Consider the following 61765-nt stretch of genomic DNA (forward strand, 5'->3'; position numbering starts at 1 on the left):
CAATTAAAAATTCGGTGGAAACTTTTGCAGAAAATTGAAAGATTTGCACAGCGATTTAGAGTGGTTCGACTTTCTCAATCAAAGTCTACGTCCACTACCTTAGCTATCCACACTAAGGATTTTCCAACAAATTCACTAATTTGTTCTTTCTTTTGAGGCCAAAGAGATAACCTTACAACACCCTCAAGAATATACCCCAATTCTTGAGAACACTCTTTTCCCAAAGAGAAGATTACAAATTTGCAAACTTACAAGGAAAACCTCACAAGGTAAGATGTTTGCACAATTCTAGAACAAGAAAAGAACACTCAAAGATAATTACAAATGAGCACAAATGGTGTTCTTGAAAGCAAAATGAATATTGAAAGGAAAATTGGCTTGATTTGCACAAACTTGGTGTTTGATGCTTTCTCTCTTGTTTCTCTATGATTTCTTGTTGATCAAGGGCTTCAGAACTTGTTTAAATACACCTTGAATCACTTCTGAACGTTGGGGATAATTAATGAAGATAATATAGCCGTTTTAGTGTGAAAACAATTAATAAAACAGCTTGGAGCGTGGGGGGAATCGGTTCCCCCTCATAAGGAATCGGTTCCCTAAGTGTAAAATTCAAATATTTCGACCGTTGAACAGGGGGGAATCGGTACCCTCTATGGGGGAATCGGTTCCCTCCGAGCATTCTGGAAATCTCGGAGCCAAACCATTCAGGGGGGAATCGGTGCCCCCTTGGGGGAATCGGTTCCCTCTGAGCATCTGGAATTTTGGCTTTGAAATGGTTCGAAATACTTTGAAAGATTATTTTGAAATTGTTTTAAGATTAAACTTAATTTTACACTTAAGTAAGGATTAAAAATGATTTTTGAAATATTTTGAGTAATGTTTTGATATTCGAATAATTATATCGAATATACTTAGAAAATCATTTTGGAAAATTTTAAAATCATTTAACTTAATTTGTTATATCGAAATCGAAATGTTTTCAACAATCTCCCCTTTTTGATATAACAAAACATTTTAGTAATTTTAAGATTTTGAAATCAAGTTTTGAAATTACTACTCCCCCTTACTTTAACACTTCTCTCATTTATCATTTTAAAACACATTTATCATTTTAAAACACACTAAAACACACACTTACACTTCTCCCCCTTTTTGTTAAATCAAAAGATGCAAAGAAACATGAAAAACATTTATCCAATTGATTAGGTATATGTATGCATAAGCTGCTAAGATCACAATTAAGAGAAACGTTAGCCATTAGTTCCGTAATCAATATTCATAAATAATGTGATATAGCAAAATTGGTCATATTGCTAATAATGATGTAATGATGCAATAATAAATAAATCACACCAAACATATAAGTTCAAACCATCCATAAATCCAAACAAATTCACAATCCACAAATTCAAACATTCCAAAATATTCAAAATGTTAAAACAATAAGTTTGGAAAGTAAACATTTAATCACATATCCGATCAGGAGGAGGAAAACGAGCTCGCATAGTGGCCATTTCGTTAGTGAGGTCATTAATACGTGCGTTGGTTGCTTCATTATTTGCACGTATTTCCCTAAGAATTTTAATTGTTGAGCTCCATTGTGGATAAATGGGACTCTATAGAATTAAAGCGCGAATCCATGGTCGCATATCGGTAATCAAATGTCTCCATAAAAGATTGAAAATATGGAGGCATTTGAGTCGATTGTTGTGCTTGCTCTTCGGGCTGCTCCTCGGGCTGCTCAGGTTCATCTTCAGCTTCATCGATGTCTCGCATTAATTGCTCGAGATCTTCGTCAGCTTCGGGTGGAGCTTGTGAAGAACTAGCTCCCGGAGTAGTTGCAGAAGATCAACCCATTCACGGTTTCTTTATTTTTGACCCATCCCGCTCTTGTTAAAGAAAGAAGATTGATTTGTTTCTTAAGAGAAAAGCGACATCTAGACCAACTCGAAGCTCGGCTTTAGAAAAGAGATTACTAAGGATACAACCGTAAACTAGTGAAGAACAGAGTTTCTTATTGGTACTAGGTTAATGGTTTCAACGATCTCAGCAAAGATAATCTCGGAAAGGTTTATTTTATGTTGTGTTCAAAATAATGCAACCACCATAGGTCTAAAGCTCTAAGAGTAGAATAACGACCCCGGATGGTCGAAACCAACAAGTGATCATGAGATGAAGAAAACGCTCATGAAGATCTAGAACACTTGCACTATCATTCCGTTTATATCGTGAGCCTAAAACTTGTTTTTCATTTGATAAACCTTCATTATCCAAGCCTAAGGCTTGGCTATGTAATCCGGATCAAGATGGAATATTGACCTAGGAGGTAGGAACGTACTCTTATGGTTTTGGTATTGTCACGATTTTTGATACAAACACATTACAGTAGAAGATACGAAAGTTGATGATAGACAAGGGTTCAGTTCGAAAAGTTTATCAAATTTCCATTCGTGCAAGATAGGAGATATTTAAAGTTAATAGCAACCATAGCTTGAAGAGATGGGATACGTTCTTCCCTAATCTTATACGAGTCAAAATATTGGTAAAACCAATAACGATAATCTTTAGGACCCGGTTGATTGAAACAAGAATTTTGGATAGTCAAGTTAGGATCAAGATTTGGAATAGGATTTTGAGGAATAGGAGGAGGATTTGGAGGTGGATTTGGTTGACGACTAGAACGACTAGATGAAGATCTAGCACGTTTAGGATTAGACATGGTGAAGGAAATCGGAATTGAATGGATAACCTCAATTTTAAAAAACAAATGTATGCAATTTAATTAATCCCAAAACTCAATTGAGTCCTCAATATTTCAAGGTTCTCTAAATCAATCCTAATGGGCAAAGTTTTTGAAAAAACTTTTGAAAATATGGTTTTGAGAAACAATATATGTATAGTTTTCATAACACAACATAATTTAATCAAAACACATAATTTGAAAAACAAAAAAAAAATTCGAAAAAATTTTCGAAAATTTAAAATTTTAGAAAATTTTGTTTTTGATGAATTAGTTTGTAATCTAGTTTCTAATCACTAAACAATCATGCCCGATCACTATTCAACCTAGAACTAATTAAAACTAATCCTATGTTCAAAAAATCAATGAAATAGAGAGTTAGAAAAATTTACCTTGAAATATGAAGATTGAGGGATTTAGATGTTGTTTGCACGATTTTAATGATGATTACAAGTTTAGGAGATATTTGAAGTGTTTTCGATTAAAATCAATGATTTGAGGCAAAAATAGAGATTTGAGAAATTGAGAGAGAGAATGGCGGAAGGGTTTTGGGTGTTCTGGCCCGATTTTAACAGAACCCCATGGGGGTATCGATTCCCCTGTGGGGGGAATCGATTCCCCTGTGGGGGGAATCGGTTCCCATTCAAAGGGGGAATCGGTTCCCTCATGGGGGGATCGATTCCCTCTGCACCAAAATGCTAAAATCTGATTTTTAAGCACACAAAATGCTAAATTAATTTTCTCTAGTGTTATAGGCAACTCATATATTGAAAATAATTATGTTCAAACAATTAAATTAATTTAATCGATATTGAACATAAAATTAATTTTTCATCAAGAATCATAAACTCCCCCTAACTAATAGCAATGAATGCAATCAAAAATTACTATTATGAGCATTTTTCAGTATGCTGAATTATTTTAAACACTAAGTGAAGATATGTTAGTTAAACCTAATTCTCTCCTAAGTGTCCAAAACCTTTCCTTATCTAAGGGTTTTGTAAAAATATCCGCTAATTGATGCAAAGTATCAACAAATTCTAGAACTACATCTTCCTTAGTGACATGATCTCTAATGAAGTGATGTCTAATTTCAATGTGTTTAGTTCTAGAGTGTTGGATGGGATTTTTTAGTGAGACAAATAGCACTAGTATTGTCACACTTGATAGGAATAGTACCTACTTCAATTCCATAATCAAAAAGTTGTTGTTTATCCATAAAACTGTGCACAACAACTACCGGCTGAAATGTATTCCGCTTCAGTGGTAGATAATGCAACACAATTTGCTTCTTTGAAAACCAAGAAATCGGCATATTTCCAAGGAATGACAAGTACCGGAGGTGTTTTCCTATCTAATTTGCATCCTCCATAATCCACATCAGAAAAGGCATGCAAGCTAAAGCTAGAGTCTCTAGGATACCAAAGTCCTAAACTAGGAGTGTCCTTAAGGTATCTAAGATTCTCTTAACAGCTAGTAAATGTGATTCCTTAGGACATGATTGAAATCTAGCACATAAGCAAACACTAATCATAATGTCCGGTCTACTTGCAGTTAGATAAAGCAAATATCATCATTGACCTATATAATTTAACATCTACACATTACCTCCTTCATCTAAGTCAAGCTTTGTTGAAGAGCTCATTGGAGTGTCATGAGGTTTCCATTTTCAGTCCAAACTTCTTGAGCATATCTTTGACGTACTTAGCTTGATTAATGAAGATGACATCTTTTCTTTGCTTGATTTGGAGTCCCAAGAAAAAGAGCTCCCCCATCATGCTCATCTCAACTCACTTTGCATTAGCTTAGAAAATTCTTGGCAAAGAACATCATTAGTAGAACCAAATATTATATCATCAACATAAATTTGAACTACTAATAAATCTTTACCTTTATGCTTTAAAAACAATGTAGTGTCAACATTTCCTTTTGAAAAACCTTTTTCAATTAAAAAATTTGACAATCTTTCATACCAAGCTCTAGGACTTGTTTTAAACCATAAAGAGCTTTTGTCATTTAAGAACATGATCTGAAAATTTTGAATCTTCAAAACCTGGAGGTTGTTCCACATACACTTCTTCTTTTATAAAACCATTTAAAAATGCACTTTTAACCTCCATTTGATATAATTTAAATTCATGAAAACATGCAAATGCTAATAACATTCTAATTGCTTCCATCCTAGCTACGAGAGTGTATGTTTCATCATATCTAGCCTCTTCTTGAGTATACCCTTGAGCACAAGTCTAGCCTTGTTTCTCACTATATTATCACTCTCATCAAGCTTATTCCTAAATACTCATCTAGTACCTACAGTAGATTTATTACTAGGCCTTTCAACTAATGTCCATACTTTTTCAAGAAGAGGATCATGAGTTTCCTCATTTTTCGTTTCTTCCTTTGATGATTTTCGTTTCTTCCTTTGATGATGGTTCTCCAACTTCATGTCTAACGTCATTTGTATTTATAACACCTACATCATCATTCACACAAGAATCCTTCCTCGAAATGGGATTATCATCGAAAACAACATGTATAGACTCTTCTACAACTAAAGTTCTTTTATTAAATACACGATAGGCTTTAGAATTTAAGGAATAACCCAGAAAAATTCCTTCATCACTTTTAGCATCAAATTTGCCAAGGTTTTCTTTACCGTTGTTTAAAACAAAACATTTACATCCAAAAGGATGAAAATAACTAATTAGGCTTTTTATTTTAAAAATTTCATATGAGTTTTCTTTAAAATTGGCAATCATTACTCGATTTACAACATAACAAGCGGTATTTGTGGCTTCCGCCCAAAAATATTTTGGCAAATTATTTTCACAAAGCATGGTTCTAGCCATTTCTTCTAAAGTTTGATTTTTCCTCTCAACAACTCCATTTTGTTGAGGGGTTCTAGGTGCTGAAAAATTATGACTAATACCATTAGAATTAAAAAATTCAATAAATCCAAGATTTTCAAATTCAGTGCCATGATCACTCCTAACACTAGTTATAGAGTAACCCTTTTCATTTTGGATTATTTTTGAAAATGTGATGAACTGTTCTAATGCTTCATCTTTAGTACTTAAAAATAGAACCCAAGTATATCTAGAATAGTCATCTACCAAGACAAATGCATATTGTTTTCCACCCAAGCTAGTAGTCCTAGTTGGCCCAAAAAGATCTACATGGATCAATTGTAATACTCTACTAGTTGATACGTCATTAATGGATTTAAAAGAAACACGCTTTTGTTTTCCTTTAGCACAAGCATCACATATTTTATCATTATCAAATTTAAGCTTAGGCAACCCTCGAACTAAATCACCTTGAATTAGCCGTTGCAAAACACTCATACTAGCATGTCCTAGTCTCCTATGCCATAACCAACTATCATGTTCATCTTTAGCAACTAGGCATAAATTAGTCATATCAAAAGAATCTAAATGCACCATGTAAATGTTCCCTATTCTATGACCAACAAGCATAATCCGATTAGATGCAATGTCAATGACTTTACAACCATTAATTTCAAATAAGACATTGAATCCTTTATCGCATAATTGACTAATACTCAATAGATTATGCTTTAATCCATTCACATATAAAACATTCTTAATTTGTATGGAAGGGGTATTACCTATTGTACCAATACCTTCAATGTGACCCTTTGAATTGTCTCCAAAAGTCATTTCTCCTCCATTTTTGGCGTTAAGCTCAATGAACCGGCTTTTGTCTCCGGTCATATGTCTTGAGCATCCACTATCAAGATACCATGAATTTGAATTTGTTTCCCGTGCCTTGTAGCAATGCTCCTTTCCCTACAAACATAGGATTTTGGTACCCAAATTCTTTGGGTCCATTCATTAGTTTCCAAAATCCTAGTCCCCTTAGGTATCCATTTGTGTAGGATATTTTTATCTTTAGTAGTAATGAGTTCTTTAGGAACTCACATACTTCTAACAATTTTTCCATTAGAGGTTCTTTGGGGACCTCTATGATTGTAGTTTCTAAAACTTTTTCTAAAAAAGTTGGATTTTGAATTTCCACCTTTTTCAAAATGTTTTGTTCCAACTTTATCAAAAGAAGTTTTAAGATCATCAATTTTCTTTTGATGATCATCATTGATCTTTGAAAGTAAATTTTACAAATCTAAATTTTTCTTTTCAAACTCTTCTAGTCTGATTTGCAAGTCTTTGATTTTACTTTCAAGATCGTTGTTGGTTTTGGATATGAGTTTGTTTTCATTTTTCAATTTTGAAACATCATTTTTATATTTTAAAAATAATTTCTCATAATCCAAAGCCAACCCATTATATTCCTCTAATAACTCATCATAGGATAAATCATCAAAATTGGATGAGTTAGAGGTTACCTTAGAATCTTCCCCAAATGCCATCAAGCACAAGTTAGCTACTTCTTATTCCTCTTCATCAGAACTTTCTTCATCGCTCCATGTAGCCACATGAGCCTTGTGCTTATTCTTTGATTGACCCTTTTTCTTCAATTGTGGGCAATCATATTTAACATGCCCTGGCTTTTTGTATTCGTAGCAAATGATTGGGTGCTTCTCTTTCGGTTCATTTTTTAGGCCTTCATTTTGTTTGAATTTTCTTCCTCGATAAGGTCTCATCATTTTTCTGAACCGTTTGGCAAACAATGCCATTTCCTCGTCATCGTCATCGTTATTCGAATAACTCTCATCTTTTGTGGATTTGAGAGCAACTCCAATGTTTTTCTTCTTCTCCTTCTCCTTTGGTGTCTCGTCAATTTTGTCGAGGTCCAACTCATCTTCGAGCATCATTTCATAAGTGAGGAGTGATCCAATTAGCTCTTCAAGAGTTAAGGGCGTTAAGTCCTTAGACTCAATGATTGCCGTCTTCTTTGATTGCCACGATTTTGGGAGGGAGTAGACTAACTTCCTCACAAGCTTTTCATTTGAAATGATCTCTCCATATGATTTGAGACCATTGACAATCGTTGAAATCTATCCGTCATAGCTTTGATATCTTCATTTGGTTTCATCCTGAAATTTTCATAACTATGCGTTAGAATACTAATTTTAGATTTCTTTACCTCATCGGTACCTTCATGAGTGACTTGAATTTGTCCCATATTTCTTTGGCGGTTTTACACGATGAAACTCTTCTGTATTCATCTGGTCCAAGAGCACAAAAAATGATATGGATGGCTTTGGAGTTGAGCTGAAACATTCTTGTCTCTCCTTCACTCCACAACCTTGGATGAGTGAGAGGTTTGATGTATCCTTCTTCTACAGCATTCCATGATCTCATGTCACTTGCTTGAATGAAGTACATCTCTTCTTCCAATAGGCATAGTTAGCTCCATTGAAGAAAGGAGGCTTGTTGACGGCATCGAATCGAGACCGGAGTCGAAGTTTGAAGCGGAGGCCATTGATGACTTTGATAATCGATATAACTCTTCCCGAATCGACTCAAGAGGCGATTAAACCTTCAAATGAGTTAGGCTCTGATGCCAATTGTTGAGTTAATCGATCGACAGAATTAGCCAAGAGGGGGGTGAATTGGAAATTAAAAATTCGGTGGAAGCTTTTGCAGAAAATTGAAAAGATTTGCACAGCGATTTAGAGTGGTTCGACTTTCTCAATCAAAGTCTACGTCCACTACCTTAGCTATCCACACTAAGGATTTTCCAACAAATTCACTAATTTGTTCTTTCTTTTGAGGCCAAAGAGATAACCTTACAACACCCTCAAGAATATACCCCAATTCTTGAGAACACTCTTTTCCCAAGAGAAGATTACAAATTTGCAAACTTACAAGGAAAACCTCACAAGGTAAGATGTTTGCACAATTCTAGAACAAGAAAAGAACACTCAAAGATAATTACAAATGAGCACAAATGGTGTTCTTGAAAGCAAAATGAATATTGAAAGGAAAATTGGCTTGATTTACACAAACTTGGTGTTTGATGCTGTCTCTCTTGTTTCTCTATGATTTCTTGTTGATCAAGGGCTTCAGAACTTGTTTAAATACACCTTGAATCACTTCTGAACGTTGGGGATAATTAATGAAGATAATATAGCCGTTTTAGTGTGAAAACAATTAATAAAACAGCTTGGAGCGTGGGGGGAATCGGTTTCCCCTAATAGGGAATCGGTTCCCTAAGTGTAAAATTCAAATATTTGACCGTTGAACAGGGGGGAATCGGTACCCTCTATGGGGGAATCGGTTCCCTCCGAGCATTCTGGAAATCTCGGAGCCAAACATTCAGGGGGAATCGGTACCCCTTGGGGGGGAATCGGTTCCCTCTGAGCAATCTGGAATTTTGGCTTTGAAATGGTTCGAAATACTTTGAAAGATTATTTTAAATTGTTTTAAGATTAAAACTTAATTTACACTTAAGTAAGGATTAAAAATGATTTTTGAAATATTTGAGTAATGTTTTGATATTCGAATAATTATATCGAATATACTTAGAAAATCATTTTGGAAAATCTTAAAATTCATTTAACTTAATTTGTTATATCGAAATATCAAAATATTCAACAAAGTGTCACAAATTAATTAATATATAAATATTGGGAAAGTAGGAAACCCAGTTTGATTAAAAGTAGAAAACTTTAATAAAATAAATTTCTACTTTATTTAGTTTTCCTTTGTAATCAAGTATCTATCCATATAAATAGATACTAAGGGTCATGGGTTAGAAATCAAGTTCTTTTCTTTCACTGAAATCCTGTATTTTCTTCCTTCATATTAGTGATTCTTCTCCTCTGCCAGATTTTTCCCTTTAGGTTTTCTACGTAAATCATGGTGTTCTTTGTTTTTCCTTTTCGATCGTGTTTATTTGTTTTCCGATAATCATCTTTCCGATATTATAACATAAAGTCATGCAATAACTATTCGTTAACTACTGATAAGATGTAACATCCTCAATACCGGGTTAGTGATCAAATTATGAGATTTTAAATTCAGTGACCAAATTAGTTAAATTGAGAAATTCAAGGATTTAATTGAAATATTTGGTGAAGTATAAATTAGCAAGGAAGGAAGAAGAAAGGGGTAAAGGAGTCATTGAACAAAAAATAATTAAATAATAATAAGTGTGGGTATTTTAATACCCATGTGGAACATGTTTGGGAAACAAATGTTTCCAGACTTCTCTTCTTCATCTTTTTCTTCTCCAAACGTGAAGCATACAAGCAAAGGTGAGTTTCTTAATTAGTTGATTATTTGTTGAATTAAAGGGTGGGTTATGATCCTTAGGTGATACTTAAGCTTAAGGAAAGCTTAAGTTGTCTTATAATCAAAAGATGAAGAAGTTATAAGAGATTAAATAGAAGAGGTGTTTAAATGAATTTCTGGAAAAGAGTTGATAAGTTGAATTCGAAATTAAATTTGGCTTGTCATCAACCTAATTAAGGAATATGGAGTGTTAGAATTAGATTTAAAACATGTTGAAAATTTGGTATGATTCTTGAAGTTCATAAAGAGGAGAGGATATTAAGGTAATATATGAGATAAATGAGTATAAATGAGTTTAAGCATGTATATGTGAGTTAGGAATATGAAAGGGAATGGAACATGAAGTATTGAAGCTGGAAATAATGAATTTTCGTGCTTGAATAGTGATTTCTGGGCAAAATTTACAGATTTCAAAAGGGGGTGTCGATACCCTAGGCATGGTACCGATACCTCAGTTAGGGATGTACTGATACCCTATAGAGGGTACCGATACCTACTTTAAACAAGAAATGAAATTAGCCTTTCTTTTAGTTTAAGAAATGGAGGATTAGAATATACCAATTAGAATATTGATACATATCAATGTATTACTATGTAGATATAAAACGTAATCCTGTTCCGGAGCAATCGAAGAATTAGGATTGAATCAACGCAAGCAAGGCCAATGTGAGTGCATAATATAGGGATAATCTAATGGAAATAAGACTTGTGATAAGTCTATTTCCTAGGTTAATTCCATAGTATAATAGTTATGATCATGCATACATTATAATCTTTATTTACATATGCATAAGTCATATATGTATACATATGATTCACTACATGTTATATGAACCATATGAATATATTCAAATATGTGTATTATAGAATATGAGATGGTATAAGTACATGTTTATATGAATTATAATCTTAATGCCCATGTTGTGTAATATGAGAGCTCTAGGTATAGTTGGCATGCCAAGAGTCGAGGGTTTCATAGGTCCTTCGGGACAACTCATAGGTCCTTCGGAACATATTCACAGGTCCTTCGGGACAAAATTTCATATGCCACTCAGTGAGACTTATACGAGTTGTGGTGATAGCAGATGTGCACAACCTCTATGTACTCGAATACCTTATGTTCTCAGTATATACATGGGCCTATAAATCATATGAAAAATGTGTATTGCCTTATATGTTATAGTATTAGTATTGTATATATATTGAATTATAGGAAATTATATGGAATTCTGATTACTATGTTGCATGTTCATATTCATAAGAAATGTTTTATTATTATAAGTTTATGCCTCACTAAGTCTATGACTTAGCGAGTAAGTGATTTACACGTAGGTACAGAAAAGCAAGAAGATCGATCTTAAGAGTAGCAACGCAGCATATCATCATTTGAAGATCATATCAGAAGAACCTTACACAATATATCTGTCTATATAATATATGTGTTGGCATGTAAATAGAGTCGTTTAGTATGTATGCTCTGATCGACTTTTGTAATGTTTTAAACGTAAATATGTAAATAGTAAATGTATAGTTATGAAAGTTTAAATTTTATGAGTTTTATATAAGTGGACCGAAATTATTGTAGCAAGGGTATCGGTACACTGTAGCAGGGTATCAGTACACTGTAGCAGGGTATTGATACCTCTGTAGCATCTTGGAAAATTTTTAGAATCACTACTGTTCACGGTACTATTTATTACTGTTCACGATACTGTTCAGTACTGTTCATATTGTATAGTACTATTCATAAAACATTTCTTTCCTTAAATTTGTTATAACGAACATAATTCAACGATATATTATCGTATTTTCTTAATATAAGTCCAAACGTTTTGTATTTTGTTAGAATATTATTTTAAAAAGTCAATGTGACATCTCGAACTCGTATCAAGGTCAGGTACGAGTTGGGGGTGTTACATAAGATACCTGCCTCCTCCTCCTCCTATCGCTCCCCTACGTTCAATATAAATAACCTTATGTCAGGGATGAACCTGAACGATAGAGAGAAGAAGAAAAAAGATAAGTTGATATGAAGCATTGAGTGTGGCTGGAACTATTGGTAGGCATTGAGATCTATGTTTCTGGTTGATGGTGAACTTTCTTTTTTGAGATGCATGCGGTATTTCTGCAAGATTTTTCACTTAAAAGGTAAATGCATTGCTTAATAGTGCATGTAAAATATGTTAATAAATTGCACCTAAAGATGACTGGCAATGTTAGCTCTTGTTTTTTTATATATATCATTGTTATGTATCTTTGACGAGAGTCAATATTACCAGTCATCTATAACGAATTTTTATAAGGCTACAAATCATACAATAAGGCTTAACCATACTAAATTACAAAATACAAATCATAACTTAAATTACAATATACATTGGAGCTTAACCCTACTAAGAAATCTTTGTAAGATTTCATTTCAAAAACTAATATTTATAAGGCTTAACCAAAGAGAATGCATATGTAACAAAATTTATATGAATTCCTTTCGGTTCACACCTCAAATTTCAGGCACTTCTACAAAATTTAGTAAAAAAAAATTCTACAACTCTTGATGAGTACTTTATAACTTTAAAATTATAAAGTACTCAACGTATAATTATAAATTAGTTAAAAATATAAACATAAATTATTTAAAATAAAATATTAATTACATTATTTTTATAATCTTATTTTAAATAATAATTAGATCAAATATTAATCCTTAAAAACCCTAAATTCTTTTTTCTTACTTTGACGCGATAATAGCGGCGGCGACGACGATGGGGGAAGCTGTAGCGACAGCAGCGACAGCGATGGCGGTAGCAGCAATGACGACGATAACAGCAACAACGTCAACGACAACAATGATAATGACAACAACAACAACAACAACAACAATGGTGGTGATGGCGATGACTTCAAAGAAAAAAAAGAATTTAGGGTTTAATTTATGAGTTAATATTTGATTTAATTATTATTAAAAATAAGATTATAAAAAATAATATAATTAATATTTTATTTTAAATAATTTACATTTAGATTTTTAACTAATTTAGAATTATATGTTAATCACTTTACAATTTTAAAGTTTTATAAATTAAATTAATGGTACTCATCGTTATTGGTGTTCATCGGTGCCGTCGAGTATCGTAGAATCATCCTTTTTCATATTGATATTACTCTTTTTTTAAGTGTAAACAAATAATTTGATATAAATTGTTAATTAGAAAGGTTTTAAGGAATACTTGTAAAAAGTAATAAATTCAAATAAGTAATTTTGTCTTTAATTTTAATTATTTTATTTTAAAATTTATTTAAATATATCTATTTCACCATTTAATCAATATTGGTTATAATAAACTCATGTTGGTTCTTACTAATTATTTACATCTTTTTAAGATAGTTAAATGAGTAGAAATAGATGACTGGAATTATTTTTTATTTTTAATAAATATTTTCTCATTTCATATAATTAATTTCAACCGTTTATTTACATTCATTCAACAATAGTAAAAAAACTAAAAGATTTTACATAGTGTGAACAAATCATGCCTCATTTTTAATAATTTTAATACATTTAAAAATTTTATAATTTCTTATTTTTAATTTTAAGGTTAAATAAACCTTAAACTTTCCATTAAAGTCAATTGCTTACACCTTCAATCTTATCTAGAAAATTAATTAAATCATTTTACCATATCATCACTACCATTAATTATATGACATTACTATAACTATAAACGTCAATCAAGTGATAAAATTGATACAACTAAATAAGTTTAAAAGTAAAATTGATACAATTCAACAAATTTATGAGCAAAAGTAATGCAATTAAAAATTATGAATACAACTATTGATTTGAAATTACTATAACAAAATTACCCCTTAAAGCTAATTAGAAAAATATGCATGCCTTTTATTGATCATTTTTGTAATGCCCCGAATCATGGGTTAGTAGTTTGGGTCAACTCGAAGCCTAAAGTTGAGCCCAATTGGACCTTATAAAATAGTTGGACCCAATTTAGTGTTATTGGGCTTGGGTTGAGCCTAAGAGTCAGTTGGTAAGAGATGAATGTCTTATGAATTAGAAATTAGAGGGACTAAAAGTGCAATTTACTTTATGCTTATTTCAAAAGATGAAAACTCCCCTACTTTTTGAGAGATACATGAACAACTCCCCAATTCCCACCAAACACTCATCTTCTTCTCCCATCTTTTCTCTTTTCTTCTGCCATCTTCAAGTTGAAGGATTTAGGACTTCAAGTTTAGTTTGGGTCAAGCAAAGGTAAGATTATTAACCCTTACCCTTCAAGCTTCATTTCACTAGTTTTTATCCTTAGAGAAAAAATGAGTTTTGAGAGGTTTGTGAGAATCTATGGATTATAACTATGTTTTGGATATTAAGGAGTTATTTAGAATGTATCCAACCTCTAGATGGATTAGTGATTCATTTTCTTACATTGTTGGGTGAAGGAATTAGGAGAGAGTTCCAAATCAAAAGGCAAAGAAAAGTTGAGCATTGGTTGAGTTTAGGAGAGTTCTAGCCATCAAATAAGCAAGGTAACACCTTTACAACTCTTCTATACTCTTAGTGAGTCATTAGAAGTTCAAAATAGTTTAAATGGTTGAGTTGAGCATGATAAACATTTTCATGGTGAAATTATTGTTTTAGAGTTATAAATGTGTTTAAAGCCTATATTATGACCCTTGTTGTTTGAATAAAACTTTAAGCATGTTTGGGGACCTTACTAAGTTCTTTAGGATTGAATTATAGTATTTTAGTATGTGTTTTATGATTTCTGCAGACATAGTATCAATACTATTGGGATATTATCGATACTTGTTCTTCGTTTTGGGCAAATTTGTGAGTTTTTGGGCAAGAGTATCAAAACTTTCGGTCATAGTTTCGAAACTCCCGTAAAGTTTTGAAACTTGGCAGAACAAAATGTTTAAAACTATCGATACTTATATAAAGTATCAATACTTATATAAAGCATTGAAACTTTTGCAGGAGTATAGATACTCTAGGGCTAGTATCGATACTTTCAGTTTGTTTTGGGCAAAATTGTCAGTTTTTAAGGGAAACAGACTCGAGGTACCCCAAAACTTCATTATATCATCAAATAAGATTGTAAGTGAGAATATTAATGATATTAATATTACACTTAGAAATAAGATCAATTAGGATGACATAAAAATATCCTTGAATGATGCTCGGGAAACAACTAGGACACTCGAGTTCCTTTAGAAAATCCTAGCATTATCGAAAGTATAGATTCAGTCCAGATATATCCTTAGGTAGTGCGCGATGCATTTAAAGCTAACTAGCTTGGGCTTAAGGTATGACACTCAAGGAGTGAGCTAGTCGAGGGGGTTGACCGATGTAGAGATTCAGGACAACCAGTCTCGGTAGACTAGAGGGGTGTGTGAGCTCCGAGATGCAGAACCCTCAACCGCACCATGATGTTTACCATAGAGTAGAGAGTGCAATATATGAGTATACTCACTATTTCAGTTAATCAGTTAGCTTGAGCATGACATGAACACTTTTAGTATGTCATAGTTGTTAGTGTGGCACTGGGCTAGTTAGCTCATCGTTTGAAATTTGTTTCCTTATGCAGGTTAATCGAGGAGTAGTCCGAGGACTTTTTGACAGCAATGATCCAGACCCAGATAGTGCAGAGTACATCTCGAGTTCATCATTAGAGGGCATGTATAATTGTAAACTCCGATTTGTATATTTTTATATGAGTCGTAACTCATTTTAAAGTATGGTTTGTATGATTTAAATATTATTTTGGGGCTCCTAATGTAAAATACTCTATTTAAATTGTAGTTGATTTATTTTAGCATGAGTGGTTACAAATGGTCATTTTTAAAATCAGAAAAGTTTAAAAGAAAATTTTGGTTAGCCACTCCGGTGATTCCGTGTGACATTCTGATCGATCGGCTGTGTGTCATACTGGTTTAGGGTGTTACAATTTCCATAAATTTATGTAAAGATAAGACACCTTAAATAAGATATGATACGAACAAATATACAAACATCCTATGTTTTCATCCTCTAAATTAAGAAATCAAAGGGCAAGTGACTAGGTTGCCTCCTTTAGCTGTTTTAACACCCCTCACATCAATGTTTAATATGTTGTCTCCTTCAGCTGTTTTAACACCCCTCACATCAGTGTTTAAAAAAGGCGTAATTGAAATGCGCCTAAGCACTAAAGCAAGATGAGAATGAAGCGCCTGATCGAGTTCAAGTAAGACGATTTCAACGAAACGTAGCAAAGCACGCCTAAAACGCACAAGGCACTGAAAGATTTGCCTATTCAATTTTTTTGTTCTTTGTATTTTTTTTATATTATATTTTACATACTAATTTGGGTCAAAAGTGGGGCCATACAAAAAAACTAATCAAATGAAATTTAAACCTTAAAATGCTGATGAACACTCTTTGATGTTTACATAAACGATTCTTTTTACTTGACTATACAACTGAAAAAAGCATGTATATCTTTTATTTTCAAAAAGTACACCTTAGCTTAATAAGGCACAATTCATGTGCCTCGACTATAAAACCCCTATCGTCTTACTGCGCTTTGAGCCTTTCTAACACTGCCTCCCATATCTGGGAATTGACAAAGAGCAATCATAAGCTGGGCAAGTGATTAGGCCGTCTGCTTTTTGTTGTTTTTACATCCCTCCACGGTTTGGAAGTGATAGAGAAGTAAAATATGACTATAGTTATTATTAATAATAACAACGACAATGATACGAAGTACTTGAATTCTGAATTGAAAGGGCTCCGATTTAACTTTTGTAAGCTTTCTCATGAAGCCCTTGAATTCGATTAAACAATATTTTGGACTTGCAAGACAGGTTCTTCCAGAAAACTAACCTAAGTCACTGCCTTAGTCAACAATATAAGACATCTTAATGAAAAAGGATTGAAGCAAATTTTCTATCAGACTAAGAAACACACCAAGTATACTACAAAGTATTAGTGGGAAATTAAACTGAGATACATAATATAGCATCATAATAAAACAGTTCATGAGCGAGCCACCACCTTGCAAGTTTAAACTCAACTCGTGAAGGATTCAATCACTGTCGCCTTCTTCTTCTGCAAACATATGCACAGATTACATAAGACAGCTGTCATTAGCTTAGAACAGAAAACCCACTATCTAACTAAAAAAGCTGGTATTAAAGAAATTGTTTTTGCCGGCATATTATAGTTTCACTTTCAGATATTTGGACGAGTAGGTCTTAAATGCCACTACATTGCAAATGCTTCTATTTTCAATTCAACGGCTTTTGTGTAGTCAACTAAATGACTTTGCCCCTTTTATGAAAGTGCCACAAACACTTCTCTTATCCAGTTGTGAAATCATGGATTCACTAAGTACTAAATAAACTATCCAAGGTATAAATATCCCTCTAAAGTCTAAATGTATCATAACAAAGAAAAAAATCCTTTACTTAGCTAAGAGTGATAAATTTATTTATCATTAGAACACTCCTGAACTACTGACTCCAGTCTACAGGGACAAAGAATCTGTTAAGACCACAGAGTTGGTTCACCAGTTGCATGTTTATATTCTCAAGCCCGAGGTTCCCAGATTAACAGGGCATAAAGTTAGTTAATAAAACTTTATAACAAAGCATATGAACAAATCTTTATACTCGCCTTCTTCTGATTCTTCACTCTGGCTGTTGCCATCATCACCAGCATCTTCATCATCATTATCGTCATCGTCGTCATCCTCATCACTTTCTTCACTTTCATCATCATCACTCACATCTGGTATTTTAGATTTTAGTGGAGGAACGAAACTGGAGGTGGACCTTCTCCGCGAACTTGACACAATATTACTCATGTCAATCCCTTCTAACTCGCTCTTTCTTTCTTCCTCCTAAAGTCCTTGATTTCTGAGAATTTAAAATACTCGATTAATAGAACTAAAGAAAAGATAGAATATGGTGGTGAATGTGATGGCTGTAAATGCTGACAAAAGCACGAGTTGTGGACCATAATGCATTGAGCTTGGAGACGTTGGGCATGGAAGTCTCTGCCATCCCACGTGGATTTTATATAAGATGTTACATGATACTAAAACAGCAATTATGTCGAGATATATTACGGGTGCCCATCATTAGAAATTCCAATTAGATCTGAAGCAATTATCACCAAACATTTTGAGTACAGCACAGAACCTCCTAACACAAAAAAAGAAAAAAAGGAAAAAAAACAGAAATGGACATGCTTTTAACTTGAGTTTACACTTTACATAGGTATCACTATATCAGCTCTTAGTTAATGAATAATTCTATTATAATCTTGGCTCGTTGATGGTCAAGGCTTCCATGAGATGACAAAATTAGTTGATAAAATGTACTCTTTCCCAAAATGTTATCCAAGCATTAAAGAGCTTCTAATGACAAAATAAAACTTAATCCCAATTTTGTAACAAAGATATTTCTTGAAACAAGGTCATCTCTAGAAATGAATAGTAAAAGAGTTGTACAGGGGCTAGAATCCTGACCTTTTTCTGAAGGATTTGCAGACAATCCTACTTTGGAAAGAATCTCCTCTAGTTCCTTAACTACTTGGGCTTCACGCTTATTCTCAGGGACCTGTTTGACTCTCTTGTAGATAGAAGGAGGAACACTGTAAATAAAATAAGCAATGAGCATACACCGACATACAACCTTAGTGGAGATCAAGATTCATAGAAAGGTCGGTCAAAGTGAAACCTCATCCCACATGACTTGATAACTGACTTCAGATGTTCCACACGTTTCCCATATACTGGTGCAGAAATTTCTTTTCTCTGCATATTAATACTATGATTAAAAGACGCTTAATTTAAATCAGATCAAAGATGCATAACTTATAAGAAAATAGATTTGGACTGAAAATGGGCAATAAGAAGCAAGATCTTCACCGTCTTTGCAGCAGAAGATCGAGAATGACCATTTTCCATTTTCTTCATTGCTGTTGTCATCTGAATTTGATTCTGTATGCTTGCTTCTCTTCTTGCTAGGCATCTGTGCCTCTGTTTTATGTATTTTCCATTTTTTAAGCCCTTCAAAGTTCTTAATCTTCCCTTTAGGAGTGATATTTTTTTTTGGGTTTCACCTTTTCCTCTTCTTCTTCATCATCTTCGTCTCCCTCTTCTTCATCATTATCACTTCCTGAAGAAGAACTCAATTTCTTGCTAACCCTTTTAGCAGTTCCGCTCTGAGAATTTTTCTTGAGATTTTTTTGCTTAACCTCACTTGCAGGAGCAGAAGCTTCACAAGACTTCAATACCTGGTAATTAACAGAAACATTACAAGAGAGCTACGATGCACATGACGGCTTACGAAGTTGAAATGACTTTTCACGAACAAAGCATGCCCACCTCATCTAATTGTTCAGCTATGAACGTGTTGTATGAATCAAGTGCATATTTATCAAGTTTAAGATCTTCCTCCAAAAGCCGACGGAGTCCAGCCATTGTGACTTTACTGAAACATCAAAGTTCCAATGATTAAATGGTACACCTCAGTATACCAAAGGCAACTTGAAAAAAGGATTGCCCACAGAACAATGACACAACATAATGAACAAGCAATTATGTTGATCAGAAGTGAGAAATCAAACAATTTAGCAACTTACTCCGAATTAGCTTTAACATATGATGCTCTATTTCTGATAGCTTTCTTTATTGTACTCTCAGAAGCTTCTTTATTTTCTTTATTTTCAGCCTTCATAGTTTTTTGTCCGGATAGAAGACCCAAAACAGGAGATTCTTCCAATTTGTCATCTTCAGAGCAAGGTTCCTTTGTATCGTTCTTAGATTGCTGTCCTTTGGGAGATTCTGTTACTTCAGTGATTGTACTTACATTTTTCTCCACTGTTTCACCAGAACTTTTGGAGCCTTCATCATCATTGCCATCATCTAAACACTGTAAATAAAGAATTGATAAGTGTACTGATCAATTAAAAGTAGAATGAGAATATGAAACAACACTTTTTGAGAGTTCAAATTCCAACATATCTATTCCTTCTTTACACAGCATTATTAATAACCAATTCTTCCAGAAGCATCAAGATTTCTATTTTCATTGTAATGATTAAGCTATAGCTCTTTCCCAAACAATTGTGCCAGTTAATCAAATTTCTCTTCTCTAACAAACCTAGTCTTGCAAGTCCAGAGAATCTTTAAACTGGAAGTTCCATTATTTTAAAAAAACATGGGTATTGACTACAGCCCAGTCTACCAATAATCAAGTAAAACATAGTACAGAAAATATAAGGCTATTGATTATGCATAGATCAACCACTTCTCCACCATATGAATATAATTATAAAAATATTCCACTAGTTACATTCTTACACTAGCATTTCACACAAATGCTTATGTTACAGGGAGAGAGAAAAAAAATCTAGGCTAAGGGGTTGTTTGTTTGTCTCTTAATGGAATCATTCAGCGCTGAATGCTGAACCGTTCAGCATTCAGCGCGTTTGTTTTGCACCTCTGAATGATTCAGTGCTGACTGATTCAACAAAACAGGGTTGAATGATTCAGCACATAAGTACATTTTGAATGATTCAGAGCCATTATCAAACAGCATGTCACATTCAGAGGAATCAGAGCTAATTCATGCAGAGCCTCTGAATCATTCAGCATTTGAATCATTCAGCGCTTAATCATTCAGTGCTTAATCATTCAGCGCTTAATCATTCAGTGCTTAATCATTCAGCGCTTAATCATTCTGAAGTAAACAAACAGCCCCTAAGTGTTATAATTTTTCTAGTTACCTCTTGTTAAAAGTTGTTGTAAAACAAAGGCAAATATAGAAAGAAAAATCACCATATACTGCAAATAAAAAAATGACAAGTATAACATCAATTATAACATAATTTTTCCAGGCAAAGTTAACATCAATTGTATAACATCCAGTTGCAAAATAAATTAAGCATGCTTTAATTATCATTTGAGAAAATCTATAAAAATGCATTATTATTCCATGTAAAAGAAGAAGAAGAAAGTAAAATTATGCATTATCCTATATAAAATATACAAAATTTTAGTTTTATTTTTAAAAAATAGCATTAACAGCTTAACTAAATGGACCTTTTTGCATTCAGAAGAGAAAAAGAAATAAGCAAAAGTAAGAGCAAAATTTACATGAAGCCTAAATGAGAAACAGCATCTTATCAAGTAAGTGAAATATAGCAAAGAAGGAATTCCAATATTGTTAAAAAGGGTAAAAAAAGGCACCTTTAACTGGCATTGCTTGACGAATCTCTTGTGAACATCCAATGCAAACGTCTCTAACCCCAAGTCTTTCTCCAACAATCTCCGAACTCCCTCGAATGTCAATGAACTTACCAATAAACACACAAAAAATAATCAAATTAAACAAAATTATCAAGTAAATCAAGGTTACAAAAACAAGTGACAGATTCCAATGCAACCCCATTTTCTCAAATAATTCGAATGAACTCCTTCAAACACCCGCTCAAAATACCTAGAAGTCAACTGTGTAATGCGAATTTATTTACAAACTTATGAATTCAAAACTAAAAACCTAGTTAATGTAAGAGAGAGAGAGAGATAAACAGCAAGAGAGAGAGGGTCTGTGTACTCTGATTGTTCCTTGAAGTGGCCAACGCGAGAGCGCATGGCGATGGTAATTCGTAACTCGATACGTCCTTCTCCGCCGTCGCCTCCGTCGCTTCCTTGGCTTCTTTCTCGACGGCGGGACCATCGTGCGTCTCCTCTGCCATTTGTCGGGACTAGGGAACAGGTTTCACTTCTACTGGTTTAGAGAGAAACAGAGACCGAACATAAACATTAAGACACGGGGAAGCGTTGAAAAGAAAAGCTAAAGGAGGGGTTTAACTTGTAAGGAAATTATCGGGTGTAGGCGGGTGTACGATAATAAAATCACTGTCACTGTTTATGAAAATTACAAAGTAGGGTAAAATTTATATATTTTACATAAATACTGAAATTATTTAAGAATGGGAATTCTGATCTTTGGGATTGGGACACGCAATACTTAAACGACAAAGCCCAACCAATTTCATCTAATCAATCGTCAAAATTCTTCATTTTTCCCAAATCCAAATCCCTAAATTCAAGGTTCAATTTTTTAGGGTTCCTCTTTGAAAAACAATGGTCGGCCATGAAGCTGTGGAGGTTGCCAAGACGGTCCTCGAAGTCGCCGACGTCGCCTGGACCGCTATGGAATGTTGCCACCACCTCCACCACCGTCACAACGACGACGGCGATTCTCCTGAAAATCATGACATTTCCAAGCTCGAAAAAGAATTGGAAACCCTAAAATGCGAAAATCAACGACTCAGGAACCTCCTCGAACAGAACCTCAAACTCCTCAACAATCTCCCGGAATCTCCTTCTCACTTTAACGATTGTCCTCCTGACGTACATAAATTCCATACCCTTTTTTGTGTTTGGTATTCTGTTTCCATTTTTTCGATTTCTGGAACCTAATGATTTAATTGATTGCAGCTCTATGCTAGGTTGGTATCTACTGTGGAATCTAAAGACTTTTTGGCCCGACTCAACTCTCTTAATGGATCCAATACTAAAATCGAGTTTCCGTTCAAGGAAGCTACAGGTTCTTATACACAACATTTGTAATTCAAGTTAATCGCGTTATTGAATACTTTATGTCATCTCATCATTTCTGTATCAATAGTTGCACTTGCTGATATACTATACAGTTTTTTTTCCATGAATGAAGGGAATGTATTAAGAAATTCATAATTGAACTGATAAATTATCACCGCATCAAGTTGAATCAATGGCTGGGGGAAATAATACTGATTCATTTTTTCTTTTCCTTTTATTTATTGTTATTCGTTAGGAATATGAATATTGATATTTTATTTCTGTTTTTTGTTGGATTTGATTTTAAATTAGGGGATGATATGCATGCAGCTGATATCCTGATTAACGTTAACCAAAAAGATCCGAGTTGGTGGGTTTGGGTAACTGATGAAATGGTTCCGAGCAATGTTGAAGACTGGAGTGGAATTGATGATGAGAATTATATTGTTGTTACTGAAGAGCATGTTGTGGATGGGGTAGCTAACTTTATGGCAAAATGCATTTTGTCTAACCCTAATGCTCAGGTTTTTAGCTACGGATTTCATTTTTTTTTTCTTTTTCAAAGTATAAATATTATGTACTATTTTCTCATGTTTGTTTGTGATACCGGTATTGCAGACTTTAACACCAGAACAACTGCAGAAAAGTAAGTTTTCAGCTTTGTTCACCTGGCTTTATGCCTTTACTAGCTAAATAAACATATTTCTGCTTATTTAATGCTTCAGCATAATTAATGGTAATCTTGCAGTTTCATTCTTTTGATAAAGAAGAAATTGCACAATTCACTCCATCATTTAACTCAATAGTGGACAATGTACAGTGTTGTTATAATTACCAATAAATCTCGTGCATGTAATTCTAGATGTATCTTCCCTTTTCAATAGTGGACAATGTACAGTGTTGTTATAATTACCTGTGTTTATATACTTGAAAAGTGGCTTTATGTTTTTATGAGTTTCTGACCTTGTATTTGTAAACTCGCCTGAAGATTTGACAGAAAACCGTGCACCTTAGTTTTCGTCACTAGTTATATTGCCTCGCTTCCCACTTTTCTATTCAACTAAAGGTTATGTGTTGTTTCCTATTATGACGAGATTGTGAACAGCTCTAGTTAAAGCATTAGGAGGTGTCAGCAAACTGGAGAAGGTTCTGGGCATTTGGCATGCTGGAAAGATGTTCTATGCGTTATCAACTTGGGGACTTGCACTGGTTAGGTGCGTTTTACTGTTCCTTTTACTATTGTTTCTTTCTTGTTCATGTTTTTCAGTCTCCTTTCATGCTCTTAAGGTAAAAATCAGCTTGTACTTTTTGATTGAGAGAACAGGCTTGTCGATTTAATTTTGTATTCACCATTTTTCGCATGATGAGATTCATACTGAAAACATACGGAGCCTGCTGTTATATTATCAAGCAAAGGATATTAATTTGTCTTCCCACACTTTTATGAAAACCAAGGGAATTGTTATGCATTGAAACAATTACGCCTTCAATGCATTAGAGTATGTGAACTCCTTTAAGTACTGTAGAATCTGTTGTCTACATACCATGAGCTAAATTCATGCAATATGTTGATGGAAGTATTGTTTGGAAAAACTTATAGCCTATTATACTACAAGACAGTGCCAAAACATCTGTAGTTTGTAAACTTTTTAATCTGTAATCCACGTTCATATTGATATGGAAGATCTTCGTGCCTTTAGATTTGGAGTCAAAATTTCAAGTTAATCTGCTAGGTTTTAGCATGTTTCTATGTAATCTTCAATCTAAATTGACAGTTGAATTAATCTCTTTGACATTGACAGGTTATATAGGGCCCGTACCGTAGTAAGACTTGCTGCAACGGGCATCCACGCAACCAGCAAAGTTGTAATGAGGGCACTATGAATATATTGCTCCATTTCAGATTTAAAAGAAAAAAAAAACTTCTGGATTGTATTGATGCTTGACGATTGTTGCTTGGATTGTTTGGTCGTTGTTATTGCTGTAAAATGAAAATAATGTTAATAATTTTTATTGAAATATTATTTTTGTACGGATTCGTCCATGTTTGCTGCTTATGTAAATATTAACTTTGTACGAAGAATGTAATTTGGATGTTCCGAGTATGCAACATTTTTTTTTTTTGATAGAAGTTGGAAGTCTCATTAAAAACTCCCTTCGTATTCGTTCACATACTAAGAAGTATGTTAACGAACATTGGAATGAAGAAAAGAGTACCTCAAAGTTTATTAATAATAATACCCAATACAAAAGATAACACGAAATATCCTCCTATGGTGATATTCACTATTACAACAAACACATTAAGCTCATAAAACCTCATCCAAAGTCACAATCGAGTATGCAACATTGACATAAGGATGCCAATGGGAAAATGTATACTTGCAATTTATTTGGGTATACATATCACTTTTTTTTTAATTTTGTAAATATTAGACATGATTAAATTTTTCTTTATCTTGAAAGAGAAAGCAATGCATGTATTAAACATGTCATGTTAATCTTCTTTATATTATTTTCGTATTTATTAGTTCTCCTATCTTGCCAAGATTATCAAGTAGTACTAGATTTTATATTCCAAAAATCAAGGATACCCAAGATCTTAAATTGGGTTCTATCATTTCTAATATTATTATTTCCCTATTATAATTATTTTTATTAAATCAAACTCTAAATTCCGTATTCTTTAAGAAAAAAAGAATTATGCAAATTGATACATTTTAAAATTTGCCATCTAATGTACCATTAAGTACAGCTGAAGTTAAAAATTCCCGTAAACAGATGAGCATTTCCAAAAACTTATCAGGTTGCATGGTTTGCCACAACAATGTCAGTAAAACAAAGTTGTAAATCCATAATCAAAGCTATATTCACCATTTTCCCCTTTCTTTCTAAGTTCCTAAAACTGCAGATTTGAATCACTGAATGTTTCTACAAATAACAAAGTATGTTTTCTGCTAAATTAGCTTAAACAGTTCAGTGAATGATCTGAGAAGTAAGAATGAAAGATTAAAATCTTATCCCCAATCTATCAATCTCTTCTGAAGGTTTAGCAGAGGAATTCATTGTGAGAGATGCAGCATCTCTGGCACACGATCTCACATTGCCCCCTCTTTTTCTGACAAGCACAACCACTGATAAATAGAAGAATTAAACCATGGTTCGAGAAAGAAGATATAAATGATCGGGAAAATAATCTAGAATTCTTTTCAACATAAACGAGTTTGCGGGAAGATAATTTTTTAAAATGGAAGCTCGATCTTTCAACATTTAATTATTTATGTTGTCCAAATTCCACATATCAAGAGTTTGCACAAGCAGAAGAATTCGGTTCAGTAAATAAACGAAAATTCATGTACTGATTGCTTTTAAAATAAAATAGGCAAACAGTGCAATGTCTAGAACGAAACAAATATTGTGCTGAGCAAGAAAGACTTACTCAAATTTAGCAGATCATAGAACTTCAGTAACCTCCTCAACCTATGTTTTGGGAGTCTTCCTCTTTTTGTCAGATGCCGAAGGCACCTCAGATTGAGCTTGATCAAATACTGACCTGCATTTACAAGTAAAACATCAACTCTACACGCAAGGACCGGAGAATGATGGGGAAAAATCCAAAACACTTGAAAGATGTCTGGGTTTCTCAAGAGGAGAAATGGATTGTGGCAATTCCAGACAACTACTATGTCAAGCAACGCTTGAGAACTCACTGTACTTCTAATCGTTCAATAATTGAGACTACAAATACATTGGGAGCAGAACATAAAAAAAAATCAAACTTCACAACTAGAACTGCTTACCCACAGGTGGAGCATTTCTTCTGATGCTTGCAGAAAATCGACAAACATACATAACATATGTAGCCCATGTCAATGGTGTTTTTATGGCAAAAACATCTGCATATTTCAGAATTCAATCAATCACAACATGGTTTAAAGTTAAAAGCAATATGAGCATGAAAACTTAAAAGACACGAAAATCTACATGAACAGGCTTTGGAAGATGTATGACAATCATTACATGGTTTAAAGTTAAAGAAAAAAGAGCATGAAAACTTACGAGGCACGAAAATCTACGCCAACAGACTTTGGAAGATGTATGAAACTGCGAGAATGCAAGTCAGTAGCAAAGATAGTCTGCATGGAAGGCCAATATAACATATTAATTAAATAATTTGCCCAAATTTTCATCAACCAAATGCACTTTGAAGAACATTTGTAAAGAAATAGGCACTTTAACGATATGCAAAAGGCTACAAGGTACTGTCATCATGAACAAGTGCTATTAAACATATGTCAAGAAATCAAGTTAAGCTCATCAATCTGTACAAAGTGGGAAAATTGCTGGCAACAAGCAAGATCTTAAATCAAAATTTCAAATTGCTAACCAGTTTGAGAAAAACAATATACCATAAGATACTGAAACAGCCCATCCAAATTTTGTGGCTTATGATGTACACCACCAGTTATGTAAGAAGCCTAAAAGTCCCATGCATCAATGAGTATCAGTAGAATTGAGAGAGGATGACCAATGTCTGTTTGCAGCATATGGCCATTAAGAGAGCATTACTAAAGCTTCCATGCCTGTTGCAGAAAGGCTGAATTCTGTGCACCTATGTAACAAGAGTCTATAGGAACCTGCAGAAGGTAGCCAGTTAATTAAGACCGGCGACATGAACGCATTTGACGCAAGACAAATTACACATACAAAACAAAAGAATAAACAAGCCAGTTAGTCGTATCATGCATGTATTCATGTTTATTGGGAGTGAGAAAAATAAAAAAACAGCCACAAACTGAAAAATGAAAGATGAAAGATGCCAAATTTCACCTACTAATATAATGCAAATCATTCTACTTGAAAACAAGATAGCTGTGGTAGAATGAAAACAATAATATTTCCACTACAAGGTTAAGACCATTTGGCCAACTAGAAGCGGTCATTGTGATACCCTATATATAAATCACAAAAGAATCCAAACAGCTGCTACAGATGGTAGAAAGAATGAGATATTTAACTTCGCAACTACATCTAAAGTTTTCAAGTCACTATAAGCAAGAACATAGAGGACTAGGTTGAATTGAGTTGGTAATGAACTGCCAAATTAATGAAACAGGAAAATTTGGGAGGAAATTTGACAAATATATATTGAAACAATGAGAAAGAAATACTGGATGTAACATCGATTACCACAGAGCGTTGGGCAGAGAATATTGCATTCATGATTGCAACATATCTGAAAAGAATAAATCTTTGTGGAGTCTAAAAGCCAGAGGTGGAAAGTGTTAATAACCATAAAAAGAAAAAAGAACTTACTGTTCAGGTCCATCTGGTGATCCCTGCAACCATAAGATCTGCATACAAATGTTGGTAAAATACTACGAAACATAGTAATAAAAACTAAACAAGAAATTACATAAAAATCCACCACCATAAGCCAATTACAAAATCTGAACGTTTAGTGTTTTTCTTTTTCAACATGTACCCACAGACACTTCATTTACTTCTCGATTTGCTTATAGCTATTCCAAGTTGTTTGAAATTAAACCACTCTTTGATCTTTTGATGAATAAGAAGGGAACTATATCATCCAGCATGCACTTCAGTACCCACAATTATATCTATCCTTATTCACTTAAATAAATATCTTTTAGAAGTGTAGCATCAATAAAATGAAAATAACATTCGATCTCTTCATCACATGATAGAATTTTACGATGAGTAGGGCTACCGCATAATTGGTAAGTAAACATTTTTCATATGCATATTGAGCTTGGCAAATAAGTCAACTAGCAATCAATTATTTGGAGACTCACTCGAGGATGTGGATGGAGGGCTCCTGAACGGAACACTTTCTGTATATCTATTAAAATATGATTAAATCAAACAACAAATAAAGAACTGATTCAAAAAGTCCAGCAAAATGTAACCAACGCCATTGCTTTCCATGCGTGCATTTGTATGCAACTGACTAATAATTGCACACAAAATATCAGTCAGGTATGAAACAACCAAATCCTTTACATTGCTCTATAACACTATTACCACTATAAGCCCGTTAATATTCTAAAATAACTATGTTTACCATGAAATAAATTAATGAAGCATTAAAACACCAAAAAGGATACAACAAAGAGTAATTGAAAATGACCCGAGAAAAGGGAAGACTAGATCCTTCCTTCAGGTTCCTCGTTGCTCAACTGCTCATCTTTAATGAGAAATTTATCTAACTTTTGCAACAAGATGGAGCTCATCCCATTCTCAAGACCTCCGCTCAAATCGAAATAACCACGAGTTGCTTCAGTTGATTAAGAGTCAACATTGCACTAAAAAATGCAAGAACCTAAACAAACACCAACATACAGATCAATAAAACGCAAAATAACCTTTCATCTCGACTTGCTTTAATTTAGGGCTTCTCGGATAGATAAGAGAGAGATTACATGAGAAAGAAACTGACAGAAAGAGAGTGAGGAGGAACTCCAGAAAAATGGATTAGTGTCTAGCAAAACTACCACAAGGCTAACATCATCTGCAACAACAAATAACAATAAAGAGTAATAAAATTATCAAAACAAAAGAAACCCCAGGAGGGAAATCGATCGCAATCATGTGAATGTAGATAAAAGTTAAAAGAAGGGGAACCTGCATAGAGCTTGGAAGGAGCTGAAGCCATGGAGGAGGGAGCTTCTCCTACTTTTATTTTATTAATTGTCACTATCTCAAGATTGGATTTTCTCTAATAATCAGCAAATTTAATGAGTTGATTTCAGTGAATTTGATTCATGAGAAAATGGGAACGACAACTGACGGTGGGTCGAGGTCGATTTTAGAGAATAAGAAAGGCTTGGGACTTGGGCGATGGATTTATTTTGATGATTTTGGATATGAAGGGCTTATGCTGATGATGAATTTGAGGGTCTTGAAGAAATTGTGTTCGTGGAGGTTCAGTGCCTCAGTTTAGGGGTATTTGGTTTTGGGGTTTGTGGTTTAGTGACGAGGGAGGGCATGTGAACAGGGGAGCAAAACTCGAATTTATTTTTTTAAATATCTTTTTATTTGGTTTATTTTAATAAATTTATTTATTTTACTTATTATTTTATAAATTATAATTGATTTAAAATTTTTAATATTGAGTTAAATTATAAAATAAAATTTAAATGATTTAAATTTTTAATAATTAATAGATTGATTGATTTTTTTATTAAGATTATATCATCCTAGATGAGTTGATTATCATCTTGTAGAATTGCGGGAGGACATTGGGCTTCGACCCTACTTAAATTCAGCATGTTGATAACATTTTAATAGTTAATGAATTAATTTTTATGTTTGAGTCGAGATTTTAAATTTTGTAAAATAATATATATTGCATATAAAAAATTAAATTTAGAAAAAAAAACCAAAATAATTTGATTCAGATTTTATAATATCTATTTGAAATTTTTAAATTTAAATTAAATTATAAAATAAGACTAACAATTCAACTAATTTAAATTTTTTTTTGCCCGAATCGTCTAGACTAATAGAACACTCACCTTTGAATAGCTACAACTATTTTTATTTAACAAAATAGAGAATTCATCAAAATTTGTTAGTTCCTTTTTGCAATAATTGAAAATGTATGAATATGAATGCTAATTTATTATTTCATTTATTTTCTAAGAAACAAAGATTATGCGAAGGAAGAATGAAAACTTCTTCTTTTTTCTTCTACCATTATCGTAGTTCTTATTTAAGAGGGGACTGATTATATCATTGAAAATAGTTTATGAATTTTTTATATTTGAATGATATTATGTAAATCATTTTTTGTTGTTTGATGAACAAATTGAAAAATAACTTTATAAGAGAACATCTCTCGATTTACCGATATGTGCATATTTTACCTTTACTTGGAATTAATTTCACGCCGATAAATTTACAAAAAAGTTTCAATCTTTGCCGGTGATTTACTTGCCTTGTCGATGGGAACCTATACGATCAGGTAGAAGTAAAAGCAGTAGTTATCCAAGGACCCAAGTAGGCGACAGTGAGTGGCCAAGACAAGAAGCCGATGTTTCCAAGTACAGATTTTGCCATTAATTTCAAGGTTGCTTTGAGGGACACCAGACTTTTATGTCAAGCCAACAGCGCATCATTCCAAACCCTACTACTTATGCAGTGGCGTCGGTGGCTACTTTCTGTTTACTAAATATAGAGTACATCATTTCAAACCCGGAATTTAACTTTATTTATTTACATACTTTAGACCTCCATGATAATTTAGATTCAGTTCCAGTCTTTCGCTGCTAACTGGATTCTCCTCTGTTTCCCATCATTATTGAGATGATTGTAAAATGTACAATTTTGTCAACCTCCTCCCTTGCTGGAATAAACAAAATTTGTGTTCGTCTAATGACATTTGAGGACATTGCTCTTCCAAAATAAGTTTATATTTCGTCCGTAGACATTGATATTTTCAAATATTTCCAATGCAAGTGTGATATTTTAAATCTTTTTAATACAGTATTTTTAACCATTGAATCTTAAGATTACGGTACTTGGAAACTTACTTCGAGTTCAACTAAATGCACTCGATTAAACTTTATTTCCTGGGAAAAAACAAGTTCGAATCTCATACTCGATTCCAAACTCGATCACTTGTGCTCGAATGCACTTGGATCAAACATTAGGGACTCAAAATCCAACTCAATTAACAGCTTAAGCTCAAGTCGACAATGTTCAAGCTGAATCCTAGTGACTGACCAACACAAACCCGCGTAGCAATCAAGTATCGCATTCATGAACTAGGATCGGCAGAATGAGAGAATCAGCGGTAAAATAGAGAGAATTTTCATTGACGTCTTGTACTAAATATTTGAGGAACTCTAACAAAAAAAAGAGATGTAAGAAACTCGATAAATTTCGGTATCTGAGAAACAAGAAAATATGTCCCCAACTTGTAAATCTAACGTAAGGCCGCACAACATGATAAGAACAACCTTTCCGACTGTATGCCATTTCTTCATATCATCCATTCTTCAGAAGCCAAGAACCCCCAAGCATAACAAACAAAATTAGACCTTATCATCTAACTTATCATTATTATTTACAAGGGGAAGTAGTTGTTCCATCCTGCTCCTAGGCGTCCGGGGTGTTCGAGGCGTTCCAGGCGGCTGTTGAGCAAGCATATGTCGGACATACCCGTAAAATGTACATCCCACAAGTGTGATACCACAGCCAACAGCATTTAGACCCGAAATCGGGTTTTTGAATATCATCAATGAAATCAACACAGCAACTGCTACCTGTACAAGGAAAGCATCAGAATAATGAATACTGCATTCAAAATGATGAACAGGAATCGTTGAAGGGTTTAAGCACAGGAAGTCGGTGACAATACACACAAAACTTCAAAGATGAATCAGAAAAAATACATTCAACCAAATAATCAAATCTACAGTAAATCAAACAATTTAAGCCTATAACATCACAATTAATGACAGCAATTATGATTGTATAACTGAAAGAATATGACAGGGCTCCATCTTCTCTATGTGAAACTCACCTTAAGGTTCCCAGCAACATTAAATGTGACGGCAGTAGTTGAGTGAATCACGTAAAAGATGGAGAAGTTAAGACAGAAAGCAAGCACTCCAGAGCTGAAAATAATGATGAGAGCTGGCCAAGGAGAGGGATGCGTCTGAAACCATTCCATCACACCATTACCTTCTAGTAATATTGCAGGCACTCCCAAGATCAAGGTTGCAAAAGGTGCCATATAGTAGACAGTGTTTATGCTATAAGAGTATGCACCAAAAATAAAAGTGAAACAATATCAGAGAACTGATGGATTAATATGTTGGACCAAACACACTGCCACAATTATAGAAGCAACACGTGATAACTCTTAAAGATAAAATAAATAAATAAAAACAAAAGAAAACCCCAAAGAACAGTAATTCATCCTCAGCCTTTACTCTGAAGGAAGGATGCCCTTGTTTATCATATCAAAAGTTGGTTCCATTTAATAATCAGAACCAGGTTTAAGTTACAATCCATGCACGTCAAATACTTAGCTTGGAATTGTACAGTACTAGTGTGTTATAAACTAGTGGCAGATTTGTGCAGTAATTGTTATTCAAGAGTGTTATAAACTAGTGGCAGATTTGTGCAGTAATTGTTATTCACTTGAACGTTTCCTGGTTAATAGTTCAACCCACAGAAAAGAGGATACCTTCCCTGAAAGTAAAAATCTAGGCCATTGGAGATTTTGATGGAAGAAGTGAAGCCAGTTATTCTATTTGTTAACCAAACAGTACAGCTACAAGAGTAAAAGGCATGCCATAAAAAATGCAAAGGATGGAATGCAGTTAAATTATATCCTAGATATAGAAATTTACACATGAACACTCAGTCAAACCCTAATCCCATTCTTATATTGTATACCTTTTCCAAAATGTCAAAGAGGGGCCCTAAGAACAAATAATATCGGTACCTGTCAAACTTGTACCCGTGCAGCAGAGATTCTGCAAGGATAGTCTTTGTAGAAGTAGCCAAACATCCAAATAAGGCAGCACAAAATCCAAACATATTAAAACTAAGCTCCGTAATAGATGTGAGCAGAATTCCTCCGACAATAGGAACCAAAGAGGCCCAAATTCGCAAGTCAAAGTACTTCCTCCAAACTAGCCACTGTAAAATAACTGGCAAAAACACACAAGATTAGATGTGATGGTGATAAGCATTCATGAGTTATATCAAGATTCTCTTGAAAGGGATGATTAAGCTTATAATTTCTAAATCTCACCAGTTGTTGCAGGAGTGAATGACTTTATAGTCTGCATAAAAGAAACTGGGATGTACCGTAAACTGACATTTCCCAGCACTATGTTAACACAAAATACAAAAGACATGGGAAATATCCTTTTCCAGCGATCTTCAGGATCAACCACTATTAGAGGTTTAAGCTTTAGCACTTTGATTACCATGTATGCTCCAACTGATGACGTTATGAAGTGAACACATGATACTGAAAGAGGAAACTTGAAATCCAGTTTCTGGTATTTAAAGGAAGAAAAAAAAGATTAAAAAAAGAACGAAAATGACAACAAAAATGTCATATTCCAGATTTTGACAGTGTCAAAATCAACCAACACCTATCTAAGAAAAAAATTTAAAATTAACAGCAAGGTTTTTTGTTCAACTGAAAAGCAACACAAGGATTTGGTTCCAACCTATGCTGATGCTAAAGCAACAGAATATGTTGATACTCAGAATTAAATCAGGGGAGCATCAACGTCGGAGCTAGAAGGTGTTTTTAAGAACCAAATAATTTTTCCTAAGATTCCATTAAACCATCCAAAATTTACACTAACTCTTTAAGCTGGAAACTCTACTGTCAACCAAAAGTTTCAAGGTTTGAGTTTAATCCAACGGCATGCTAGACAGCCATCCTTTACTGGTTCGCATGTCATCCACATTTACCATATAAACAAGACAAACATTATAATACCAATATATGAGAAATCATACGCATATTTAAGATATATTTATTATGGTCCTAGATCTGTTCATTATGAACCTAGACAGAGCTTATAATGGCAGCCACATTAGTATAATATGAACAAAATTAACAGCCTAGCAATGTTCCTGTATATTATATACAACATGCATAATTTAATTCCATACTCAGGCTGTTACTCTAGATTTTGAAACTAAATTGAATACTAAAAAAGATAAGAACCTTAGACTGTAGATGTCACATAATTTACAAGATAAACTATATCAGTTAAACCTTGCAATCTTCTTAAATTACAACTTCTCTGACATTTATTTTTTAATATATTATGGAGCTTAGTAATAAACCCCCATGAGAACTTCAGTTTTCGGTTTATAATTCTCAAAGAGGATTAAAAGAATCAATCAAGAAACATCAGAAAAATTTTCACTGCAAGTGAAGCAAAGCAGAAAACATAAGGCGTCAAGAATAAAAACTTATATAACACAACAAACTAGAAATACGTAAACATCAAATAATTAGATCGAATATGAGAAAAATAAGTTAAATCGGAAGTGCATAGATCAATGAGCGAAATTAGAAACAAACCTGAAAGATCCATTTGTTAATGATAATGACGGTGACATTAAAGCTCCACCACTGGACAATTGCGAGAAGAGATCTGAAAACACTCCACTGACACAGCGTGCCGTCCTCCATTTCTACCCCTTCCCGCTTCCTCTCTCACAACGAAAAACAAAAATTCCCACGAAAATCCAGATCGCAAAAGTCAAGACCGAGAGCCGAAAACCATTATAGAAAACGCACATCAAAACTTTCGTTTCTAGAGCATTAAAGAGTAGCTAAGATGCAAATAAAGAAAGAGAGAGAAAGAGAGCACAGGAGGAGAAACCTAAAGAAAATGTGAGAGAGGATGTAACGGTGGAAGCAGGCGTTCTTCCCTTGTGAAATTGTGATTTACCCCTCTCCCCCTCATTTCTCTCCCCCTCTAATGTGAAGGGTTGAACTTTAATTTTCACCATTTAACTATTTTTATGAACTTTAATTTTCACCATTTAACTATTTTTATTTTATGTTTATTTATTTATTTGGCTTAAAATGTGCTTTGAATCTTGTAATTTTTTTATTTTTAAATTTTAATCCTTGATTTCTAGATTTAAAAGTTCAATTTAGCTGTTAATATTGTGAAATTTCTTTTATCGTGTTGTGAAATAAACAAAACAAAGCAATAAGAAGAAAAACAAAGAGAAGAGATATAAGAATAAGAAAAGAAAATTATATTATTATCTTAATTTTAGTTGAGTTGTGTACAATGTTTTCTCTAACTTATGATATAGATGTAATATTCAATTCTAATGTAACGGATATTAGAGTTCTAATAATAATATATATCAATATATTTATCTTATAGATAGAGATAGATAGATATTCATATAAATAAATATTCTTGAATTTATTCATATGATATTTTGAAATTATATATATATATATATATATATTAATTTAACAATCATGGTACTAAAAGAATGACATTGTAGTGAACTAAAATTTAATTAAAAAATCAATGTTATTAATAATTGGACTTCAATTTTCAAATTTAAAATGTAAAAGATTAAATTTATGAAAATAAAAATAGAAAATTAAGTTTCAAATATAAGAATAGGAGATGGAATTTGAGTATATTTTGAATCTTGTTTCCAATACTTCTGTTTTTGATAAATTATAAATTTCAATACTTAACTTTCTTTTTCTTTTTATTTTGATTATTAGAGTTTAAAAAATTAAATATAATCATTAAAAAAATTTAAATTGTTATTATATTGATCATTGTATCGTTAAATATTTAACAATATTATAATAAGACAAATAGAATCAAAATGCAACGTTTAGAGAAAAAAATCAAATTTATACTGAAATGACATTTTAGATTCATAGAAATCTCAAATTTTCCTTTCTTTGCTCATTTTCCCATTTTCCTCTTTTCTTTTGTTTTCATACTCTCCTATTCTCTTCATATTTAAAGATTTAACCTATCGTCATCGTGACATTACGTTATTGTCAGCCATTTTTACATTTGAACTCAAACTCAATATTTGTTTAAATAAAAAACATCTTAAAACTTCATAAATCTAACAAAACCGATGAATAATAAGTATCCTACCTCAAACAAAATTAGTGAATTATGTAATAGGTAACCATTTTGTGCGGTTTGAGGGACATTTGAGTCAATTGTCAATATACTTAGGGGATATTTTGGGACAATGATGGTGTCACATAACTAAAGTCATTGTTGAGTGAGCATAGCATGTTTTAAGAGTTTACTGAGATGTAGCTAGTGGTAAACGTAATATGTATTGCTTATATTGTAAAGATGATTCATTTTATTTTTATTGTCATTCTTCTAACTATAATGATCATCAAATCATATAGATTATTTTTTTGGCATTTCATTTCTATTATGAGCATTAAATTAAGATAAAGTAAGTGTTTCTTAATTAGAATTCCTAACCAAAATATAACAAATTAGGAGTTCCACGTGTAAAATAAGTGGAACAACCCTCTTAGACCTTTTTTTATTTATATTCATTGGGTTATAAGGTTAGTATAATTATCTTCATTGTTGTTCATTCTCTGGATATCTCTCTGCCAGTTTTTATTACAATTGTTTTTGTTAGTCTTGATATCTCTATCCGTTATCTTCTTTGGGCTTAGTTAGGAAATCTTGATCCGGGAAGTGGGCATCCTTGGTTTTTGGGAGAGGACTTCAATGCCCTGCTCAACTCCTTTGAAAGACGAGGTGGGGCTCCTGGCAGATCTGTTTTAAGCAAGGGTTTTATGGATTTTGTATTTGATAATGCGCTTGTGGATGTGGGCTTCATGGTCCCCCTTTTACGTAGTCTCGTGGGTCTTTGCATCAACGTCTAGATAAATGTTTAGTCAATATTGATTGGTTGAATTCTTTCCCTGCTTCGATGGTGCTTCACTTGGATAGATTGGATTTGGATCACCGACAAATCCTTTTTCGTATCCAACCGGTAACCCCTCCACCTAGACATCCCCTTTCCGCTTTGTTTTCTCTTAACAAGACCATCCTGGTTTCAGAGAGTTGTTGCGCCAATGCTGAAATAATTCTGAAAGTATCAGCAACAATTTAAGTTATCTGCAACCAAAACTGATCGATTGGAATGTAAATTTTATTGACAGAGCCCTTTAAATCGGCACTCTATTTCCTCGTCAATCTTGAGTCTAAGCTTAAGCAGGAATTGGAAACGATTCTTCATCAGGAGGAGAGTCTGTGGTTCCAAAAATCTCATTGCAACTGGGTCTTACACAGGTGTGGACCATTTTCGTGCTCTTTTTTACCAGTGGAATTGGTATTTAGTTGGTCTCCAAGTATGCTGCTTGGTGCGTGATTGCTTTGCTCGTGGAGAGATCTCGATTAAACTTAATCGTACTCTATTGTTGCTCATTTAAAACTGAAGCTTCCGAATTTTTCACTCAATTCAGGCCAATATGCCCGTGTACGGTCTTATTCAAAACAATCACTAAGACGATTGTGGATCGCTTCAAGCCTTTTTTGCCCAAGTGGATTTTGGATAGCCAAACGAGTTTTGTTTCTGACCGTAGCATCAGGAATAATATTATTATTGCTCAAGAAGTTATTCACTCTATTAGGAAGAAAAAAGGTAGAAATACTTGGATGATTATCAAAGTTGACCTCAAGAAGGTTTATGACAATTAAAGTGAGATTTTATTGATGATACTCTTTCGAATATTGGATGTCCTAATGATCTTAGGCGACTGATTATGCATTGTGTCTCGTCTACTTCGACGCGCATATACTTTGGAACGGTTCTACTTTCGATTCTTTTCAGCCTTTTAGGGGCATCTGCCAAGGTGACCATCTCTCCTTATTTATTCGTTCTTTGTATGGAACGATTGGCGCAATCAATCCAATTGGTGGTTAATGATGGTATTTGGAAACCTATAAAACTTGTCAGAGATAGCCCAATGCTCTCACATCTCTTCTTTGCAGACGACTTGGTCCTCTTTGCTGAAAATTCTCTGAATCAAATGGATGTGATTCAAACTGTTATTAGGGACTTTCGTGTTGCTTCCGGTCATAAGGTGAGTCGTAACAAAACCATTATGTATTTTTCTAATAATGTGGATGAGCATACTTAATCGGATATCAGTAATGGATTCAAGTTTCCTACAGTTTCTGACCTTGACAACTTTGTGGTGTTCTCCTCCTTCATTCTAGAGTAACTCGTGCTACCTACCAATACCTTATTCATAAAGTAAGAGATAGACTTTCAGGTTGGCAAGCGAGGTATCTTTCCTTGGCTAGTCTAGTTATTTTTGCTAAGTCAGTGTTAACAGCTTTACCTTCGTATGCCATGCAATCTTGTTACTTAAGAAAGTCTGAGGTTATTGAAGTCATAATCAAGAGATTTATTCGGGGTGGCTCGGATCTCTAAAGACGTATTCACCTGATACGCTGGATCGAAGCTCGTGAGCCGTGTAATAAAGGGGGCCTGGGCATGAAAAATCTTCAAGCTCAAAATGAGGCTTTTATAACTAAAATTGGCTTTCGTATGATTTCTCACAGGGAGCATCTATGGGCTTGGGTCTTACGTTCAAAATACAAAGTCTATGACCTTGTCTCGGTTTCTATCACTCGGTAAAACTCTTTAAGGCTCTAGTAAGGATTAAATGTGGTTTGGAATGAAGTACGAGAGGGACTTGTCTAGAGCCTTGGGAACGGTGCATCAACATGCTTGGCTTGGTAATTTTGGCCGTCTTGAAGCTCTGCGTCTTCACCACGAGGATATGTGTCGTTTAGTGTTAAAGTTAGGGACATGATTACACCATCTAGAGATTGGAATTGGAGGCTTCTTCGTGAGTCTCTCCCAAACATGATTCTTTTGGCCATGTGGCAATTCCTCCACCAGTGACAAATTGTGGTCCTGATAACCCGGGTTGGAAATGGAATGCTAATCGATATTTTACCCCAAAAAAAAGCGCTTATATGCAAAGAGTGAGTGATGGTAGTTTGGATGTTGTGTAGAAATAATAATTTTTTTAATTATTGAGATAAAGTTTTTTTTTTTAATTTAAAAAACATTAACATTTGATTTTAATTTTCCATAGCTATTTGTATCTAACTAATTAATTAATCTAAATAGATTATTAAAATTTTAAAAGAAATTTATCTTTATTCATTTATATTTATAATATTGACTGTTGTTTTCTCTCTCCTTAAACTTAAAGGACTTCCATATATATATATATTCTTACTTTTTGTAAAAACATAAATATTTCATATTTATTATATTTTCAAAACAAGTAAAAGGGGTAAAAATGTATGTGCGATATTATTATAAAAACAATTTCTTTATAAATATGTGATGAATATAAAGTAATATAAAATAGTAAACAATTTTAATTACTGATTTCATTTCTCATTTGATCAGTATTTTAAAAAATAATAAATTATTAATACAATTAATAAAACTCAATCTTATTATTAAAAATACATTTTTAAAAGGATAAAAATTTAAAAATAATTAAATTTTTCATGAAATGCGATGTATTTTTAAAAGGGTTAACTACATGAATAATCACTTATATTTGTATTATATATACTTTTGGTCACTAATTTCAAAAAAAAAACATAAGATATGGTCATTTTCGTTTTTATTTAATTAAGATGTAGTTATCCCGAGTTAACTATCATTAACAACGGTTAAATATTTTTGATATAATCACACATTTGGTCTCTACTATTTACATATTTTCTTAGTTTAGTCATAATTTTAATAAAATAAAATAAATTTAATCCTCCAATCGAATGATGTCACACGTCAAGCCATGTTTCACCATTCGGTTAGAGGACTAACTTTATTTTAATTTAATATATTTATTTCCACCAATCAAATAGTGACATGTGTCATCCCTCTAGTTGAAAGAAAGCAAATTGATGCAAAAAAGATTCAAACATTGGTCACTTAGGAAATCAAACATGTATCCAACCATTAAGCCAAGACCATTACTTGGTCTAAAGTAGACAACATGGTGTATATACTTTGTATCTTAGTGTATAAATACTTAAATTGTAATCTTTTATATCTATTAACTTAAGAATAATTTTGTAACGCCCCGAATCCCATGTTAGAAGTATTGGGCTGACCCGAGATGGGCCTTGGTTTAATTCCTTAGCTTGTAGGAAGCCTTGACCCAAATTGAAGAGGATTTGGGCTTGAGTTGAGCCCAATAGTGAAATAGAAAAGGGTGTTTTTAATCTGCAGTCATAATTAGATGGACCAAAGAAGCAATTTTACCCTTGTTCAAAATTAAAGATAAAATCCTTAATTGCTTGTTGATATCACGTCTGATACATCCTCTTTTTCTCAACTCTCATTTGTCTCTTCTTCCTCTTCAAATCTTCATCTTCATAGCTCTTTCTTCCTCTCCAAGAACCAAGTAAAGGTAGAAACTTGGTAGTCTTACAACCCCAGTTCAGCAACCTAAAGGTAAGAATCATGATCCTTGTATCCTAAGTTTTGTATCAAACTCTCAAGACAACCATTTCACCATGGTTGTAAGAACATGTTTAGAAGGGTTTTAGGAACTAGATGATTCCATCCCATTTTTCAGATATTTCTAGCCTTAAAAAGTGTTTTAAAACCCTCATTAACCCCTAACAACATTTATTAAACCTTGCATTTGGTTTTGTTTAGTGCAAGAGGTTAGAGAAGGCTCCAAAGCCAAGGGGAAGGAAAAACTTACTTTGGGATGAGCCTTTGACTTTTCCAGCAGTATAGCATCAAAGGTAATTCACTCTTGACTCAACTATACCATATGTAAGTCATTTAGATGAAATGTAGTAGGTTGCATAAGCTTGAAGCATCCCCATGGTAGATTTCATGTTTTAGAGTTATAAACATGTTTAAAGCTCTATTTATGCTCCTTTGTATCTTCATAAAATATTAATAATGTTTGGGGACCTCACTAAGGTCTTTGGGATAGTAGAATAAGAGTTTTTGCACCTATTCTATGATCTATGCATGTTGACTTTAGATACTTGAGGGATAGTATCGAAATTTGTTATTCTTCTAAACTCGTGAGTTTTTGGGCAAGAGTATCGATACTCTTTCAAGAGTATCGATACTTTGGGTTATAGTTTCGAAACGCCCAGAAAGTTTCGAAACTAGGCATGACAGAATGTTTAAAAGTATCGGTACTTATATAAAGTATCGAAACTTTTTCAGGAGTATCGATAATTTTGGGCTAGTATCGATACTTTCAGTCTGTTTTGGACAAAAGGGACAGTTTTTAAGGGAATTAGACTCGAGGTGACCCAACCCTTCAGTATATCCTCAAAAAAGACTGCAACCGAGAACAACAATTAATATCATAACAGTAGAAACAGAAATAACTAGGTTTACATAAAACTAGCCTTGGTTGTCGCTCGGGAAACAATCAGGACACCCGAGTCCCTTTTAGCAGAAATACAACAGTTAGTGGATCCAAGTCAGTGCCACAACACTATAGCAGCCGACTGGGCGCAGATGCCCCAAGACGGAGTAAGTCGGTGGGTGTACGTTCTGATGCATAATTCTAGATCTCATCCAAGAGTACTCGATGGTGCTTCGACGGTGCTAGAGGGTTGCGTGAGCTCCGAGATGCAAAATCCCTTAGTTGCACAATGATGCCAGCATTCAAAATGTGTTTCCGTGCGTAGGTTCTTAGAGAGCAGGTCGTGAGGAGCTATTGTCATCAGATATTCCAATGCAGCAGAGCAAGTTTCCAGAGACATCTCAGAGTATGTCTTGAGTCATCTTTAGAGGACATGTATTGTTATGGACCTTGTTATGTATTCAGTCGTAACTCTTTTGAAACTTAATATTTTGTATTGTTTTGCGGATGTATTTTGGGAGCTCCACATTATTTATAAACCCAAATTATTATTATGTTTTTATATTACTTTATGGATGTTTAAATTTTAGAAATTTACAAGCAGTTTTAAAAGAAATTTTTTGGGTCACTATTTCGGTAGTCGCATGTAACATTGTAATCCATGGATCTTCGGGTCTAATCGGACTAGGGTGTTACAATTTTTATATTAACTTGTTAAATATATTTTATTATTAACTTAATTTAAAAATATATGTTTTATGTTAAAATTTATTTAAAAATATGATTAATTTGAGAGAATATGTAAATAACAGGGATCAAATGTGTGATTATACTAACTATCATGTCACATATTCTGTTAATTGTTAACAACAGTTAACCCGTGATGACCATATTCTAATTAAATAAAAACGAAAGTTATCATATCTTAATGGACAAACACAAACATAAGTGATCATCCATGTAATTAACTTTTTTTATAAAAAAATATAAACCAGGCCCAATGGGCCAACAAGTGACATCTAACACGTGCTTTGGATTAAATCCGCAAAAACACAAATAAAAACATCTGATCTCGTTAATTTTGACTTTGGCTAGAAACCAGAAAGCGCTAGTGAATCAGAATCCGATTCCATCAAACCGGTGGCTAAACCGGCCGACTGTTAACCGTTTTCTTCTCCTCAATTCTGCTTCCCCAACGCCTTGGCGAAAACACAACAAAGCAGAAGCTGGTCAAGCTGTCTTTGCAAATTGGATGGGTAAATTAAAGTCCGATTCTCCCCTCTCTCTTCGCATCGTTCGATCCTTTTTAGATTTCCTCGACTCAGGTATTATATCTCTTTATCTATCTCTTATCACGTTTGATTATGTTCACTAATTTTTGCTCATTCAATTAGGTTAACTTATTATAGTTTGTCACTGATTTCTTCTCTTCATTTTACATTATCTTAAATGAATTTTCTTTTGCATTGTTCTTTATTTCTCTATGATGAAAAAGTTGATTTAGCTCATTTGCTGTTTGATTTCGGCTTCAGCAAAGCGCGGTTACTTAATTCTTCTGGAAATTTAGGGGTTGCAACTGTAAAATCTCAGTTGAAGTAAAGCTTTCTTGGTTACTTGGCATTTGATAGGGTTAGAAAGAAAAGGTGTGTGAATAATTGAGTTTTGTCGTTCGACAATTCAGTGTAGACAGAAATGAATAGTGAGATTATGTGATTGTTACATTTCAATAAAATTCGAGAGTGCCGCTTTTTACCATAGAATCTTACAATTGGAGAAGACATAAAATTTGATTGATCTTTAAATTGTTAGGCAAAATAAAGTGGTGTAAACATGCAAAACTTTGTCTTAGGAGCTGCAACCTCGTTGGTTAGTTTTGTGTGCATCCTCTTTAAGATTGACAGTGGGAGGGTACTTTTGCAATGCATGACTGGTATTCTATTTGATAAATGGAAAATTTTAATATCATTTGATATCATCAAATTTTACTTGTTGCTTGCAGCCTCTAATTCTATATATTTACCTTTTTCTTTCATCTCATTTATATTGTTCTTTTTTGGGTGGGGTGCATGTTTCTAGATCTTCATATTTTTTTTATAGGAATTGAAGGCCTCGTTAAAAACCCCCTTCTTGATTAAAGGAGCTTGTAGAGAAGCTCCTTAATCAGAGGAAGGAGGAAAAGAGTGCCTTAAGATTTCATTAAACATAAGAAATTACATAAGATACAATCCTAGAGCCACCCCAACATAGACAAAACACCAAAAACAAACGAATACAACCTTCAACCGCAACACTAACAGCCTAATCATCTCAGCTACAACAACTTCTTAAATATGACTAACCAGACTAAAAGCTAAACTTGGCCCGAAATACAACACAACACAATACAACTATAATAGAGGCCAAATATACCAGCTGACACAATCCATAGAAGCCAAATTCAAACACCAAAGCCATGAGCTTCCACACGATAAGAGTTGAACAAAACAAACTTCGAAAAAACTCTATCCGCCATTCTGCCACTAATTGCTCGACTTCACATCGAATACCATCCGAACCTCCAACTCCATAATCAAAAATCATATTCTAGTCCCCGAAAACATTCAGTACATAATGTTTCTTTCAATACGACCACTGCTATAATGTTCCGAAATCAAAAACACTTGTGAGCCTTTAGACTCTAAACCCAAATCTTTCCCGATCTGTAAGGAATCTTTCGCTTCCTTCTTTTGACTCTGCCACCTTGCTTGAAAATCAGAATCATATACAAATTGTTTAGATTGTCAGTTACTATTACTAATTCCTGTAGACCCAATAATCATTTTTACTTTTAAACGTTCCTGTGTTCTCTGTGGCTTAAGCCTCTTCCACTAATTTCATTGTCATATACTTTTTAATTTACTGTGTTTTCTCTTGTTAAATAATTTTCTAATAATAGTCCTGCTTCTGTAAAATAGTTGAACCTGCCCAGGGGGTTGATCTTGAAGGCCTTGAAGTTGCTAGGGAATGTTTAGTGGAAGTATTTAAATTTAATTCAGCTTCTATAAATGATGCAAAACCTGATGTATTAATTGACATATTCAGTTCTTTGGATGCAAGTGAGAATAAGAAAGTTAAATCAGAGATAAGTCACAGGGAGGCTTCTGATAATGTTACTGCTTCACCTTCTACCCATGATTTTGTAAGTTCTATTTCCTGGGTGGCATGAAAGCTTGTATTTTATGACAATGCGTTTTTCTTGTAAAATTTATTTAAAGTATATTTGGCTTCGGAATCTAATTGAGGCATGATGTATGTCCTTTAAAATTTAATATGGCAAATTTTCTCTACGGATGGTTCTCTTTCCTAGTTTCCATATCATTAAATGGATGCTGTTTGGTATCCTGTTTCTGTCAGGGACATTTCTTCTCTTCTAGCAATTATCTTGTTTCTTTTCATGTATTTGGACATCATGTTGTCTCTAGTTCTTTCTAATTGTTTGGTGTCTTGGTTTTGATGAATTAGGGGGATAGTTGGACTAAAGAACCTCAATCTACAGGTATGCCATGATATCTTTCTTAATGATTTCACATTTCGGAGTTTTAATAATTGGATTGAGATCTGTGGTGCATGAAGTTGACCCTTCCTTCAAACCTAATTCTTGGGTCCCTGAAGATTGCGATATCTCTTAGAACTTGTTCCTCCAATTGGACTGTGATTGTTCGACAGCTGTATTCAGAGGCGTTTTTTAGTTGTGGTTGTAATTGTTGGTTTTTGTTTTGCTATGTTATCTTACATCTTGAGGTGTATTTTAGAAATAGGGTTATTGTCTTAGGGGCTTTTTGTTTGAAGATGTAAGATTTTTAGGTGATATGGTCTGTATTGGTTTTTATTCCCTTTGAGGGTTCGGTGTTACCACTTGTACTTGGTCTTCTATTTAATAAAATATGAGGTACTCTTTTCTCCCTTCCAGTGTTCTTCAACATACTTCTAAGTATGTGGAAGAATATGAAGGGAGTTTTTAATGAGACCTCCAACTTCTATCAAAAAAAACATTTATGTTATGTATTTCAATGCTTTTAGGTTATACAAAATAAGTCTAATTTGACACCAGTGTAACTCACAGGAGTCTCTAAGGATGAACTCTTTGGGCAATTCTTCGCTGCACTAGAGAAAATTCAGTTTCTTAAAGCCATGCCCGATGGGAATGATGATCCTGCTCAACTGGATAAAGCTACTCGTTTATTTGAAGATGCTGTAAATGTATGTTTTCCTCCGGTGTATATTAAACCTGTCAGACTGGATGTATGGTTAGGACTGGTTTATGGTTAGTGTTACTTAAACTAGTTGTTACCATATGAAGGTTGTTTTTGAGATATCTTCGTATTTGCCCCCATGGATTTGGGATAAGTGTTAGATTGTACATGTTTCATTGAAGTAGTTTCTTCATAGCGTATCCATGTTTGATTATTTCATTGCACCCATAAAGCAGTCTAGCTGAATTACCTGATTCAGGTCACTTAAGAAGATTTTTGGTCCTCATTTTTAGTAGGGAAGGTCAGAAGGAATACCCTCTGATGCTGAATCAAATAGCTGAATCAGGAGTAAGGTATTGAACGATAAAATTTCCTGTCTATCCTCGTAGAAAGATGACTGAAATTAGAGTGTAGGGAATTCTGGTAAAGGGGTTTTTCATGAATAAATTACTGGTTTCCAAGGATAGCCAAGTAGATGGAATATAATGGTCAATAATGTTTCACCAGGGCACGGATTTATTTATCAGTAATGATCCTTGTCGTAAATGAGCTATCATAGTATGAAAATCTGTGGTGGATTCCTTCCGGTTATTTAGTTAAAATCAATATTGTTAAGCTTAATCATTGACCTCGCAAAACTATATGAGCAAACTCTTATTTCTTAACATTTGACATCTGGGGCAAGAGCGGACAACATCTTTATTTCCTCCTCTGGATTAAAGTAACACGTTCCTTTGCAAATTGGCCATCCTCTGATGTCTTACACTTACAAACTCCAACTTCAGTTATCTCTTTTATGAGAAACATATAAATGCATTTGTATCATCATCATACAGATACATGGTTCATGAAACTGAAATAGTGAAATCCCAATTTCTAGATTGAAGCTCCTGAAATAAGCATCCTTGATCAAGTGGCTTGTAATATTGGATAGAGAGGTAGGTTGGTAGCCAGCCTTAAAATTATGGTACTGGTTAACTAAGGTAGTTAACAGTTACAGGTTGCAAGATTAGTCAGTTGCATGGCGTCCGACTCAATTTTGCCATTTGTAATCTCAGCTGTTTTGCTGTGTAAGAATGTGATTATGAGGAAGGGTATTAATGTTGTTTGGATTCTCAGTATCTTTTCTTTTTAGTGCATTGAACTAGTTAGGAAGTTGGGATCCTCTAGTTATACAAAATTCATGTTGCTTTTACGTCATTAAATCAAGACTGTTTGGGACTTGATCTTCATTATATACTCATTTAGTTTAGATAATTTCTTGCAACTTATGGTTATTCTCACATTTTACTTTTACTCTCTAAAGATATCTGTTAGCTTCTGTAACAAGCCTTTATTAATATCTTAATTCTTCCACATTAGGAGATGGAAAGATCTGGTTGTCAGGCATTTGACCGTAAAAACCTGGCTGACACATTCAAATTGCAAGGTAATAAAAATTTGTGTGCTGTTTTGTTTCGTTGACAAGTAGCATTTTAAATCGGGATTATTGTTTGGAGGGATGGAGAAAGTTTCGTTCTTTTCTTTCTGTCTAGTTTGTGTGTGGTTTTGTTCTTCTCTTTCTTTGTCTAATTTGTGTGTGCTTTATCTGTTGACGAAATAGATGCTGTAGAAGCAGACCCTAGCAGATTAGCCCACTCGAATTCCAATTCATCCAACACAATTTTTTACTTGGTGACTTGGTCACTATATATCCATGTTGAATAAAATGTGGAAAACATGAACTTGAAAGACTCGTCAAACCTGCCAAGCCAATATTGAAACAGGTCCTTCCTAAATTGACTCTAAATGAACCAAACCTAAAGTCACATAGGAATCCAATACCCGGTTTTTTTTAATAATAACTATTGCTGAAGAAGTGTAAATATGCTGACCATAAATGTTATTTTGGTAGCATAATTTTATAAATACCTTGCAGTGTTTATTTTCTTTAAAAGCTGCTCTTAATTTATATGGTCTTTGCTTTCAGGTAACAGGGCCATGCAATCAAAGCTATACTCTGATGCAATAGAGTTTTATTCTATTGCTGTTTCTCTTTGCGATGATAATGCAGTTTACTATTGTAATCGGTACAGCAATAATTTGCTCATGCTGATAATTTGATATTTATCTGTTCAATTTACCATTTTTATATTTTCGAGTTAGGTGTTAAATACATGTGTTTTTGTAGGGAATGGAAGGGAAAAGAAATATAATGAATTCAATGATGGATATTTTGGGAAATAATATTAGACCCATGTGGTTATTTTTCTTACCAAAGATGGAAAGTCATTATCCTGCTATGCCACATTGTTCTTGCAGTATTAGGTCATACTGTTGGTTTCATTGAACACTGTAAAAACGCCTTCGACTTCTAGGAATAGTAAACTTGTTTTTTCTGTTCATCATGTCTCAATAATATTAGGATTTAGAAATTTGGTTCCTGTTAATCTTTGGATTCTAGTATCTTTTAGATATGGTGCATATTTCTGTATTTGATTGCAGTAAATTTTGATATTTTCATGCATCTTCGTGTTACTGTAATGTCTAATTGAACCATGATGTATGTTTCTCAGGGCTGCTGCTTACACTCAAATTCACAAGTATAATGAAGCTATTAGAGACTGTCTTAAATCCATTGAAATTGATCCGAATTACAGCAAGGCATACAGTCGTCTTGGTTTAGCATATTATGCTCAAGGCAACTATGCTGATGCAATTGAGAAAGGATTTAACAAAGGTTGGTGAGAAATTATTTGAACTATACGTGATTACTATACGTGATTACTGTTATGGACATATCCAAATATATCATTTCTAAGCATATATCTCTTAGTGTGGATTGTCTTATTACATTCACATTTTAAGATAGCTTCCTCATTTTCTTGAAGTCTTTTTTTCTTTCCCCATATCAATAACAGATTTGATGGTTGCCAATTCTTTATGCTGTCAAACATGGTAGTTTCTAATCTTTATTATTTTTTCCCTCTTTTATCGGAATCGTGCAGCCCTGCAACTGGATCCAAGCAATGAATCTGTGAAAGAAAATATTAAGGTAGGTTTCAGCGTTCCTTTTCTTACATTGATATTGTGATCTTGACACACTGGTTTTGATATACAGGTAGCTGAGCAGAAAGTGAAGGATGAGCAGCAGAGGGCGGAAAGGGATCAGGTAATATGAACTATCAGTTGCTTGTAATAACTCGCAATAATAGCCATTATCAGTTTACCACCTGACAGTTTGACACTAAAAGACAGTGGATACGACTTTCTCAAGCCCCTTGATTGTGGGACCACTTGTTTACTCTGTTGCTCTCAATAAATTTTGCTTGAAGGAATGCTATTTTGAAATTATTTCTCGTGTTTCTGCATATGCATATCCCTTCCCTTTCTGAGGAGGTCAAATTGGGGTTTTCTTTGAAATGTCTCGTTTTCTTTCCATCTTTTAATACACATCTTGCAGGGTGCTAGTTCCAGTCGAAATAATCAAGGATCTAATGACCAATCAATGGATCAAGGAGTCATAGCGGATCATCTCCATTTACAATGCCTTTCGACCTAGTTCCCTTCCGACAGACATTGCGAGCATGCTCATGAATATGGCTGCAAGTGCATATCAGGGACAACCATCTCAAAACAGCGAGGGTGAAGACGCCAACATGAATGGATCGGAAGAACCCGGAATAAGAATAAGTGGGAACATCAACATGAATTTGGGTGAGCAAATAGAAATACCAGAAGAGTTAAGTGGTGCATTCAGATCAGTGATGGATATGTTCTCAGGGACACATCCGCACGGAAACAACCAGGACAGAAATGGAGGATCAGGTTCAAACTAAACTACGGCACAAACATGTACACCATTGTCTTCAACTTCAAATGGCCCGCGCTTTCGATTTTAACCAGTTTTGGCGATTTACGAAGGGTACTCTTGGTAGTTGAGACAAAATGTAATAAACCCTTTTTGTTATTGTAGAAAGTAGAGATACCAAATCACTTGAGTTTGTAATTCGTTGCAAAAGGATTGAACTATTCAGGTTATTGCTGGGTCACCGAGAGTGTTTGTTTTCGATTGTGGGTTGTAGTCCGTCGCTGGTCATGTCATGGGCTACTACCTAACCATTAATCATCCAACTATTATAACTTTCTTATTTTGTTTTTGTTTTTTTATATAAAAATATCACCACCGTTATATTTTTTTGTTATTGACCGTTAACTTTGTTAAAATCTAACGCAATTGATGATATATATATATATTATTAATTTCATCGTAATTTAAAATAATTTAATAAATTAATTCTATTAAATGATTTCAGTGGTAAATGAAAATGTTATTTTTAGAGGATTGGGTTTGAATAATTGTATTTGTAAGATAAGTGTTCCTCATCAATTAGTTAAAAAGAAGTATAAATTATGTGTTAATATATAATTATTAGTTTTGGTATGTTTAATATCTAAATTTTTATTTTTTTTAAAATCATATATAATATTTAGTTTTTATTTCATTTTAGTATCTGGTCGTTAAAAATTTAACGGCACTACAATTTTTTATGGGTAAATCACATAATTCATCACTCAACTATCTTCTAATTCCTATTTTGGTACTAAAATTTAAAAATTATCAATTTAACTGCTCAGCTTTCAAATTGCTCCTATTTTAATCACTCTAATTTATTTTTAATAATTTTTGTGACATGAAATTTTATTATTATTTTATTAATATACAATTTTAAAAAATAAATTTGAAAGTAATTTGAAAAGTTAAGTAATTAAATTAAAAAATAAATTTTAAGTGGCCAAAATAGGAGTGAGAAGATAGTTGAGTGATGAATGATGCAATTTACCCATAAAAAGGTGTCACGTGCAAATCTCTATTAAGTTTTTAATGGTGAGGTACTAAAACGAATCAAAAACTAAATGTTAAATATGATTTTGAAAAAAAATTCAGAATTTAATACTAAAAGACCAAAACTGATAATTTAGGTACTAAACGCATAATTTCCTAAAAAGGGGTTAAGATTCAGTACACTATGTAAAACTAATAAGTTTTATACTAATTTATAGTCATTAGATTTAAAAAAATGATTTAGATTTAATTAAAATTTCTAATTCGTAGATAAATATTTATTCAACTCAAGATAAAATAATATTTTTTAAGGTCTATATTTAGGATTTAGAGTTTGTGGTTTGAGTTTGGAGTTTATGGTTTATAATTTATAGTTTGTTTTAAGGGTGTAGATTTTGAGGGTTTTTTAGATTTGAGGTTTGGGGTAAAAAATATTATTTTACCATGAGTTAAAGATATTTAATTATGAGTTATAATTTTAATCAAATCTAAACTATTTATTTATTTAAATCTACTCTAAACTAATATAAAACTTATTAGTTTTACATATTGTAAATGGACCATAGAAAAATTATTTTGTAATCATATACAACTACTTTTTTTTAATAAATTTAATTTTTAATATTTAATTTTTTTTATCAATTTAGTTCATTTCGTATTGTTTCTGTTCACTCTTGATTTCGGCAAAATCTTTGCCCGCCGTCATTAGTGACCGTTATCTTTAGCCATTAAATTCCAAAATTTTCAGATGAAATAAAAACAGTAATAGCCATTAAATTCCAAATTTCTGGATGAAAACAGTAATAGTTTATGCATCTCAAGATTGCCTTAGTTTTGTGCTGAAAAAAAAAACTAGGAATCAAAGTCTTGTGCAATTTTGAACTTCAAAGAACACTGCTGGAGAGAGAACGAAACAAAATGGTTAAAAAATGGCAGTAAATTCATTTTTGTGGGGGGGAAAAAACTCAGTAATTTGCATCAGCTTTATGAAAGCCTGACAGCTTGGGGTTTGAAATTCCAACAATGGAAAAGTTTGAAACAAAAGAGAGAAGAATCAAAGCATCGAATTTGCATGTACTTCCATGGATAAAAGAAAGGCATTCTACTCGATTTTACATTGATACCCTTTGTTTATCTGATGTCGCTTTTATTGTGCAGGCTGCCAAAAAGTCACGGTTGGAGATTCCTGCAAAAATCAAATTGGTTTCTACTGTGGTCTTGTCAAGATCAAGAGAGGCCATTAGAAGAACTCTGCCCAAGCTGTACACGTGAGTTGATTCTTGACTGCTCATTAACCATTCTTCAAGAAAGTAAAGCCTAATGTAACTGGGTTTAAAAAATATTATAAATATAAATTATATTATTATTATTATTATTATTACAAATTACATTATTTATGTAGGCCTAAAGTTCAAGTCCACTACAACAAAAGAATTCTCGGAACCCAATGCAAGCCCAATAAAAATCCAACAGCCTAAAAATAAAGTTTAAGCACAAGAGGTGTTCCCATCCATATGTATAGCAGCAACCAATCAAGCCAATATCTAAAGCCATCGCCATTATTGGAGTTAATCTGCACAAAGTCAACAATGCACCGAATCAAAAAAAAATTAATTAGCCACCGAAAATTGCATCAAAGTCAATACTTGCTCAACCAAATATCACCAAACGCAGAGAAAATCAACATGCAGACAAAGTATTCGGTGAAGAAAATATTGATAAAAAAAGGAGGAACACGAGATAAAGGGGGAGGCCATTCGAAGGCTCTGGGAAAAGAAGAAGAAGAAGCAACCGAAAGCCATCACCAATACACGAGATTCGGATTTGGGTCAATTAGAGGTGGTTACACAGAGGGGGGAATTCATTGTAAAACAGGGGGTTGTTATCCTATGAGAAAAACACAGTGTAATCACATAATTGCAAATCAGAAAAAAACAAGATAATTATATATCTTTGTTTCGAGGTATTCTTCGTTAATTTCTTACGTTTTCTAATTTTTTTTGTGAGTACTATTATTATTTAAAATTAAAATTTGTGAAGAATTATAGAGTTACCTTAGTTGTGAATGACGGTAGATTTAGTGGTTACATCCTAGTCGGTCGGGGTTTAATTAATGGAGATAGGAACGGGTTAGTGTTATGGAACCATAAAGATTAAAACGAAAAAAATAAAAGGAGAAGGTTTTGAGTCCTTACCGGAGTTGTTAGGTACGGTGGCCGGCGTAAAGAGAGTTGGGCAACTCTCCGTTTGAAAACGAAAGGAAAATGAAAGTGATGCCATGTGTGTGCGTGAGAAAGAAAAGAAAGTGAATGGAGAAGGAGATAACTGCTCACGATTTGGTGGTCACTAACTCCTTATTTAATAAGAGAGATGCGAACTTGATTACGTTTCATAGCGGGGGACATTGTACCCAAATCGACTACATCTTGGTTCGCAATCGGGATCGATGGGCTGCATTGACTGTAAGGTGTTCCCTGAAGAGGCATGTGCATCGCAACACAAATTGTTGGTTTTAGTGTTCCGCGTACCGCAACGGGCGAAACACTCATAGGAGGGCTAAACTAGGTAAACAGGATCCTTTGGAAGAAGTTACATGGAGCGACAGCTGATGACTTTAGGAGTAAGGTTTTGTCTAATACAGGTTTTGGAATTACAAACTAAAATAATGCAGATTTGTTATGGAAAAATATGGCAAATTCCATCAGAGAGGTGGGCAAAAACACCCTGGTTGTCGACAGGGAAGGGCAAGGAACATAAAGAATCGTGGTGGTGGAACGACGAAGTCCAAACTAAGGTGAAGACAAAGCAAACTTACTTCAAGGAGTTTTTACAATGCAATGACGACGAAGAAAGGTCGAGAGCTAAACAAAGATACAAGGAGGCAAAGCGGGAAGCCAAGAAAACGGTGGCTAAAGCAAAGGATAAGGCATACGAGGAAATGTACAAGAGATTAGACACCAAGGAAGGACAAAACGGCATCTTTAGGCTTGCAAAATCTAGGGAGAATAAGAAAAGGATCTAGGTAGCATTAGATTATTAAGGACAACAATGGTGTTCTTATAGCGAAAGATCATGATATTAAGAGGGTTGAGGTAGTTACTTCTTTGGCTTATTTAATGACGGTGCCTCTCCCTGTAGAGATAGTACCGTTGATGGGTCATCTGACCATCATACTTCGGCCAATGACTACCCTACAAGTAGGATTGGGTTTGAGGAAGTCAAAATGACTCTTAGAAAGATGGGAAGGGACAAAGCTGTCGGTCCTGATCAAATTCCTATCACTGTGTGTTGGCCCTAGGAGAAGAGGGAGTTAAGTGGTTGACCAATATCTTAATATTATTTTAGAGACTGCCAAGATGCCAGAGGAGTGGAGAGAGTCCACGGTGATACCAATCTATAAGAATAAAGGAGATCCCCAACGTTGTGGTAACTACAGAGGTATTAAACTACTCAGCATACCATGAAGCTATGGGGAAAGGGTGATAGAGGCTAGGTTGAGACAAATTACTAGGGTTTCGGAAAAACCAATTTGGCTTTAGCCAGGCAGGTCTACACGGAGGCGATTCATCTACTTCGACGACTTATGGAGAAATATAGGGAAAAGTCTAGAGATATTCACATGGCGTTCATTGACCTTGAGAAGGCTTATGATAGCGTTCCCCGCGATACGATCTGGAAGACTTTGGAAACGAGACGGATCCCAACTATTTATATCCGGGCGATTCGTGATATGTATTGTAGATCTACTACATACGTCAGGACTACAGTTGGCGATACCGAGGCATTCCCGGTTGGAAATCGGACCCACTCCAGGGGTCGGCTCTTAGCCTTACATCTTCGCCTTGATTATGGACATCTATTGTGCGACACCAGACGGTGTACCATGGTGTATGCTTTCGCTGACGACATTGTCCTAGTTGCTGAAACAAAATCTGAGTGAATAGTAGACTGGCTACCTGGAAGACTGCTTTGGAAGAAAAAGGTTTAAGGATCAATATTGATAAGACAGTATTTATGTTCAAACTTCAGTAGGGGACCAAAACGAAGAAGATGTAGAAGTATGCATAAAGGCACGTTCTCCCCTCAAAGAATTGTTTCAAGTACCCAGGGTCTATGATACAAAATGGGGGTGTAGATGATGACGTTACACACGTATAAAAGGATGGCTAAAGTGGAGGGCCGCTACTGGAGTTTGTGACAAGAAGGTGCCTAAAAAAGGGAAAATTTTATAGAATGGCAATAAGACCAGCGCTGTTGTATAGATCGAATGTTGGGCAACCAAGAAGGATCATGTAAGGAGGATAGAGGCCGCAGAATGAGAATGCTTCGATGGACATGCGGTAGGACTCTGTGGGATATGACAACAACTCTGCTATTAGGATGTCCTTGGGGTGGTGGTGCCTGTTTCCGAAAAATTGAGGGAAGGAAGACTACGGTGGTTTGGGCATGTCCTTAGACGACTACCATCAGATGCGGTCAGGAGGGTAGAGTCGATTACAGTCGACGGTGCCAGAAGGAGAGAACGACCAAGGCGGAAGTGGGAAGACTGCTTGAGATTGATTTGATGGATTTAGCCCTTACCGAGGACATGACCTCTGATAGGAAAGTATGGAGACTTAAGACTAGGATAGTCGAGTAGTGTGGGTCACATCTCTAGGGTGTATCATCTCTGTCTCTTTAATGCCTTTGTAGTAATTTCCATGACTCCTACTTTTTATTCGTTTCTGTTATGGTATTTATGAAGGCTTAGAACTGGGCTTGCTATCGTTTGACTTCTGTGTATCATTCTCTCCACTTTTAATTTTAGTCGGGTCTTACGTTTCTGTCTTATACAAAGATTTTTTCGCAGGGATTTTTTTTCCAAGGATTACTGCCCATTACAGACGCGTATATGATATTAATGATATTAATAACTGCATATGATTACTGTTCAACTATGTATTTTGTATTTATTTATACATGCATTGCATTTTATCTATATTTTTAATTTTCTGACTGCCGGAGGTCTTCCATGGAAGTACTCTCAACCTGGCGTTGGGGGCAGCCTACTACCACCTCCCCCCTTACCCCATTGCATAGGGGAATTGGGTTTTGTTGTTGTTGTTGTTGTAAAAAGCAAATGAAATTAGGTTTAGTTTTTTACTTTATATATTATATTATTAAAAAGCAAAACATATGTGTTTCAATGGATTAATTTGTACGTGTTTTGTAAATAGGAAAATAGTGTGCGAAATCCTTTAGTTTTAGACATTTTTTTTAGTCTTTCAATCGAATCTTTCATGTTTTTATTTTGGTATTCATATTAAGTGTTTTCTTTCTAGTCTTAAGTTTATGGTTTTGTTCATTTTATGATTGCTCTTATATTTGTTCTGTAACTTTGTTACTTTATGATTTAATTACATAATATGTTTTAATTAAGGTACTATTCAATTTACATTTTGGTAGCCTAGCTTCATTATTGTTATTTCATCCTTTTTGGCAGTATTAAATTTAAGATTAGGCTTTTTACAGTAGATTTTATTTATTTTAAGTAGTGAAATTTATATTATTGTTTGTATGTGGTATGTACATTTTTATGCATGTATTATAATTATATTGTAACAACCCGATTTTCAAAATAATATTTAATTGAAATTAGAGGGTTTAATTGTGAAAATTGGCGAAAATTTGGGACTGAATTGAAAGATTTTAAAACTTGGAGCTTGTTTTAAAGTTAAAGAAAATTCAGGGACCAAGCCCTGAATTTAACCTTGGAGTGTGGCAGGCAATTAATATATGCGTGATTTCTGTTTTGAAAAACAGAAATCAATTTCACAAAATCCTTCCTCACGCACACAACTTCCAAACTCGATTCCGACGCCGTCCGAATTGATCGTTGTTTTGAAACCACGTTGTGTTCATCATCGAGCGAGGAACAAAACCCTTCAAATTAATTGAAGCGAAACGTGGCCAAACGTCGGGAATTTCCAGTTAAAGTAGCGACGGTTGTTAGCTCTACGCCGAGAAAATCTTAAATTCACCGCTGATTGTTGCTCCGTTTACGACACCTCCACACCATCGTGTTCCTTGTGCCGTTTCCGAGTCCACCGGTGTTCCCCTTTTCTCCGGCGGCGGCGGGCGCGTGGGGAGGTGAACCGTCAAACTTCTCGATTTGATGAATTCGAGCTCTCCGACGTTCAAAAATTTGAACCGAGCTTTGTAAGTATCTCGAAAACGCTCAAAATAATTTTTAGAAATTTTTCGTAATTTAAGAGGCCCGGAGGACAACTCACGCGCCGCCGTAGGAGTGAGTGACCGGTTCAACCGGTTTTCTTAAGGGTTTGACCAGTATTCGTATGGCACCCTATGAAGCACTCTATGGGCGAAAAATGTCGCACTCCGATCTGTGGGACTGAGTTGCGTGATAGGAAAATGTTGGGACCTGAGTTAGTGCGAGACGAAGGACACAGTCAGATTAATCCGTGACCGTCTGAAGGAGGCATTTAATAGGTAGAAATCTTATGCAGATCAAAGGAGGAAGGATATACAGTTTGAGGTTGGAGATCAGGTCTTTTTGAAAGTTTCACCTGGAAGAAAGTATTGAGATTCGGGCGTAAGGGTAACGAGTCCAAGATTTATTGGACCATTCGTATCTTGAAGAGGGTAGGACCTGTTGCATATCAGCTTGAGTTGCCTTTTGAGCTCAGTCGTATTCATGATGTCTTCATGTATAATGTTGAGGCGATATCATCCAGATCCAGATCACTCATTCAGGATGTAGACCTGGGACCTGATTTCATATGAGGAAGAGCCCATCATATCTTAGAGAGATGAACGAGTTCTTCGGAATAGGCGTATTCTAATGGTCAAGGTTCAGTGGAGTAATCGAGGTCCCTCAGAAGCTACTTGGGAGACATTGGAGTCATGGAGGCTCAATTTCCTCTATTTTCATAAGGTAAATTTCGAGGACGAAATTTCTTGTAGAGGGGGAGAATTGTAACAACCCGATTTTCAAAATAATATTTAATTGAAATTGGAGGGTTAATTGTAAAAATTTGGCAAAAATTTGGGACTGAATTGAAAGATTTTAAAAACTTGAAGCTTGTTTTAAATTAAAGAAAATTCAGGGACCAAGCCCTGAATTTAACCTTGGAGTGTCGGCAGCAATTGATATATGCGTGATTTATTTTGAAAAACAGAAATCAATTTCACAAATCCTTCCTCACGCACACAACTTCCAAACTCGATTCCGACGCCGTCCGAATTCCGATCGTGTTTTGAAACCACGATGTGTTCATCATCAAGCGAGGAACAAACCCTTCAAATTAATTGAAGCGAAATGCGACCAAACGTCGGGAATTTCCAGTTAAAGTAGCGACGGTTTTGTTAGCTCTATCGCCGAGAAAATCTTAAATTCACCGCTGATCGTTGCTCCGTTTACGACACCTCCCGCACCATCGTGTTCCTTGTGTCGTTCCGAGTCCACCGGTGTTCCCCTTTTTCTCCGGCGGCGGCGCGTGGGGAGGTGAACCGGTCAAACTTCTCGATTGATGAATTCGAGCTCTCCGACGTTCAAAAATTTGAACGAGCTTTGTAAGTATCTCGAAAACGCTCAAATAATTTTTAGAAATTTTTTCGTAATTTTAAGAGGCCCGGAGGACAACTCACGCGCCGCCGTAGGGTGAGTGAGTGACCGGTTCAACCGGTTTTCTTAAGGGTTTGACCCGTTGACTCGACCCGATCGTTGACCGTTAACCGGTGCTATTATGGTAAATAATTCGGTTTTGGTGCTATTCTGGCAAATAATTCGGTTTTGGTGCTATTCTGGTAATTAATTCAAAATGGGTGCTATTTTGGTAAATATTTTAAAAAGGGTGCTATTTGTGTAAAATGTTCAACAATTTGTTGACCTCCTTTGACCATAACTTTGACCGGCTTTGACCGGCTATTAAACGATCGTTAATCTTTTCCGAGTATACCTATCCTGATAGTTTTCGACGTGCCAAATCCGTTTCCGTGGTCTGTTTTGTCAAATTCGAACCCAAAGGTCTCCAAATCGATGGTCAAAGTGGTTGACTTTGACTTTGACCAAGAATTTGGATTTTCGAAAAGTCATACTTTATATTTTTCGACACCCTGATTCCGATTCCGCAATCCATTTAGCCAAATTCAGACTCGAAATATCAAATGATATCAAACCCGACAAATGCTATATACTTAAGAAGTTTAGCTTTGAATAATTAAATAGGATTTGGGACTGATAAATATTATTGTTTGAAGGTACAAGAGACTCTCCGAATCGTCGACAACTCGACCCAGCTCTTCTAGAGTTAATCCACGTGTGCCAGTATTCACCGTTCGAAAAGTAGCAGAGCGTGGTGAAACCAACAATCAGTATATTGTTATTTGAATCTATTATCGAGGTGTGTTCCCTACTTATTATTGAACTGTTTATTGGTTTTAATATTGGTACACCGAATTCATTGGTTATTGTTTTATGGATGCACCAATTTAATGTGACAATTTATGGAATATGGCTGCTATCTAATTTTTGTTTTGAAATGGTATATGATTACCATGTTTTGGATTTATGGAATTTATGTCACGGGCAATTGAATTTTGGAATTGAATTACGATGGAATAGCTCTGATCAAGCTAACTGGGCCTAATGTGACTCTTGAGGGCCCCAAGATGTCATTAGGTCGGCTTTCCTTTGCTGTGTGCTTAGGGTAAGCTATATGGACTTATTGACTTGGGCTTAAGGATAACAAGCTTCAGAGCCTATCCTTAAGTCGGCTGTCTTTTTGCTATGTGCATAAAGTAAGCTATATGGAAATAATTTTGAGAACTACTGATGGTGTACCAGAAAAGGGTTTAAAATGATTTCCAAAAAAGTTAAACTCTTTTACGAATTTGTGAGATTACTGGACTATGATTTGTACATATTGTGATTTTATGGAAATATTGGGACACACTGAGCCTAGCTCACTTTTTGAAAATTTTCCCCTTTTCAGATACTGTTGGTTAGTACCTCGGTTCGAGCACTTGGAGGATCAACATATCTCTTGAAGTAAATCAGATTGTAATGTTTTTATCTTGCAAGTTGACTTTATTTTGGTGACATGGACTTATTTTAAAATATCGGATAATAATGATGACTCTTTTGCTAATACTGCTCGGATTATTGTAATTTTGAATTTGAAGACATGTTTTAAATTAAAATTATTTTTTGGTACTATATTTACGAGTGGATTTTGATAGTATAATTTGTTTAATTTCATGTTATTTTAATGTGATTTTATGTTGATGGAATAACGGTTTCGGAAAATGTCTTTAAAAATCATAATGTGATCCACTAGGCTTAGTCGAAAACGCATAGGCCGGGTCTAGGGGGTTACATTTATTTTTTTAGCTTTAAGTAATGAGATTAATATTATTTTTTTAGTTATGACAAATTTATATTCTTTATCATTTAAACCTAGTTTAAATAATTTACTTAGTTTTCTTAACTTGCATTTTTAAGTGTTATGTTTCCTTTTATTATTTTAGTAACATTGATGTATTATATAATATATATATATGGAATATACGTGAAAATAAAATATGTATATAATTGTTGGTAGTAAATAACATTGCATGATATTGTAATCATAATATTTGTTTAATTAATTTTTAAATTAACATCGTGTTGCATAATGTATGATGGTTCACGTGCATAATTTGATCTAACCACATATCGGATAAAGGTAATACCCTTTTAATTTAAAATTATTTAAGTGGGTTGTCTTAACTGATTAGATATCCGCTTTGGACGATTTTAAATTAAAAGTATCCATCAGTGACACCTAAGAAATAATTCATCATTTTAAAATTGGGAACGGAAGAAAAAGAAATATTCGACTATTTAAATTTATCGAGAAAAGATAGTTAGAACTTATCTAAGATTTGGTCTCGATATTTATAAATAATCGAATATTCTTTATCTTTCTAAAGGCTTGGTAATTTTAATTTAATCTATTTTGGTGATTTTGAATGTGATAAAATTCGTATGTTGTTTTGTGGGGATCATAAATCAAATTAAAATCGAAATTTGTAAATTTCATTGCAAAGACATTAATTAAACCGACGAGGTACCAATTTAGGGCGTTGTGGGGGTGTTAATCCTTCTCCACGCGTAACCGACTTCGAACTCATTTTCTGGTAACGCAAACCTAAATTTATTGTTTGGCGACTCTTCGAACCTATGTTTTTATCGTGAATGAATTCTCAAATTTTCTAAACGAGAGGTTTTCTAAAATCACATTATTTTAAATTAAAAATCAATCTTAAAATGAATAATTAAAAAATGACGTGACTTTTCAAAATCTCGCCTCCACCTTTAAAAATCGTTTCAACAAAGATGATATAATCAGAACCCAGATTTCAACATTCCTTGTTTTATTCTAAATAAGCTACAAGAAAACACATGTATTTGCTTTTCCTGGTATATATCTTCGCTTACAACAGTCTCAAAAGAATGTTTCCTCTTCATAGAACTGACCATTCATGTCATGCATCTTTGTCGTGTTTTTTGATTACTTTCTATGTGCCCTGTATAATGTTCTTGTTATCCATGCTACTGATACTTACCGGGATGTGTTCTTCCGAAAACTCTGCGCTCTTTAGACATCAATAAGATGGGCTCAACTAGGGCCTAAAATGTAACAAAAGTTGCAAAGAAGGAATTCCCTTACTCGGCCTTTTGTCACCGGACCAAAGGGTGATTAAATAGATGGAAGACGAATACAATATGATGAAATTGTATTTTGTCACTGGACCAACATGGATTGGTTCAAGAGTCAAGCAAATTGATATTTAAGCAAATTGATATTTTTTAAGTAAGGTTTCGGGTTCGAGTTATTGTATGTGCAGAAAATCCCTATTGAGAGGCTCACCCATCAAAGTCAGTGTGTGACTTGGGTTGATCCGGATTAATGAAGGTAAAGACTTAAAACCAAGAGAGCAATCAATGAAAAAATAAATAAAAGAAAGAGGAACGCAATCCATTGAGACATTTAATTAGTCTCACTCTTGTCTGTGAATTTTAAAAATGTATTTTCGGGTGAATGATAAGCTGATCTCGTTATCATTTGTAATAATGAACAACATGTTTTGCTTAGTTTGTAAGGCACTTAATGAGTTCGTGTAATCTCAATTAAGAGATAAACATTTAACAAAACCTAAATAAAATGTTCTT

At 34.1% G+C, this 61765-nt stretch overlaps 2 protein-coding genes, 1 long non-coding RNA gene and 3 pseudogenes across 4 annotated transcripts; 2 read left to right on the forward strand and 4 right to left on the reverse strand.

The window, feature by feature from the left end:
• Positions 1 to 17036: 17036 nt before the first annotated feature.
• Positions 17037 to 21789, reverse strand: LOC120195075 (annotated as a pseudogene).
• A 203-nt stretch (positions 21790 to 21992) lies between these two features.
• Positions 21993 to 24480, forward strand: LOC120194886. 2 transcript variants are annotated; one of them, XM_039197062.1, is made up of 6 exons: positions 21993 to 22379; positions 22467 to 22575; positions 22881 to 23092; positions 23187 to 23214; positions 23674 to 23885; positions 23916 to 24056. In XM_039197062.1, the coding sequence occupies exons 1-6, from the start codon at positions 22110 to 22112 to the stop codon at positions 24039 to 24041; spliced, it is 957 nt and encodes a 318-aa protein (XP_039052993.1). In that variant the 5' UTR covers positions 21993 to 22109; the 3' UTR covers positions 24042 to 24056. The 2 variants fall into 2 exon arrangements, with proteins under 2 accessions (XP_039052993.1, XP_039052994.1); XM_039197063.1 differs by lacking the exon at positions 23916 to 24056 and adding an exon at positions 24371 to 24480 and having other exon boundaries at positions 21995 to 22379; positions 23674 to 23782.
• Positions 24481 to 25324: 844 nt separating this feature from the next.
• Positions 25325 to 29561, reverse strand: LOC120195000 (annotated as a pseudogene).
• A 1819-nt stretch (positions 29562 to 31380) lies between these two features.
• On the reverse strand, positions 31381 to 35046 carry LOC120194977 (UDP-galactose transporter 1-like). Its single transcript, XM_039197128.1, has 5 exons — positions 34660 to 35046; positions 33361 to 33610; positions 33049 to 33256; positions 32119 to 32350; positions 31381 to 31858 (listed from the first exon to the last, which is right to left on the reverse strand). Exons 1-5 carry the CDS (start codon positions 34768 to 34770, stop codon positions 31628 to 31630), a joined length of 1032 nt encoding a protein of 343 aa, XP_039053059.1. The 5' UTR covers positions 34771 to 35046; the 3' UTR covers positions 31381 to 31627.
• Positions 35047 to 42597: 7551 nt separating this feature from the next.
• LOC120194878 lies at positions 42598 to 53926 on the forward strand (annotated as a pseudogene).
• LOC120194879 lies at positions 52082 to 52819 on the reverse strand. The gene is made up of 3 exons (XR_005523013.1): positions 52746 to 52819; positions 52605 to 52641; positions 52082 to 52123 (listed from the first exon to the last, which is right to left on the reverse strand). It is a non-coding gene; the product is annotated as an uncharacterized LOC120194879 (long non-coding RNA).
• Positions 53927 to 61765: the final 7839 nt, after the last annotated feature.

Source organism: Hibiscus syriacus, unplaced genomic scaffold (genome assembly GCF_006381635.1).
Source record: "Hibiscus syriacus cultivar Baekdansim isolate YM2019G1 unplaced genomic scaffold, ASM638163v2 tig00117005_pilon, whole genome shotgun sequence".
Taxonomy (NCBI): Eukaryota; Viridiplantae; Streptophyta; class Magnoliopsida; order Malvales; family Malvaceae; genus Hibiscus; species Hibiscus syriacus.

Coding starts and splice junctions, on each gene's coding strand:
- LOC120194886 (XM_039197062.1), top strand. CDS start 22,110: ATGGTCGGCCATGAAGCTGTGGAGGTTGCCAAGACGGTCCTCGAAGTC. Junction 22,380..22,466: donor TTAACGATTGTCCTCCTGAC/GTACATAAATTC, acceptor AATTGATTGCAG/CTCTATGCTAGGTTGGTATC. Junction 23,093..23,186: donor TGTCTAACCCTAATGCTCAG/GTTTTTAGCTAC, acceptor CCGGTATTGCAG/ACTTTAACACCAGAACAACT.
- LOC120194977 (XM_039197128.1), bottom strand. CDS start 34,770: ATGGAGGACGGCACGCTGTGTCAGTGGAGTGTTTTCAGATCTCTTCTC. Junction 33,257..33,360: donor ATTCACTCCTGCAACAACTG/GTGAGATTTAGA, acceptor TGTTTTTGCCAG/TTATTTTACAGTGGCTAGTT. Junction 31,859..32,118: donor ATGTTGCTGGGAACCTTAAG/GTGAGTTTCACA, acceptor TTCCTTGTACAG/GTAGCAGTTGCTGTGTTGAT.